Genomic DNA, 72,089 nt, shown 5'->3' on the forward strand with positions numbered 1-72,089 from the left:
TGGATGTCTTGGCTCTGAGCACTATGGGACTTAACAGCTGTGGTCATTAGTCCCCTAGAACTTAGAACTACTAAAACCTAACTAACCTAAGGACATCACACACATCCATGCCCGAGGCAGGATTCGAACCTGCGACCGTAGCGGTCGCGCGGCTCCGGACTGAGCGCCTAGAACCGCTAGACCACCGCGGCCAGCCTTGTGGATGTCTTCCTTCAGGATAACGACATCGCTCGACTAGAGTGGTCAGTATGTTCTCCAGACATGAACGCTATGGAACATGCCTGGGATCGATTGAAAAGGGTTGTTTATGGACGACGTGACTCACCAACCACTCTGAGGGATCTACGCCGAATCGCCGTTGAGGTTGGGACTATCTGGACCAACAGTGACTTGATGAACTTGTGAATATTATGCCGAAACGAATACACGTATGCATCAATGCAAGAGGACGCGCTACTGGGTATTAGAGGTACTAGTGTGTACAGCAATCTGGACCACCACCTCTGAAGGTCTCGCGGTATGGTGGTACAACATGCATTGTGCTGTTATCATGAGCAATAAAAGGGAGAATATGATGTGTATGCTGATCTCTATTCCAATTTCCCTTGCAGGTTCCGGAACTCGCGGAACCGAGGCGATGCAAAACTTTTTTTGATGTGTGTAACATCGAAACTAAAACATTTTATAAAGTAATACCTTTTCATAAACGTTAGCGTGAAATATAACATACTGTGTATAAAATTATATGAAAGCTTTCAGAAAAGCAACTGAGATGACACCGACCTGTTAAAAAATTAGAAAAATAATGCTGTTATCGACAACCACTGTTGAGGGAAAGTAATGCTAGAGGGGGATGTCTCGTAACAACTGCTATCGAACTTTTTCAACATTCGATGTTAGCAATCGATGATGGGTGGTTGGGAAACACCAAACTGGATTCTGTAATTTCGTATCGTCACTTGCATCTTCTGAAAGTATTCCGTTTCAAGGCTATGGCACGCTAAAGAGTTATAAAAATACGTAATTCCTGGTACGGTTTGCTATAATTAGAAACCACATAATCTCATATTGGCGGTTAAGGCCTACATGAGATCCGAGTTACAGTACACAAGCTATTGATGGTTCCTCGTGATGTGGTGGTTATAAGCGTCGAGTTGCGGAGCGTAGTGTAGCTATGTAGCATGTTCGTGTCCAGCCGTATTTCAAAACTTTTTCTTTCCACCTTCACGTTTCCACAAGGTTGTGGGACTACCTTACGACGTTAACAGAAATATGTTCTGTAATATTCGATGCCATGTAAATATGGGTGCGCTCTCTCTCCCACTCCCACTCCCTCTAGCGTTCTCTCTCTCTCTCTCTCTCTCTCTCTCTCTCTCTCTCTCTCTCTCTCTCAGAAGTGAATGGTCATTGTCAATAATTTACTAATTAAGGATGTAACAGGCAAATGCGAAAAAATGTTCAGAACACATTGATTATCTGGTAAAACGCACTACCACGCACAGAATAATAAAGCACAGAAAAGATTGACACATTTGCAAAAGAATTAAAAGGAAACTTAGTCTGAGTAACCTATAATCTAAAGAAGAAAATCTAGGAGCTAGTTCTTCTAGGGTACTTCTTTGCCAAACAAAAAATGTCTTCAAGTGAAGTACATCTACAACCGTCAATACGACAGGGAAGGCGCACAGGACGAGTTTTGCAGCAACCGGCGGCCTGGCCGCCCCTTTTCTTGGGGAGCGAGATTAGGCCCAGCGCTGGCCAACCAAGGGGGGGGGGGGGGGGGGGGGCGTGCCCGGCGCTACACGGCCCACCGCACCCCAATTCCCCGGCCTATTATTCACGTAATAACGGAAACCGCGCACAGCAGCAATCCTTTCCTGCGGAGAGGAAGAAGTTATACTCGGGCCGCTCCGCTCCACTCGGCGACAGTTCCTCCCTAAATATTGGATGACAGCGCGCACAAAAACCGCCCTGAAAGGACCTAACACAACGGAATGGGGGGAAGGATGGCGCGCGTCTCCCGCGATCCCGGCGGAAATGAATGTAAAGAGGATGGATGCTCTCTTGTGGGCGAGGCCCGGGAAACCGCAGGACTCTCACCCTTTCTTTCGTCGTGGCGGAGAAAGGGCGCTCCACCGGCGGACACAGCAACAATCAATAGACGACGGCTGTTCAGCAGGACTACCCTTCCGTGAATTGAAAGGGCCTCCTCAGGCGCTGTCTTTTGTCTGCTTTGTTACGCCTCGTATTTCAAATAATAAGTTAATAACGCGAACATAAATTAACGTCACGCTATCGATATTTCACAATTTATGAGATGTAAGTGCCTACTGACGAGGGAAACTACCCCTCTCACCGCCCTCAGTTTTAGTGATAAAAATGGCCAGTGGATAGACCGGCAAAAGCTTAACACAGATCGAGAGCATGAAAACAGGAAGAAGGAAAAATGAAGCAAAATCGAAACAATGAAGGGTCCAAGCTAAAGAAGTGCAACATCGTGCGAATGTGAGTAGCAGTGGGGTGGTGGTTATGTGGTCACCGGACTGGACAGCTGGACTCCGTCTCCGAATCTAAAAATGGCTCTCAGCACTATGGTACTTAACTTCTGAGGTCATCAGTCCCCTAGAACTTAGAACTACTTAAACCTAACTAACCTAAGGACATCACACACATCCATGCCCGAGGCAGGATTCGAACCTGGGACCGTAACGTTCGCGCGGTTCCAGACTGTAGCGCCTAGAACCGCTCGGCCACATTGGCCGGCCGTCTTCGAATCTCCCAAGTGCCTCATTCCCTCTTTTTTTTTCCACAGACTTACGAACTGTCCGTCCGGTCAGTGACGTGTACGTCCGCTGTATTCAAATTTGTGTCTGTGTCGTGGTGTGACGTCGGTTTGGAATTGACACGCAGTCAACAAAGGTTTAGAAAACATCGTTCCTGTGAAACACAACTAGCTCTTTATTCACAGGAAGTGTTGAGTGCTATTGACAAGAGATTTCAGATCGATTCCGTATTTCTGGATTTCCGGAAGGCTTTTGACACTGTACCACACAAGCGGCTCGTAGTGAAATTGCGTGCTTATGGAATATCGTCTCAGTTATGGGACTGGATTTTTGATTTCGTGTCAGAGAGGTCACAGTTCGTAGTAACTGACGGAAAGTCATCGGGCAAAACAGAAGTGATTTCTGGTGTTCCCCAAGGTAGTGTTATGGGCCCTTAGCTGTTCCTTATCTATATCAACGATTTTGGAGACAATCTGAGCAGCTGTCTTCGGTTGTTTGCAGATGACGCTGTCGTTTATCGACTAAAATGTAACAGATCTACTAAGGAGACTGCCTACACTATACTTGTCCGTCTTGTTCTAGAATACTGCTGCGCGGTGTGGGATCCTTAAAAGATAGGACTGACGGAGTACATCGAAAAAGTTCAAAGAAAGGCTGCACGTTTTGTATTATCGCGAAATATGTGAAAGAGTGTCACAGAAATGATACAGGATTTGGGATGGACATCATTAAAAGAAAGGCATTTTTCGTTGCGACGTAATCTTCTCACGAAATTACAACCACAAACTTTCTCCTCCGAATGCGAAAATATTTTGTTGACACCGACCTACATAGGGAGGAAAGGTGACCACGCTTAAATAAGGGAGATTAGAGCTCGTACGGAAAGATATAGGTGTTCATTGTTTCCGCGCGCTATAGGAGATTGGAATAATAGACAATTGTGAAGGTGGTTCGATGAACCCTCTGCCAGTCACTTAAATGTGATTTGCAGAGTATCCATGTAGGTGTAGATGCAACAGCGAAGTGTAAGGAAGGGACCTTCAGACGTACGTACCTCCTATTTGTTCTACACAAGTACTTCATGTTATGACTCTTGCATTCCGTTTTGGACGTTTTGACTCCTGAATTCCTTTGTTGTAGTATAATTCACACCCGTTTACTTGCCGTTTTAATTTCTTTAAGAGGTCTATGCTGCATATCGTCTGCTCTCACTATTCATCACTTTCACTTGCGAAGGTAAAATTTTATTTCCACGTGACTCATAATCTATAACTAATGTATAGTACGAGAATTGCCAAGACTACAGAAGGAGAACAGATACGTCAATGATCGGACGCAATGTTCACAATTTTCTGAAAGAGAAAAAGGGGCTCGACGGAGATTTGAACACGGATCTCCCGTTAGTTATGTACTGCACATTTGCTTTGCACTGTTTTATACCCAGCAGAACTACCAACTGAAACGCCACACAACAAAGGCTTTAGGGTACGACACTGCTCAACATTGGCGGGTCAAAACTGACAGGTGCCCTCATACAAATACACGCATATTTCTATTCCGATAATGTCAACTACGGTAGTGTGAAGTCCCAGGGTTCAAAATTTGTCATTGCTTCTTCTTAATCTTACATTTTAAATCGCGGTACCAATTCCGTATCTGTGTGTTGAGCAGCTAGTTCTGCACTACTCACAGTCAGGTTGTATTTTGTCTCAATGGATATGGACAGGATATCAGTGTTGGCTGGAAAAATTATTAATGGCATAAATTAGATTGGTCAGATATGGATTTAGATCTCCCGAATACGAAATCAGTATTTTACAGTTACAGCTCCGCATATGATTTTCTAAACTCTAATCAATGATGAGAGTTCATTCTATACACTAAGCAATGACTATTCTGCGATAATTGTAGGTGCCAAGTTGAAACTGTGTGTTGTGTCGGTATTCGAGAGTAGAGACTTGAGTTTCTGAGGAAGTACGTTACGATACGTAAGTACTACCGGGGTCGACTCAAACTCGTCCCTTTGGACGACAAGAGGAGACACTAGGTACAGTTTGAAGCTTTGCATACATTTATCGTTAAATATTGCTCCAAAAGAGGCCACAAATCTGAGAGCGGAAAGTGATTTAGGTTCTACAATACCTGGGCGGAGAAAAAGTCTACATTGTGCATAAATAACATATACTGATAAGGCAGCTTTCATTAAATATCCTTTATTTAATAGTCAATAGGCCATACCTACTGAAGGAGAGGAATACAGTTACGTTTTAACCTTATTTGGTACTGTGGAAGAAATAAGACATAATGGACAAGGTAAAAAGATTCTATTCATTGCCTTCTAAATATTGCTTGGTGTGGTTGCATGTATACAGTTTGGCTAGCAGGTAAATTCCGATGTTATGCTTCACAAGTTTTCCATATGAATTTTGACTACTACTAAACTTTATGATTCCTGGTTCATTGATTCTGACACTGTCATCCGAGCTTTTGCATCAAGTATGGTATCTCAATTATCATCTTCGCTCAAATGTGGAAGGGCCTTCTGCTGATAAAAGTCAGCGCTGCCTGGGGTAAGCCCGATTCCAAAAGCAGTCTTTGATGAGGAACAACATTTCGAAGAAACTAGCTTGCTCGGGAACAAATCCTACCGTCCTCAGAAGAACTGGTAGTGTCCAGTGCCTTTCTGCTTCAGAGGATGCCTGCCCAGGCCGGAATAGGTCTGTCCATCTCGTGGATCTCTTTCTGAGTGAAACATGATGTTTAACAACAGCGTGTATGAAGGCTACACCTCTGAATAAACTGTACATAGTACATGGATTCTCTGTTCCTTGTATTTGACAATCAGGAATAAAATACACGAAAAAAGTTCATACAAACCTTCGATGAAAAACATGTTATGTACCGTCCAGAGAGCAGATTTCCCGTAAGTTTATAATTAAGGAGAAGTCTCATGAACGATGTGGACATAGAAACTACCGATTGTTAGCCAGCAAAAGAAACTGAAACTATAGGTGCCCAACTGAAGCGGGAAACATGGAGTACCCTCATCAGAATAGGAACAGGTGTTGCACCAGTAAAGAAAAAAAATCATCAAAGTGGTGATTACAAGAGGAGAAAGACATTTTCTGTGATAACTGTGAGGTGTAGGATATGGCACAAACATTATACTGTGATGTCACTTGTATGCCTGGGAAACAAAACAACCATTGATGTCGCCAAATATGGGCCCGAAAATTTTAGAAGAGGCGACAAGTGTACGAGATCATGGCTGTAAACTGTTAAGGGCACGAAAAACTAAATGTAGTCTCACTTCACCGTCCGGCAGTGGACTAAGCGAAGTGCTGTTGGGTTGGCATTCCGTCTATGGTGAACAGTTCCCGAGTATAAACTACATGAAGTCTTTGCTGTCCAGGGCAAGCGTACCAGCACCTTCCTGTATCAATGAAGTGTTCCCAGTAGCCTGTCATAAATTGTATTGCCGTAGAGACACTGAGTGTGTGAGAACTGTGTCCAGTGAAATCTGCGCCCATACAAAGATCTGTTAAATTTGCGGCCAGTATTCCTGGAAACTACTTGCCCTCCTGCACTCCTAGAGCCCTAGTCCACTGTACATGCTCGCAATGCTCGCAATTAGGTGCGAGTCGCGTCGACTGACCTGCAACGTAAATATCCTGTTACCAAATTCAAACGGTTCAAATGGCTCTGAGCACTAGGGGACTTAACATCTGAGGTCATCAGTACCCTACAACTTAGAACTACTTAAACCTGACTAACCTATGGACATCACACACATCCATGCCCGAGGCAGGATTCGAATCTGCGACGGCAGCGGTCGCGCGGTTCCAGACTGAAAGGCCTTGAACCGCTCGGCCACAGCGGCCGGCTATCCTGCTACCGAAAGATGATCGCCACCAGCAGCCGACGTAATGTTCTACGAATGCCCTCTTAGGAACGCATACTGCACTGTTTCCAGCAGTTACAACGTCTAAGCACCGCTTTTCCTTCTTTAATGGTACATATTTTCATTAGGAACACGAAGCAAAAGGTCGTGCTTTTTCTCCTCTTATATTCAATGCTTGCATCGAGGAAGCTATGGAACGAGTTCGTGTAACTGAAGTCCCCACCTCAGCAGTTGAGTCCCATAGTGCTCAGAGCCATTTGAACCATTTTTGATTTGACAATGAAAAGTATTTTCTGCATGTAAATACCTAGAGCCGTCCTTAAGATGATATTTATTATGTGACTACTAGTTTTGGTGCTTCAGTACATCTTCAGGCCTTAAATGACGCTAAGGGACTTACCTTCAATCGTATACACGATTCATCAGTGGCCAACATCTATGAACTGGTTTTCGCAAACTTTCCGTAACAACGATGTTCTTTCTCCAACCATGAACTACCAACTGACTATTTTTCTGTAGTCAGTAAGGCATGGGAATGAACAATCGAAAGATTAAACTAATTGTATGCAGTGCTGAAGAAGAGTGCGAACCTTTAAGAATAAGAACAGGAAGAGAGGAGCTAAAGTGATAGAAGAATTTATCTTTTAGGGAAACAGGATCACAAGGGACGGTAGAAGCCAGAAAGAAATTTTAAGCAGAATACAGCGGGCTGAAATTGCATATAATTGGAGAAAGAACTTAACACCAAAACCATCAGTCTGGAAAATAATATGGAAACGGGTTATGTAAGCATTTGTTTGGAGTGAGTGAAACTCGACAACAGGAAAACCAGAGAGAAGACGACTAGAAGCGCTGGAGATTTAGTGCTACAGAAAGATGATGAACATCAGATGGAGAGACAGAGTTACAAATGAAGAGGTACTGAGAAGAGCATAGGAAACCCGATCTCTATGGAGAAATTTCTAGGACACATTTGGAGATACAATAACATCATTAGGACTATAGCAGAAGGAGCTACTGAGGGAAAGAAACGCCGGGACGACCAAGGATATCATACATAGAGCAGATCATTAATGATGTGGATACACGCGTAAATGAAAAGGAAGACAGACAGAAGAGGGGAAATGTGTACTATTGCAAACTAACCTCAGGGACGAACACTATAGAGGGAAAAAGGGACGATACATATACTTTGTGCTAATATAAAAAATCATGTTATGCATTGTACCCCTAATTTTTTTTTGTTTGGTGTTACATAAGTTATTTTCTGATGTATATTCGTCCTTCTTAAGAATATCGTACTTGTGCGTAATATGCAATTGATCTTCTACTCATATCTTCCACCTGAAAATAATGACAACAATGATATGCAAAATTATACCTGTAAAGAATTTTTTCGTGTTTCGGAGTCACATGTAGAGGGTCCGCGCATGTAGCGCTAAGAGTGAGAGCAGATGCTGTGTACAACTTATGTCACCTTTCAGGTCTTTTAGTTTGTATGGAAACGCATCTTATGTACATTACATGTATCGTTTACTGATCCATGGGTGTGTACTCTATGTATTTTTCTTTCTTATTTTGCGAAAAGGCCATTTGAGGCCCACGCTCCAATTTCAGTTCTTTTCTTTTCTTCCAGTATGCTTTCATCTGTTCACCATGTTTCTTTTGTCTGTCTTCAGACCATTCTGGATCAGTCTTTTTAGGTATCCTGCTAGGAATCCTTCCATTTTCAATACTTTTTTCCGAAAGGTTTCTCTACTGTTTATATCTGCAGTTTTATTTTGTTTCCTTCTAAAACCTTAATTACTTCGTTGAAGCAACTTGTTGTGGACTTCCTGCCCCGCAAATATTTGAAAATGTTATTAGTTAATCTACTACGTTGCATTCGAAAAATTTATTTTATATTTATTGTAAAGTATGCTTGTCGAGTAGAAAAGAGACGATTTTTAAATTCAGTGTTTGTAAATTGCATTTTTATTTTATCCATTGTGGTTTCTGAAGATTCACTCACCCGCCAGAGTAGCCGAGAGCGTTAACGCGCTAGCCGGCCGAAGTGGCCGTGCTGTTAAAGGCGCTGCAGTCTGGAACCGCAAGACCGCTACGGTCGCAGGTTCGAATCCTGCCTCGGGCATGGATGTTTGTGATGTCCTTAGGTTAGTTAGGTTTAACTAGTTCTAAGTTCTAGGGGACTAATGACCTCAGCAGTTGAGTCCATAGTGCTCAGAGCCATTTGAACCATTTTTTTTTTTTTGTTAACGCGCTGCTTCCTGGACTCGGGTAGGAGCGCCGGCCACGGGTAGAATCCGCCCGGCGAATTAACGACGAGGGCCGGTGTGCCGGCCAGCCTGGATGTGGCTTTTAGGCGGTTTTCCACATCCTACCAGGTGAATACCGGGCTGGTCCCCACGTTCCGCCTCAGTTACACGAGTCGCAGATATTTGAAACACGTTCGCACTATTACACGATTTACACTAGATGCAGAGAGCTGGGGTACACTGATTCCATCCCTGGAGGTACAGGGTGGCGGCAGGAAGGCCATCCGGCCACCCCTAAAACTTAGCTTGCCATATCCGTTCTAACCACGCTGACCCTGCAATGGCTGCGGGGCTATGGCGTCAGCGAAAGAAAGAAAGTTTCAGAAGATTCACTCGTAAGTAAAAAATTGTGTTTGCGTGCGACAGAATATAAATTATTATCCTAAAAAATTTTGGTCTTATGTCAAAGCGGTAGGTGGATCAAAACAAAATGTCCAGACACTCTGTGACCAAAATGGTACTGAAACAGAGGATGACAGACTAAAGGCCGCAATACTAAATGTCTTTTTCCAAAGCTGTTTCACAGAGGCAGACTGCACTGTGATTTTCGCACAGATGACAAAATGGTAGATATCGAAATAGACGACAGAGGGATAGAGAAACAATTAAAATCGATCAAAAGAGGAAAGGCCGCTGGACCTGATGGGATACCAGTTCGATTTTACAGAGTACGCGAAGGAACTTGCCCCCCTTCTTGCAGCGGTGTACCGTAGGTCTCTAGAAGAGCGTAGCGTTATAAAGGATTGGAAAAGGGCACAGGTCATCCCCGTTTTCAAGAAGGGACGTCGAACAGATGTGCAGAACTATAGACCTATATCTATAACGTCGATCAGTTGTAGAATTTTGGATCACATACTATGTTCGAGTATAATGACTTTTCTGGAGTCTAGAAATCTTCTCTGTAGGAATCAGCATGGGGTTCGAAGAAGACGATCGTGTGAAACCCAGCTCGCACTATTCGTCCACGAGACTCAGAGGGTCATAGACACGGCTTCCCAGGTAGATGCTGTGTTTCTTGACATCCGCAAGGCGTTCGATACAGTTCCCCACAGTCGTTTAATGAACAAAGTGAGAGCATATAGACTATCAGACCAATTGTGTGATTGGATTGAAGAGCTTCTAGATAACAGACCGCATCATGTCATTCTCAACGGAGAGAAGTCTTCCGAAGAAAGAGTGATTTCAGGTGTGCCGCAGGGCAGTGTCGTAGGACTGTTGCTATTCACAATATACATAAATGACCTTGTGGATGACATCGGAAGTTCACTGAGGCTTTTTGCAGATGATGCTGTGGTGTATCGAGAGGTTGTAACAATGGAAAATTGTACTGAAATGCAGGAGGAACTGCAGCGAATTGACGCATGGTGCAGGGAATGGCAACTGAATCTCAATGTAGACAAGTGTAATGTGCTGCGAATACATAGAAAGAAAGATCCCGTATCATTCAGCTACAATATAGCAGGTCAGCAACTGGAAGCAGTTAATTCCATAAATTATCTGGGAGTACGCATTAGGAGTGATTTAAAATGGAATGATGATATAAGGTTGATCGTCGGTAAAGCAGATATTCATTGGAAGAATCCTAAGGAAATGCAATCCGAAAACAAAGGAAGTAGGTTACAGTACACTTGTTCGACCACTGCTTGAATATTGCACATGAGTGTGGGATCTGTACCAGATAGGGTTGATAGAAAAGCTAGAGAAGATCCAACGGAGAGCAGCGCGCTTCGTTACAGGATCATTTAGGAATCGCGAAAGCGTTACGGAGATGATAGATAAACTCCAGTGGAAGACTCTGCAGGAGAGACGCTCAGTAGCTCGGTACGGGCTTTTGTTGAACTTTCGAGGACATACCTTCACCGAGGAGTCAAGCAGTATATTGCTCCCTCCTACGTATATCTCGCGTAGAGACCATAAGGATAAAATCAGAGATATTAGAGCCCACACAGAAGCATACCGACAATCTTTCTTTCCACGAACAATACGAGACTGGAATAGAAGGGAGAACCGATAGAGGTACTCAAGGTACCCTCCGCCACACACCGTCAGGTGGCTTGCGGAGTATGGATGTAGATGTTCCGATTGCAAAAATGTTGGCACTACAGTCCTTGTTCGTCCATCTCCAGTCCTCCTCGCCAGCATAAAGTAAGACGCCAAGTAAGAGCTCTCGGCTCTTCCACCTGCGGGCAAGTTGCGCTGTTTGTGGATCTTTCCTTCTCCTTTCTGGGCGCAAATTTCAGTGAGTGCGGTTTACACGGTAACAGAGCGCCGCAGCGCCGCGCGAGCAAACTGCGGCCGCAGCCGGCAGTGGCGAGGTCGCCGGGGTCGGCCGTGATGGCGCAGGTGGCTGCCCAGGCTGGCCAGGTAGCCCGCCGCCGCCTACCTGCGGCGCTGCGGAAAACCAAAGAATGCGGGCGGCCGGCGTGGCCATTACGCCCCGGCATTCCGCGGCCGCCCCGTACACCTCCCAGACACCCTGGGACGGGCCGCAGCTGTGATTTACTTGCTGCTGCGGCGTTCTTCCGTGATGTGCGCAGCTCGCGAGCAACTGTGCGGAGTCAACTGTTTACAGCTCTGCACGTCTGTACGGGCAGAAGGAACTGCTTACTGGTTCTGTGCTGTTACCGAGAACTCGCCTAATGCAAGTATCGGTCAAAGGCGCTACAGTCTGGAACCGCACGACCGCTACGGTCGCAGGTTCGGATCCTGCCTCGGGCATGGGTGTGTGTGATGTCCTTAGGTTAGTTAGGTTTAAGTAGTTCTAAGTTCTAGGGGACTGATGACCTCAGAAGTTAAGTCCCATAGTGCTCAGAGCCATTTGAACCAATGCAAGTATGTTACTGTTCTGGTCTTTAAGCCGTCGGCACACGGACCGTGCTGCCTGACGTCAACGTTGAGCGTGCCAAGTTCAACGTGCTGCTGAATGTTCAAGAACGATGCGACTTGTGCATACGGTACGTGGGCCCCAACGTGCTATACGCGATCGCAACGCACTCCAGCGGCAGTTGAGGGATGCTTCTAGTTCGTAAATCACACTGTTTACTCAACGGGCGCGCGTAAAATTCCCACGAAAGGTGCGTTTACACTGCCATTTGTATCGGCACATGTATGAGATACATGTATATGCGACTTTGCGACATGTATCGCGACTTGTATGAGTTGACAAGTATCAACCTCATACATGTATGAGCGTGCGTTTACACTGGTTGATATGTATCACTGTGCGATAGCTTTCGATGACGATTTGGAAGATTTCACATTTTCATGTGCTGGTACACTTGCTCTTTTGGAAGATGATAGGAAGAAAAGGCGGAGGAAGCGTAGATGGTGGCAGAGAGAGTTTCTCGCGAATTAACGCTAAAGGATGGAGCATATTTTAGAAATTATGTTAGGATGAGTATGGAGGATTTCCGCGGTTTGTTATCACTTGTCGCTCCTCTTGTGTCCAAAACCAACACAAACTTTCTGGAAGCGATTCCACCAGAGGATCAGTTGGCAGTAACACTCCGTTTTTTGGCCACTGGGGATTCCTCTGGAAACGAAGATTTCATTGCAAAACATTTGCATTGTCGCGCGATTGCTAATGCCAACGTCTCACACACGATTGTCGGCATCCGTTGTCAACATTATCACGCGAGGCCGCTGGAATAATAGCAAAAAACTGATATACGTGCCAGATGAATGAAAAAAATATAGAATGTATTACATACTCTGATATATATAAAACTTTTACCTTCACTTCTTGGAATAAAACTTGCACAATGGCCTCGCAAACACGAAGAATAATGTTGCATATGGCAATTTTTGATGTTCTATGCAGATACATTAACGTCGAAACGATAGTCGGCACCTCCAAAACTCAAACAGCCGCCAAAGAGCCTGGTACTACGCATGCGCTAATCGTCAAAATAAGCGGCAGGCGACAAGACGACAGAAAATAATAGTACCGCGCATGCGCGAGTTCAAATGTCGCTCATACATGTCGCGTATATGGCCAAAAAGCGATATACAAAATGTATACGCGACATGTATGAGCTCGAGGGTCCGCACACAAGTTCCGCGAATTTTTGTATGAGGTGATGTATCGCGACATGTCAAATTGACATGTCGCTCATACATGTCGCGATACATGTATCCCAGTGTAAACATACCTTATTAGCTCTATTAAAACGCACATTTCCTCCATCGTCCACCAAAAGGAAAGTACCACGTCCAATCAATAAGGAAACAGGCTTATAAAAGTTCCATTACAAACAGTGCGCTACAAATTTGGAATACCGCATAAGATAAACATTATTTCATCATTCCCACATTTTAGTAAAACCCCAAGGTAACTATTACTTGATCACAGTTCCTACCCAGTAACAGAATCTTTGCAATATGTGAATTACGAAGCGTAAAAGAAGGAGCTAAATATCTTTATACAAGTAGCGTATGCTGTCCTTTAGATTAAGCCAATAGAACAAAGACACCCCTCAGAAAAAGGTTAACTTGTATTTACATAAAATCAAATATTATAGTCTATACTTATATTAAACGTGAATGTTAGGAAAAAAAATTGTTGTGTCAGGACGCGAACCACCGCCCCAACAAAAAAAAACTCAATATTATACAGTGAAGCTATTCATTTCGCTAAACTAACACCACATCATCTGAATCTAATCATAGTATCTTACCTCTTGTTAAAAACTTTAATCGTAGATATTTTACTAACTGAAATTTAATTATAACACATTGTACCAAGAACAATGCGTTTTGGGTGGATCTTCAGTGTGTCGCCGCCTTCAAATAGCCTACTCTCATAATAAGCTCGTTACAATAATTCTTTTGCTACGAATATGATGTTTCTCATTATTTTGTTGGAACGAATCACACAGTAAACAACGGACTTTCCAGTGATTCTCAATTTGCTGGTGCTCGGAACGGCATATATACGTATAGGCTTGAAATGAATGCCAATATGGCGCCTCACAACTCTGTACTGAAGGGAGACGGCGTGCGTGTGACGTAGGCGGCGTTGTGCAATCTCATTGGTCAACGCTGGCGCACTCTCAGAATATCTGACATGCCAGATATCGCTCTGCACGTTCGGAAAGACTCCCGAGCGTGCTACTCCATGCTGTGACGTCAGAAACTCGACACGCTCAAAGCTCAACGTTCGGATGCACGGTCCGTGTGCCGACGGCTTTAATATCGATTTTTTTTTTCAGCTCTCCTCCCACGTCAACCTGCCTCCGTGGCCAAAGTCACTGAAGTCGTCAGCAAACGGATTGTGCTTTTGAACGTTAACGTTGAGCGTGCAGTTTTCAACGAGCTACTGGACGCTCAGAAATGATGCGACATGTGCATACGGTACGCAAGCCTCAACGTTGCATATGCGACCGCAGCGCGCTCCAGCGGCAGTTGAGGGATTTTTCTAGTTCGCTCGTTATGAAATGGACAGGACCAAACCTCCAGTGCTGGCGCAATTAAGGCGCATATTTCCGCCCTTGTCCATAAGATAGTCCGACTGTAGTATACATAAATAAAAACTCCAATACCCATGAAGATGTTACAAGATAAAAACGAAAGTACCATGTCCAGTAAATAACAACTTCCGCTTATGAAGTATCTATTACAAACATTACGATACAAATGTGCTATAGCTTTCCACATAAGTTAAATACTATTTTATCACTCTCACTTTTTACACTACTGGCCATTAAAACTGCTACACCAAGAAGCTGACGTGCTACAGACGCGAAATTTAACCGACAGGAAGAACATGCTGTGATATGCAAATGATTAGCTTTTCAGAGCATTCACACAAGATTGGCGCCGGTGGCGACACCTACAACGTGCTGACATGAGGAAAGTTTCCAACCGATTTCTCATACACAAACAGCAGTTGACCGGTGTTACCAAGTGAAACGTTGTTGTGATGCCTCGTGTAAGGAGGAGAAACACGTACCATCACGTTTCCGACTTAGATAAAGGTCGGATTGTAGCCTATCGCGATTGCCGTTTATCGTATCGCGACATTGCTGCTCGCGTTGGTCGAGATCCAATGACTGTTAGCAGGATATGGAATCGGTGGGTTCAGGGGGTTGATACGGAACGCCGTGCTGGATCCCAACGGCCTCGTATCACTAGCAGTCGAGATGGCAGGCATCTTATCCACATGCCTGTAACGGATCGTGCAGACATGTCTCGATCGCTGAGTCAACAGATGGGGACGTTTGCAAGACAACAACCATCTGCACGAACACTTTTTTTTTTTTTTCACTTGCCGCCCTGATTTTACGACCCACCACCTAAGTGCTTAAGGTGGGTCTATTTTGACCACTTGGCCGCTACGACCGGTGTGCGGACACTGATGTAGTTGATGAAACTCACACCAGTTCCCGCATCCGGTCGCACCGTTGCCCGTGTCCCGCCACGTGGAGGCGGGTCTGTGCTTTGTTTTTTTTTTTTTATTTTTTTTTTTTCTTTACTTTGGCAGCTTTCCCAAAACCGATTTAACAAAAATTTTACAAAAATTAATTTTGAATTGGAAGAAGGAAATACAAGGAATAGTTTAGTCTGAAGAGGAGAAAAGACGATAGGAAAGGAAGAGATGATAGTCCCACCACCGTAGGGGACTGAGGATGAGCGTCTTGGGATTTATCTTCAAGCCTCTGATCCTCAGTCCCCTAACCTTAGCCTAGGAAGTTCTATTCTATTCTAGTTGTGGCGTTTGATATCTCTATTTATGTTCTATCTGGTTACTTGTATACAGGTTTAGAGTGCCGTGGTAGCTGATGGCAATTGCGACGGTGCGCCGACACTGTTTATGTCTAATTTTATACATTAATCTATTGTCAGTTTTAGGTCTACTTATGTAAGTCTATTGCATGTCAGTTGTTTTATATTGAGACTTAGTTTAGTTCTTCCACACTGCACGAACAGTTGGACGACGTTTGCAGCAGCATGGACTATCAGGTCGGAGACCGTGGCCGCGGCTACCCTAGACGCTGCATCACAGACAGGAGCGCCTGCGATGGTGTACTCAACGACGAACCTGGATGCACGAATGGCAAAACGTCATTTTTTGGGACGAATCCAGGTTCTGTTTACATCATCATGATGGTCGCATCCGTGTTTGGCGACATCGCGGTGAACGCATATTGGAAGCATGTATTCGTCATCGCCATACTGACGTATCACCCGGCGTGATGGTATGGGGTGCCATTGGTTACAAGTCTCGGTTTCCTCTTGTTCCCATTGACGGCACTTTGAACAGTGGACGCTACATTTCAAATGTGTTACGACCTGTAGCTCTAACCTTCATTCGATCCCTGCGAAGCCCTACATTTCAGCAGGATAATGCACGACCGCATGTTGAAAACGTCTGGTCAATGGTGGCCGAGCAACTGGCTCGTCACAATACGCCAGTCACTACTCTTGGTGAACTGTGGTATCGTGTTGAAGCTGCATGGGCAGCTGTAGCTGTACACGCCATCCAAGCTCTGTTTGACTCAATGCCCAGGCGTATCAAGGCCGTTATTACGGCCAGAGGTGGTTGTTCTGCGTACTGATTTCTCAGGATCTATGCACCCAAATTGCGTGAAAATGTAATCACATGTCAGTTCTAGTATAATATATTTGTCCAATGGATACCCGTTTATGATCTGCATTTCTCCTTGGTGTAGCAATTTTAATGGCCAGTAGTGTAGTAGGACTCTGAGATCAATCTTACTTGGTCATTGTTCATATTCAGTAGCAGAATCTTTGCTATATATGAAATGCAAAACTTAAAAAAAGGAAGTGCAAAACATCTTACTGCAAGTAGTGCACGCTGTCTTTAAGATCAAGCCAATCGAACGAATTCACTCCTCAGAAAGGTCTCACATTTACATGGCATCGAATATTAGAGAATATAAGAACGTATCAGAACCTCTTAGAAAACGCGATGATAAGTAAAAAAGTATGGGACACCAGCGATACGTGAACCAGCAACACATCACGTGAGCCTTTACAATTCTCGACGCTACTCACTGCGCAACACCGACAATGCTCTATTTACGACGGTACTTTCATATTACTATCTCGAGAAACTTTTACCAGTAGATATGTTACTGACTTTTAAACGTGACAAATTGTATCAAGGACAATGAGTTTTCGCTGGATACTCAAAGTGCTGTTGCCTTGAAATTGCATATTCTTATAATAGACAAATTACAATAATTATTTAAGGACGAATATGACGTTTTGCCGGCCGGGGTGGCCGAGCGGTTCTAGGCGCTACAGTCTGGAACCGCACGACCGCTAAGGTCGCAGGTTCGAATCCTGCATCGGGCTTGGATGTGTGTGATGTCCTTAGGTTAGTTAGGTTTAAGTAGTTCTAAGTTATAGGGGACTGATGACCTTGGAAGTTAAGTCCCATAGTGCTCAGAGCCATTTGAACCATTTGAGTATGACGTTTTCCGCCTTTTTTGTACAACGAATCGTACAGTGAACGACGGGTTTTCGAGAGGTTCTCACTGTTCTGATGTTGTATGTATACATATGGGCTTCAACTGGAAGCCAATAGAGCACCTCGGGACTCTCCACTGAAGAGAGATGGTGTGCATGTGACGTAGGTGGCGTTCTTCCATCTCATTGGTCTACGTTCAAACGCACATTCAGAACAACTGACATGCAAGACATTGCTCTGCATGTTCTGCAAGTCTGCGCTATGTGCTGTTCCACGCTATGATGTCAGAAACTCTCAACGACCATCATTCGAATGCACGGCCCGTGTGCCGACGGCTTAGCGAACGTCTCTCCGGTGGCGATTGAATCGGACGCACGCCAGTCCGAAGCCTGGCGCTGGAAGAAATTTTCACTGGTAGTATTTCGTCGGCAATGGGCCAAGAGTTGATGGCGTAAAGTTCCTGATCACCAGTTTTTCCGCCAATATCCAGCATTACCTTCATACTTCACAGCCGTTTCTCATGCAGTGAGGGCTCGTGACGTAGTTGACGGGGATTCGTCCATCGTCTGGGGAGGTTAAGCCTGGCGACCCCTTGGTGTTATTCGAGAGGAGGAGAGTATGTGCCGGCACCGAGTTTCACCCTTTCCCTTCTCTCATCAAAAAATGGTTCAAATGGCTCTGAGCACTATGGGACTCAACTGCTGAGGTCATTAGTCCCCTAGAACTTAGAACTAGTTAAACCTAACTAACCTAAGGACATCACAAACATCCATGCCCGAGGCAGGATTCGAACCTGCGACCGTAGCGGTCTTGCGGTTCCAGACTGCAGCGCCTTTAACCGCACGGCCACTTCGGCCGCCCCTTTTCTCATCATAGAACACAAACACGACACGGATTACACACACTCGTTACAGTCACCTACACTCAACAGCTACATTTCATACTCAGCTCTCACACTTCACGAACAAAATCCTTTTCAAATAGGCGGATCCCTCAGCTAACCATGCCGTACGACAGTCAATCAATTCACACTAATTTATTCCACGCAAGCCTTTTCATTCTTCGTAACTAGTACAACCTTCGTCAATTTGAACCTGCTTACTGCATCCCGTGCACTGGACTCCTTCTAAAAATCTTACTCTCCACACTTCCTTTCATTACCAAATTGTGCCTCAGGATGCGTCTTATCAACCTATACCTATTTTTTGTCAATTTGTTCACAAATGACTTTTCTCCACAATTCAGTTCTGCATCTTTTCATTAGCTATCCAACCCACCCACCTATCTTCAGGTTTCTTCTGTAACATCACTATCGAAACCTTCCATTTTATATTTGTTCTGTTTACCGTCCACGTTTCACTTCCCTATAATGCTACACTCCAGAAAATACTATGTAACAAATACTTTTAAATTCGATGTCGAAAAAATTGCTCTTTACCAGATACGCTTTCCTTGCTATTGCCATTCTGCATTTTATATCCTCCCTATTTCGGCTCTCATCAGTTACCTTGCTGCCCACGTAGCATAACCCATCTACAACTGTTCGTGTTTCACTTCCTAATCGAAATTCATAAGCAGTTCCTGATTTATTTCGGCTATTGCCCTTGTTTTTCTTTGGTTGATATTCATCTTATAACCTCTTTTAAAGAGAGTATCCATTCCATTCATCTACTCATCCAAGTCGTTTGCCGTCTCAGAGAGGATTAAAAAGTCATCGACAAACCTCAAGGTTTTTATTTCTTCTTCCTCAACTTAAATTCCTTTCCAGTTTTTCTTTTTGTTTTCATTTACTACTCGATTATACTTGATTAATGTGTAGACTGGATGACATAGTAGCAAGAAGCGACGTCACAGCAGCCATTAACTTTACACCGTTCCTCACAACCGGCTGCTAATCAAATTGCGTGCCTACGGAGTATCCTCACAGTTGTGCGACTGTATTTGTATTTTCCTGGTTCCCCAGGAAAGTTCAAAAATGTTCAAATGTGTGTAGAAATGTTCAAATGTGTGTGAAATCTTATGAGACTTAACTGCTAAGGTCATTAGTCCCTAAGCTTACACACTACTTAACCTAAAGTATCCTAAGGACAAACACACACACCCATGCTCGAGGGAGGACTCGAACCTCCGCCGGGACCAGCCGCACAATCCACGACTGCAGCGTCCCAGGAAAGTGTTTTAGGCTCTATGCTGTTCTTAATATACATAAACAATTTGGGGGACAATCTGAACAGGCCTCTTAGATCGTTTGCACATGATGATGTCATTTACCGTGTAGTTAAGTCGTCAGAAGGTCCAAAGGAATCGCAAAATTATTTGCACAAGATATCTCCATGGTGTGAAAATTGGCAATTGATCCTAACCAATAAAAGATTTGAGATTTACTACAACAGTATTTAAAAAATTCCGTTAAATTTAGGTTACAGCATAAATATCATGAATGTAAAGATCGTCGATTCAACTAAATATCTAGGGATTGCAATTGCAAACAACTTAAACTGAAACCACGACATAGAAAATGTTACGAGGAAAGCGAACCAAAGACCGCGTTTCATTCGCAGAACACTGAAAAGGTGCCACAGGTCTACTGAAGAGACTACCTACGCTACGCTTGTCCCTTCTTTTCTGCAGTCCTGCTGTGCAGTATGAGATCTTTACCAGACAGACTTGACAGAGAACATTGAAGACGATCAGAAGAGGGGATCTCGAGTTGTATTGTAGTGAAATATGTGAGAGAGTATCACGTATATGATACGCGTGCTGGGTGGCAGTCATTAAAACAAAGGCGTTTTTTATTTGGGCGAAAACTATTCGCGAAATTTGAAACACCAACTTTCTCCTCCGAATGCCAAAATACCTTGCTGACTCCCACCTACGTGGAGAGAAATTACCATCGCGTAAAAATAACATAGATCATAGCTCATACGAAAAGATTTAAGTGATCTTATTTCCCATGTGTTATTCAAGAATGGAACGCTCGAGAAATAATCTGGAAGTGGTTCTATGAATCCTGCACCAAACACTTATGTCTGAATTGCAGAGTAATCGGTAGATGTAGATGTCACAAGTCGAAACTGATGACTGGTATCGCAAACTTCTCTTGGCCCTAAAACCGATTCCAACTACCTCCAACCTTATCTAGCACATTCAGACCTTAGCTAACGCTCTGAGTACATTTTTTTCTGGTAGCCCGAGAAAAACGGAAGAGGTTGCTTACGATACGATGAACTGAACGTGTAAGACAGCCGGCTGTGACGGGCCAGACGCCTCAGGTCAGATGAGGCGGGCTTCCGCTTTGTTTCCACAGAAGGTGGGCCAGTCCAGTCTCTGTGGCCGCGCTCATCACGTATGTAGATTAACCAGCGCGCTTAGCGGCAGACCACAAATCATAAATAACGCATGTACTTAATGACACGGCGGACATTCAAAAACGCTACCTCGGAACTGGCGGTACAGTCGCTGCCGGCAACTATAGTCTGTCTTCGGCAACGAGGTGCCAAGTAAATCGAATATGAGAGCAAGACAAATGTGTTTGGTGTTCAGCATGCATGGCTTATTGCGTGGTCAGTGGTGAGAGAGCTGTCAGGCTGACGAATGATTTATTTAGCACGACAAATACTCCAGCTAGCATATTAGCAGGAAATCCCTTTCACCAGACCAGCACTTCTCAATGTAGCTTGACTGTCTCTTGATTGAAGAAAACACAGGCACTGGAGAGTTCTACTTCTCGTCCCGTAAAAAAGAGGAGTAACTTACTTCGTGTGGACTGACGTGACAAGAAAACGGTGTCGTTTTCATGTCCGCTATCATTCGACTACTATCGCTACAGAGGTAGTAAAAATATGGGAAGGTTAGAGTTTAACATCTTGTAAATGTTAATGTGATTAGAGAACAGACACTTACTCAATTGGAGGCGAGTGTGTGAAGAAATCGGTCATGACCTTTCGACGCAATATTAGTTTAAAAGTGGTTCGTAGGGAAATCACGGAATACCAGCGGGGGCCGAATACGAGCACCGCGACACTTTAGCCACTACAGAAGTAGAGCTGTTCTTCAAAGTTACAGTAACTTCCCTTACGCCTTTACACCGTACGGCGAAAGACACTCCTGGTGGCTGGTAATCTTGTCGTCAGCTCTCAACCGAGAAGCACAAAAGGCTGACAGCCGTAGTCGCTTACAACGGCAGCAGCACTGAGGCGTTGCCACGGAAACGTAAATAAAATCACATCGCGTATTTGGCCGTGACAGGCTTACGAAGCAGCGGGCCCAAGCCCCCTTTATCTGTTAGGGATCTTCTTGCGCCGTACAGACCGTAAGCAGTTGTAAACATTACCCGAATGTAAGTATTCGGCCTGAAACAAAATTGTCCTCAAAGAGGTGGCGTCATTGCTACAAGTAATTCCAGCACTCATGTGAAAAGTTCCAGACTACTATGCATATTTAAGTACATATATAAACAAGTGGAGCAATGGAATCATACGTTTCTCCCAACAGTAAATGCATACATTGTAAGGTGGCTATAATTTCGCACCTTACAAGCACCCATACACATACTTTGCCGTGATCTACAAACACAATTAGGTATCATGTGATAGGTTGTACATCGTATATATGAATATATAAAGGAGACTGACATTGTCACGTACGCCTTGTAAATAATTGTTAACGCTCATTGCATGAAAGGTGACGGAGTGTCTTTGTTAACAGAACGGCGTAATGAATGATTGCCTATACTAGTAGAGGTTGGAACGCCAGTGGAGGTGAAACTGCAGGCAGAACTCAAGCTCTGGGTGGAAGGCCCGCACAGGTGTTGGTCCTGCTTAAAAACAGGAAGTAGCTAATTAATGTAGGTTAATTCTAGCTAGGCGGACATAGTGGCACCTGAGGTCTGGAGCACAATATGGTGACGGCCGGCCGCTATTGTAGTAGAGCCGGAAGGATAACCGGATAATACTTCCAAACGAGGAAAATCTTGGACGCAGGTGAGAGGAACGAAGAAGCGGCACCTCGGAAACCAAGCAGGCTGGGTTATTTCCAAGGATTTTTACTCAGAAGCGTACCATTGTACGAGTATCAAAAATTTTGGTTGTGCTGTTTACTTTTACTGCAGCGGTTTTATGTCGGTCATTTTAACTTTCAGTTTCCTATCATTCCAACTCAAAAAGCTCTCGGGGTGAACGCAGTGAGAGGGAAAGATTGGAAACCAACCGAACATAGCAAACAAAATACGTTCTCAGCCGGAATTTTCGGGAAAAGGAACACACAGAAAATTTTGTGGGGAAGTCTAACTAAAGACTGTGTTTTATTGGCAGGACACTTCGAAAATGTAACAGACCTACTAAGGAGACTGCCTACACTACGCTTGTCCGTCCTGTTTTAGAATACAGCCGCGCGATATGGGATCCTTACCAGATAGGACTGACGGAGTACATCGAAAAAGTTCAAAGAAAGGCAGCACGTCTTGTATTATCGCGAAATATTGGAGAGAGTTTCACAGAAATGATACAGGATTTGGGCTGGACATCATTAAAAGAAAGGCGTTTTTCGTTGCGACGGAATCTTCTCACCAAACTCCAATCGCCAACTTTCTCCTCCAAATACGAAAATATTTTGTTGACACCGATCTACATAGAGAGGAACGATCATCACTATAAAATAAGGGAAATCAGAGCTCGTACGGAAAGATATAGGTGTTCATTCTTTCCGCACGCTATACGAGATTGAAATAATAGGGGATTGTGAAGGTGGTTCGATGAACCCTCTGCCAGGCACTTAAATGTGAACTGCATAGTATCCATGTAGATGTATATGTAGGACATGCACGGAACATGTCTCGCCAGTCCATATTAAGAGAAGTGCTGGATTACGAAAGCCTTTTCATATCCCACACTTCTCTTCTTGGTTATTCGAAAGGAATAACAAAAAGGAAGTTGCATTGACGAGGTGAAATGCTTTATATTACTGAATAAAATAGGCAGTAATGAACAGGAAAACATCTAAAAATGCCTTCCTGAAGCCCCTTTATTCAAGAACCGAGTGTAACATTTTCTATTTAAAACAACTATTCCACATGACAGAAATTAGGAACAAGAAGAAATCGTAAACAGAAGTCTGGTAATGTGATGCGTCATCTGGCATGGCGGCGCCGGCATGAAAGCAACATATAGTGCTTACAAGGGAACCTCCCCATCGCACCCTCCTCACATTTAGTTATAAGTTGGCACAGTGGATAGGCCTTGAAAAACTGAACACAGATCAATCGAGAAAACAGGAAGAAGTTGTGTGGAACTATGAAAAAAATAAGCAAAATATACAAACTGAGTAGTCCATGCATAAGATAGGCAACATCAAGGAAAGTGTAAGCACAGGAGCGCCGTGGTCCCGTGGTTAGCGTGAGCAGATGCAGTACGAGAGGTCCTTACTTTAAGTCTTCCCTCGAGTGAAAAGTTTAATTTTTTATTTTTAGACAACCATCAAAGTTCAGGCACTCACATATAATCAACTTCGCTCTCCAAAATTCCAGGACATGTTCAGATTTGCTTGGACATATGCAGGATTTGACGGTCTACACGCGGAAAAATTTGAAAACGTTAAAAACATATGTTTTGACAGAGCACAGGGAAAACTGTGCGACTGTGAAACTGTTGCATTCATTTGTTGCAGTTTATGTGACAAACTCTTATGTTTTCATGACTTTTTTGGAAGTGATTATCACATCCACAAGAAAACCTAAATCGGGCAAGGTAGAAGAATCTTTTTACCCATTCGCCAAGTATAAAAGTTAGGTGGGTCGACAACATATTCCTGTCACGTGACGCACATGCCGCCACCAGTGTCGTACAGAATATATGAGACATGTTTTCCTGTGGAGGAATCGGTTGACCTACGACCTTGCGATCAAATGTTTTCGGTTCCCATTGGAGAGGCACGTCCTTTCGTCTACTAATCGCATGGTTTTGCGGTGCGGTCGCAAAACACAGACACTAAACTTATTACAGTGAACAGAGACGTCAATGAACGAACGGACAGATCATAACTTTGCGAAAATAAAGAAAGTAAACTTTTCACTCGAGGGAAGACTTGAACCAAGGACCTTTCGTACCGCATCTGCTCACGCTAACCACGGGGCCACTGCGCTCCTGAGCTCACACTTTCCTTGATGTTGCATATCGTGCGCATGGACTACTCAATTTGTATATTTTGCTTATTTTTTCATAGTTCCACACAACTTCTTCCTGTTTTCTCGATTGATCTGTGTTCAGTTTTTCAAGGCCTATCCACTGTGCCAACTTATAACTAAATCCGAGGGGGGTGCGATGGGGAGGTTCCCTTGTTAGTATGTAGCGCCGTCTCCTCTTATTATACCTCCATTCTTACATTCCATGCAGAGAAAAACATACATATTCTCATATTCTCCACAAATGGAGAGCGCTATAGTACCATATTTTTATTACACAATGACTACATGTCCTGAAAGTGCACAAAATTATCTTTCAACGTCCATCATAACTGTACGGAGATTTATAACATATACGTCATCCAGCTGCTAGTAAAGCTAACAGGTGCGTTCTACCAAAATCATTTCACGATGGAGCTGTGATTGTCAAGTGGTTGTGGTTGCATCGGAAGTGAAAATGAACATTGCATCGTTTTGTTCGTGCTTTGCTAAATCAGTTGCATGTCCCTTATAGTAGGCCATTACGTGCTGAGTAATAATTAGACTCTCTTCTTTAATAACAGCTAACACGCTGTTCAGAAACTAACTACCGCCTGTTTCAGCTTCACGCGCCATCTACAGACCATTATCTATTCTACATGGCGCTTCAGACGCGCTCGTTGCCCCGCCTCCATGGCAGAGGTCGCTAAAATCCAGTCACAGTGCTGTTCTCAAACCGGGAATAGCTCGCTGAACTCCGTATAACGGAATGGCTAGTTTTCACCAATTTTTTCCTAGATTTACAACCCTGTGACTGCGTTTGGGTCAAAGTGCAAGCATTACCACAGCGTCCTCTATACAGAAGGAACGGCACACTGCTGGTGGCCATGTTTTTTTCGAATTAGTGTCGAACGCTGGGTAGTTCAATTTTGCTCTTCGTCAGCTGGAAGCGTTGTGTCTTGCACCATCTTTCGACGACGTTTTCACGGGTGCAATATCAGCGTTCCTGCATTGCCACCGCATTCGCTGAGCAACGTTCACCGTACCTTTTGTTGATATCGTTATTGTTACTGATGTTGGAAATTAAACTGTTTTGTTTCAAGAAAATTCTCATTTTGCAGGTTTTCGTTGCCACATCCTCCAATCATCAATCGACGAGTCACTTAATCTGTTCTTGAGCCAATGGCATTTGTGAGGAAATGGGAAATTGTGTTTTACACTGACCTTTATTATCTTATGCCCTTCGCGTTACTGGAACCGCGCGACCGCTACGGTCGCATGTTCGAATCCTGCATCGGGCATGGATGTGTGTGATGTCCTTAGGTTAGTTAGGTTTAAGTAGTTCTAAGTTCTACGGGACTGATGACCTTAGAAGTTAAGTCCCATAGTGCTCAGAGCCATTTGAACCATTTTTTGAACCCTTCGCGTTAATGGGGGGGGTTCTTCCCTTGCTTCTGATGACGCCAGTGTTCAAGGGAAAGTCACCATTGCAATCGACGATTAATTCTTAATTACTTGTGCCTTTGCAACATGATCACTGAATTCACTACCATGTCGGGACACAAAATCGTTGCCGCCTAGCTGACACGACATACGCACTGCGTAGAATCTGATGTAAGATTAGGAAACGAGATACAGTGGATACTAGCAGGCGTTTGAATTCATTTTGATCACTGCATATTGGGTAAAAGACGCAAGAATTATGCTCATTTTTTAAACTGTTGACATGACTGTTCTGAAAGCGTATCGTGAGTCTATAAACAACATCACCGAGGCGAACTGTGGTGTAAATGGCTAAACGCCATTTATTTTTGACTTTTGAGGTATATGTCGAATATGACGTTATTCGATGGACATCAAACACGCCAAAGTCAACCGTCCAAATTAACGACGGAGCAATTACACCCCTTCAGTGAATGAAATGAAATGTCGTGTGGCTAGGGCCTCCCGTCGGGGAGACCGTTCGCCTGGTGCAGGTCTTTCGATTTGACGCCACTTCGGCGACCTGCGCGTCGATGGGGATGAGATGATGATGAAGACAACACAACACACAGTCCCTAAGTGGAGAAAATCTCCGACCCATCCGGAAATCGAGCCCGGGCCCCTGTGCATGGCATTTTGTCGCGCTGACCGCATTTTTAATCTCATTTTCTTCGTTATTGGCCGTTGTATGTGTTCGGCGCGGATGTCCCATTACACTTGTTAAGTTCGTCATTGATCCATTAACTCCGTTGTTTTGCTAAAGAGGGCAGCTAACTATCTGACCAAACACGCTGAGCTACCGTGCAGGCGTCCACTCAGCTATCCAGGCCGACACCCCTTCTGTGAACCATGGCGTGTCTACGGCTCCGGAGCAAACTGATTATATCTGACATCTAATATTGACTTTGAATCGAAAGTGGCCTGCTGTTGGTTGGTGACAGCTAGCTTTCACAGATTAGTCTCGTTTCCCGTATCATAAAAAAACGGTTCAAATGGCTCTGAGCACTATGGTACTTAACATCTGAGGACATCAGTCCCCTATACTTAGAATTACTTAAACCCAACTAACCTAAGGACATCACACACATCCATGCCCTAGGCAGGATTCGTACCTGCGACCGTAGCGGTTGCGCGGTTCCAGACTGCAGCGCCTAGAAACGCTCGGCCACAGCGGTTGGCTTCCCGCATCATAAGACGGGTGGATGTCAGTGAGTCTAACGAGAACCGTATGAAAATAGATATTTTTCAACTATTGCTGGATGAATGTATTATTTAATGCTTTCGGAATGTTTTGATGACACATTCTTGCACCATTAATTATTATAGAAGATAATCTTCACCAGGACACAATGTAATTCGTGGGGAATAAAGGATTCATTAATAATATAAGCAAAGTTGTCACACAGCTACAAATATGTACGAATTGTTAGAGCAACACAACCAAACTTCTCGTTACATCCACGAGCACCAAATTCCCGGAAAATAAACAGACTGAACATCCTTAGAACCACTACAACTTGGAATTTTACGTTATGTATCTCTCAACATACTTGGGTGGCATTATTGACAAAATAAATTCATATACTCGTAGATCCGTAATAGTACATTTATGGTGCAGATAGCGGTTCCTCTGGATACTAGTACGTGGTCGTAGTAATATAACCAGAAATTATACGCTACTGGCCATTAAAATTGCAACACCAAGAAGAAATGGAGATGATAAACGGGAATTCATTGGACAAATATATTATACTAGAACTGACATGTGATTACTTTTTCACGCAATTTGTGTGCATAGATCCAGAGAAATCAGTACCCAGAACAACCACGTCTGGCCGTAATAACGACCTTGATACGCCTGGGCATTAAGGCAAACAGAGTTTGGATGGCGCGTACAGGTACAGCTGCCCATGCAGCTTCAACACGATACCACAGTTCATCAAGAGTAGTGACTGGCTTATTGTGACGAGCCAGTTGCTCGGCCACCATTGACCAGACGTTTCAATTGGTGAGAGATCTGGAGAATGTGCTGGCCAGGGCAGCAGTCGAACATTTTCTGTATCCAGAAAGGCCCGTACAGGACCTGCAACATGCGGTCGTGCATTATCCTGCTGAAATGTAGGGTTTCACAGGGATCGAAAGAAGGGTAGAGCCACGGTCGCAACACATCTGAAATGTAACGTCCACTGTTCAAAGTGCCGTCAATGTAAACAAGAGGTGACCGATACGTGTAACCAATGGCACCCCATACCATCAAGCCGAGTGATACGCCAGTACGGCGATGAAGAATACACGCTTCTAATGTGCGTTCACCATGATGTCGCCAAACACGGGTGCGACCATCATGATGCTGTAAACAGAACCTGGACTCATCCGAAAAAATGAGGTTTTGCCATTCGTGCACCCAGGTTCGTCGTCAAGGGTAACCGCAGCCATGATCTCCGAGTAGTCCATGCTGCTGCAAATGTCGTCGAGCTGTTCATGCAGATGGTTGTTATATTGCAAACGTCCTCATCTGCTGACTATGGGATCGAGACGTGGCTGCACGATCCGTTACCGCCATGCGGGTAAGATGCCTGTCATCTCGACTGCTAGTGATACGAGGCCGTTGGGTTCCAGCACGGCGTTCCGTATTACCCTCCTGAACCCACCGATTCCATATTCTGCTAACAGTCACTGGATCTCGAACAACGCGAGCAGCAATGTAGCGATACGATAAACCGCAATCGCGATAGGCTACAATCCGACCTTTATCAAAGTCGGAAACGTGATGGTACGCATTTCTCCTCCTTACACGAGGCATCACAACGACGTTTCACCAGGCAACGCCGGTCAGATGCTGTTTGTGTATGAGGTATGGGTTAGACACTTTCCTCATGTCAGCACGTTGTAGGTGTCACCACCGGCTCCAACCTTGTACGAATGCTCTGAAAAGCTAATCATTTCCATACCACAGCATCTCCTTCCTGTCGGTTAAATTTCGCGTCTGTAGCACGTCATCTTCGTGGTGAAGCAGTTTTAATGGCCAGCAGTGTAGGTGTCCTGCCAGCAGCTATTGCCGCTACTGCTGTGGCTACTTAGAGAGTCCTGCAGTAAGCCGTTCTCGCTGGAGAGTGCTCAACGCATCGACGCAAGTCACTGCGTCCTCCAGAGCGTTCGACAATGGGACTTGCCCGATCGGATATTGGACAGATGTAGGATCGAACACAGGACACCTGTCTGCAGCGGAGATTACGGGCGCCAGTAAATTGTGTCGGCGCAAACACAAATCACCGCAATTACTGGCTGCGGATGCTGTAGCAGATAGCGTCCCGGGAGGCGGCGACTGCCGCTGCAGCACGGGAGCAGCCCGCCACGCCTGTTCCTGTCACGCGATATCTCGGCCAGCTGCTGGTGGCGGGCTCCGCAGTAAATTTACGCCGCGTTACCCTTAAGGCGGCCACACGTGACTTACCTCCCCGGCCGGCGCTACATTTCTTCGCGGCTGCGAATATGTTGCAGCTGCTCGCCTTGCTATCTCGAGAGCTGCTGCCCCCCCTCTGCGGAACGCTGTATATTTCATTGTCCGCGCACCTTGCACGTTCCTCACGACGTGTAAGAAGGGCTGTTTTTCCCCCTCGCAGGGCCCACGTGCTCTAGGCCTCGCTGTTCTCTCAGCAGATTTGTCTCAATAGCAACGGTTCTGCAATGCGAGAGTGCTTCAAAGAGCACGCACAGAGTTTTATAAGACGCACTCCATATTCTAAGATGTGATAGTAGGGACCGAATCAAGAATAAAAAATTTGTCCAGGTGCTAGTAGGACTGCCGGCAAGAGTGGCTGAGCGGTTCTAGGCGTTACAGTCTGGAATCGCGCGACCGCTACGGTCGCAGGTTCGAATCCTGTCTCGGGCATGGATGTGAGTGATGTCCTTGGGTTAGTTAGGTTTAAGAAGTTCTAAGTTCTAGGGGACTGATGACCTGCGATGTTAAGTACCATAGTGTTCAGAGCCATTCCTGAAATCGAGTTTTGCTTGCTATGGACATCAATACTGGCAAGATATCGGTCCCAGGAATTCCAACACTTTTTAGAATATTTTAATTTTAAACTTGAAGTCGGACAACAAACGACAAAAGAAAACATTTGTTTCATGTGATGTATAATTACAGATTGACAATTTTCAGATTTTTTTCCTGTACTTGTTCTGTGAAACCGTTCTTATCGCCAAATTTCAGGAGTCTAAGTCAATGGGAAGTACCGTACAGGTTTCAATGGGTAAGTCACACCAGAATCAAAGCGACAGTCCATGGAAGTTGAACAAGGGCATCGTTTTGTTGCAAGACAATGCCCGTCCGCATGTGGCGAATCAGACCAAAGATCTCATCATATCTTTTCGGCGGGAAACTCCAGATCATCCTCCGTACAGCCCCGATCTTGCGCCCAGTGACTACCATCTGTTTCTGCACTTGAAGAAACACCTGGGCGGTCGGCGTCTTCAAGACGATGACGATGTCAAAACAGTGGTGATGCAGTGGTTAACAAGTCAGGTGGCAGACGAGGAGGGTATTCAAAAACTGGTACAACGTTATGCAAAGTGCCTCAATATTGACGGAAATTATATAGGAAAGTAGATTAAGGTACAGGCTTTCATGTAAAAATTAAATTATTGAGATATCGTAGCACGTCTTTTTTTAAATTTCAAATCGGTACTTACTTAAAAAACACGCCTCGTACAAGCGAGAGTACGAAAAAGTAATGTTGTCTGTAATGTTTTATCTGTTGCTTCACACATTTCCGTAATGTCGTCCAGTGTACGAGATGCAACGCAGCATACATATTTTAAATCTTCGAAATCTGCTCCACTTGTCATAATATGAAAGTTTCAGGTAATAAATTTTCGCTCAATAGTATCTGTTTTAAGATTCCGCATCGCAATCGGTAAAGACGAAACCGTTACAGGATCACTTTTGATGTCTGTTGGTCTGTCCGTCTGTCTGTCTTTCCGAGCGATCAAAAATATATTGAAATTTATGTCACATGTTAAGGTCTACGATCCCTTGGCGATGTAGAAAACGGGGAAACTTTAAGTCAATCTAATCAAAAGATACGGCCATTCATGTCACATATTTTGATACTGTCTCACCCATCAAAATATGACATAAATGGCAGGATCTTTTGATTGCATTGATTTAGAAGCTAACATTTACTACACCACCATGAGACTATAGGGCAACGGCCTTGCCGCAGTGGATTCACCGGCTCCCGTCAGATCACCGAAGTTAAGCGGTGTCGGGCGTGGCCGGCACTTGGATGGATGACCATCCGGGCCACCATGCGCTGTTGCCATATTTCGGGATGCACTCAGCCTCCTAATGCCAATTGAGGAGCTACTCGACCGAATAGTAGCGGCTCCGGTCAAAGAAAACCATCATAACGACCGAGAGAGCGGTGTGCTAACCACATGCTCCTCCTATCCACATCCTCATCCGAGTTTCTTAGAAGTAGATACCTTAGGGGTTGCGAAGCAACTCAAATCGCTTGATACGGGCAAGTCTTCAGGTCCAGATTGTATACCGGTTAGGTTCCTTTCAGATTACGCTGATACAATAGCTCCCTACTTAGCACTCATATACAACCGCTCGCTCACCGATAGATCTGTACCTACAAATGGTTCAAATGGCTCTGAGCACTATGGGACTCAACATCTTAGGTCATAAGTCCACTAGAACTTAGAACTACTTAAACCTAACTAACCTCAGGACATCACACACACCGATGCCCGAGGCAGGATTCGAACCTGCGACCGTAGCGGTCCCGCGGTTCCGGACTGCAGCGCCAGAACCACACGGCCACCGCGGCCGGCATCTGTACCTACAGATTGGAAAATTGCGCAGGTCGCACCAGTGTTTAAGAAGGGTAGTAGGAGTAATCCATCTAACTACAGACCTATATCATTGACGTCGGTTTGCAGTAGGGTTTTGGAGCATATACTGTATTCAGACATTATGAATCACCTCGAAGGGAACGATCTATTGATACGTAATCAGCATGGTTTCAGAAAACATCGTTCTTGTGCAACGCAGCTAGCTCTTTATTCGCACGAAGTAATGGCCGCTATCGACCGGGCATCTCAAGTTGATTCCGTATTTCTAGATTTCCGGAAAGCTTTTGACACCGTTCCTCACAAGCGACTTCTAATCAAGCTGCGGGCCTATGGGATATCGTCTCAGTTGTGCGACTGGATTCGTGATTTCCTGTCAGGATGGTCGCAGTTCGTAGTAATAGGCGGCAAATCATCGAGTAAAACTGAAGTGATATCAGGTGTTCCCCAGGGAAGCGTCCTGGGACCTCTGCTGTTCCTGATCTATATAAATGACCTGGGTGACAATCTGAGCAGTTCTCTTAGGTTGTTCGCAGATCATGCTGTAATTTACCGTCTAGTAAGGTCATCCGAAGACCAGTTGCAAAGCGATTTAGAAAAGATTGCTGTACGGTGTGGCAGGTGGCAGTTGACGCTAAATAACTAAAAGTGTGAGGTGATCCACATGAGTTCCAAAAGAAATACGTTGGAATTCGATTACTCGATAAATAGTACAATTCTCAAGGCTGTCAATTCAACTAAGTACCCGGGTGTTAAAATTACAAACAACTTCAGTTGGAAAGACCACATGGATAATATTGTGGGGAAGGCGAGCCAAAGGTTGCGTTTCATTGGCAGGACGCTTAGAAGATGCAACAAGTCCACTAAAGAGACAGCTTACACTACACTCGTTCGTTCTCTGTTAGAATATTGCTGCGCGGTGTCGAATCCTTACCAGGTGGGATTGACGGAGGACATCGAAAGCGTGCAAAAAAGGGCAGCTCATTTTGTATTATCACGTAGTAGGGGAGAGAGTGTGGCAGATATGATACGCAAATTGGGATGGAAGTCATTACAGCAAAGACGTTTTTCGTCGCGGCGAGATCGATTTACGAAATTTCAGTCACCAACTTTCTCTTCCGAATGCGAAAATATTTTGTTGAGCCCAACCTACATAGGTAGGAATGATCATCAAAATAAAATAAGAGAAATCAGAGCTCGGACAGAAAGGTTTAGGTGTTCGTTTTTCTCGCGCGCTGTTCGGGAGTGGAATGGTAGGGAGATAGTATGATTGTGGTTCGACGAACCCTCTGCCAAGCACTTAAATGTGAATTGCAGAGTAATCATGTAGATGTAGATGTAGATGAGGATGACACGGCGGTCGGATGGTCCCGATGGGCCACTTGTGGCCTGACGACGGAGTGCTTTATGGCACTATAGCTCTTATTATGTGACATAAATATAGACCTTATTATGTGACATAAATTTCAACTTGACACGTCGGCTAGTTTGTGAGAAGAAGCGGTCATAACATACGGATGGATGGACAGACAGTCAGTCTGACAACAAACGACAAAAAACTTTTCCTTGTGTGATATAATTGCATATTAGCAAATTTCAGATTTTTCTTCTTTGTTTAGGGTGTGAAACATTGCTTCTTGGCAAATTTCATGATTCTAGATCAACAGGTATTGATAACTGAACTTGCGAGTGTCAAAATACGTGACATGCGCTGAAGAGCCAAACAAACTGGTACACCTGCCTATTCTCGTCTACGGCCTCCGCGAACACGGAGAATGGCCGCGACACGAGGTGGCATGGACTCGACTAATGTCTGAAGTAGTCCTGGAGGGAACTGACACCATGAATCCTGCAGGACTGTCCATAAATCCATAAGAGTACGAGGGGGTGGAGATCTCTTCTGAACAGCACGTTGCAAGGCATACCAGATATGCTCAATAATGGCAGGGCATAAAACTTTGCATCAACAGTTATCAAGGATACACGAGTGGGCCGTCAGCTCCAAAAGCCCATATCGATGATGTTTCGTTGAATGGTTCGCACGCTGACACTTGTTGATGGCCGAGCATTGAAATCTGCAGCAATATGCGGAAGGGGTGTGAAAGGTCTGTGTTGGATTCCTTTCGTGTAAATTTCTTAAATCTGTTGTCATTTACGGCAGAAATTCCTCTTCTAAATTTACTGTGGTGTTCCTGACTATCTGGGAGGAGACTGAGCAGTGAAACGTGTTACTTTTACACATAAACAAGAACGATCTGTCACACTACTACACTTTAAAACACGGTTTATATGTAATTAATGTCACACAGTCTCATACGGAACCTACATCCGCTTTATTTTATATACTGTATATGATAAGATACTGTCATCCCCCTTCCCTTCTGTGTGAGAGGATGAATGAGCAAATCTATTTCTAGTTGCATGCTGGATGGCAGCAGACAAGCCTGTCTGCTAGAGAGCAGTAGGACCAACGTCGGAACAGGTAGCTACACTTTCTAAAAGCAAAGAGGTTTCTATCCTTAGTATGGTCCTGTCCGTCCCTTGTCGTGTTGGTATAGGAAGCTGCCTCTCTGGCCACTTCCGTTTGTATTTGTGAGCCACCCTCAGGAAGGGACCAAGGCAGTCTAAGCGCGTGTCTGCTAAGTCCGTAGGACAATGGATTTCTTAAGATCAGCCTAACTGAAAATTTAATCACCTTTATTTCAGGTAGCTCTAAAATATGTAATGTTATCTTAAATTGCAACGCAGTGTAATTCGAGTGTGAAGTTCAGAATATTTTCCGGTAGTTGCTCTGTCACTACTTTGTGAGTAAAGTGGAACCACGTGTTGATCAGTAACTCTAACTAAGATCATCAATCTTAAATGCGAATGTGCGTGAGATTATAACGTCTCGTCTTGACAATGTTTTTCAATATAGCAACTTTTCTTTATGTTCAACCCACGTTGGGTGTACTTTGTGAGACCAGTAACACGTGCATATACAATTGTTTGACCCATCAGGTTAATAGTAAGACAATAGTAACCAGTTCGAGGCTTTTCTTTTTTTAATTGCGTTTCGATGTAATTTATTTTAATTATAAAAATTATTGTGGAGTTACACTCTTTGTGTAAACCAAGTTGACCACGTGAAGCATGTGGTGTAATCATCAAAGTAGCCCTCAGCTATTCTTTTCGGGAAGATTTCACAGAGAGTTAGTATTAATTTAGTATACCAGTGTGTGGTAATTACATGACGGACAGGATTGCGCTACGAACGTAACTTCTTTGGGTGAAAATTGAATCGGTTGGTTGTGGTTAATTTCCTCTTGCATATGTTTCAATGTTCTTCGTGTGTTATTTTATGAATGCAGTGTTGTATGCAGTCTCCCAATCTTGGCTCCATATTTGATGTGTTCCGTAAGATTATAATCTCACATTTTCACAATCCTAAATAAGGCACCAGTTTAGTTATGAATCAAGTTTAATATGCTGAAATTTCAATGATCAATGTTAAAATAAATTTCCAAATATAAACTGATTTATTTCTTTTTATTTAAATTCTCTTTTTTATATACATATCACCGGTTGTCGTATGACTATTAAAAGATTATAATTAATGTTAATCTGGTTGTGAATTTGGTAAGCTAGACTGGATACCTGGTGAAACAGTTGCTCAGTAATGCAAGGTTAACTTCCCCAGACAGCTCACAGCTTTTAACCCGCTTTTATTGTCTATCAGCACCCCAATAAGAACAAATTAAAGCAACAACATTGCAGGTGCACTTCTGCCACGTTGAACGATTCTCTTCAGTCGTCGTTGGTCCCGTTCTTGCAGGATTTGTTTGGCCGCAGCGATGTCGGAGACTTGATGTTCTACCGGCTTCCTGATATTCACGGTACACTCATGAAACGATCATGCGGGAAAATCACCACTTCATCGTTAAGTCGGAGAAGCTGTGTCCCATTGTTCATGCGCCGACTATAAAACCACGTTCAATCTCATTTAAATCTTGATAACCTTTCATTGTAGCAGCAGCAACCGGTCTAACAACTGCGCCAGACACTTCTTTTCTTACATAGGTGTTGCCGACCCCAGCGCCATATTCTGGCTGTTTAAATATCTCTGTATTTGAATTCGCGTGTATATACCAGTATCTTAGGCGCTTCAGTGTATATGGCTGTATGTTTTGTTCGCACTGATTTTGAAGCTACACTCTTCTACATCGCCATGGAGCCGCAGACCTTAATATGTGACCTGATATATCTACCCATTCCAGACGAAAGTGTTTTGAATAGTCAGGCAGACAGACAGACAGACAGAGGGACAACAAAGTGATGTTCTAAGGGTTCCATTTTTGCCGATTAAGGTACGGGACCCTAAAAATAGGTCACGTTGTATAACAGTAGATATCGGGCATGGATATAAAGGCAAACAACGCGAATTATCGCATGCTTGTTTGAGTAATGAGAGTAGTATTGTTACTTACGGATACATTGAGTCTGATTTACAGCGAAAGATCACCGTGACAAGATCAGAAGCAGAAAAAATGGTTTAGAAAAAAGTTGCATAGAGATAAATGAGAAGAAAACGGTATTGACTAGCTTCCGAGACATAAGAACAAAAGCCAGGAGCAATATAATCGTAGCAGTGAGGCACTATAGCGGCGAAAAAACATGTTATACGAAATTTCTGGAAGTTTTGTTAGGTGAGAAAAACGTGGCGAACTACTGAACAGAGTATTAGTAAATTCTGTTAGGTCTTAAGAATGCATAGGGTTTTCTGTAACACTGGAACAGTAGTATTTCCTTACTACGCAAATGTGTGTAGCCCGTTACTGAGTGGTGTGATATTCTGGAGAAATGAAAGTTTGCAAAACAATCACAAAACTCAAAAGCTAGTGGTAAGAATAATGAAAGTGTTTACTAACAGGGAATCAAGCAGGAACATCTTTAAATAATTTAAAATTTTGATTTGTCCAGGTATGTGCTTGTAAAGTGCTTGTGTAAAGTTCTTGCGTAAAGTGCTCGTTACTTTAAATAAGACATTGAGTTTTCAGCATAAACAGACACGTTCATAATTACAATACTAGAAGTAACAATGGTTTTTATAGAGCAGTACGAAGCAAGGACCTATCTCAAAACACTGCCTAAAATAATCTTCGCTGTATTGCCTGCAGTAATAAATATACAAAAGAGTATTAGATATATTTAAGAAAGAGCAGGAAAACGTGCTAAACCGAATAAATTTCATAATACTGACTAATACATTAATTATTCACACTAAGTCAGGCCTATATCATTGTTAAAGGATAGGTATAAAGTGCTTTACTATTTCCTTCACATGAAGAACGTGTCTGCTGCTTTTTGTCTGTGTTAGTTGTTTCAGGTAATCATGCAACCACAGATCTGTTGAAGTGAGTTGGCGAAAAGTTGTGTGTGAACGTGTGTGAAGTTGCGTCGTGATTAGTGCGTCGAGTGCTTTCAGCGGCGCGTGTGCGCCTGTGTGTGTGTGTGTGTGTGTGTGTGTGTGTGTGTGTGTGTGTGTGTGTGTGCGAGCGCAGTAATGAAATGCGAATCACAGTATAAGCTTTTCACTGCATTTGTACATATTAACGCAGAAATTTTGTTTCCATGTTACATTATGTACATTCATTTTTCGTGTTTCTACGTGGCTTGGTCATATTATTCTATAAACTGATCAAATGATGACTGTTTATTATTATTAGTATTATTATTATTACTGTTATTATTGATACTGGAGAGCCCCCAGGAATGCTCTAAAATATAAATCGGAAAACGATCGAGTAAACAATTTACACATGTCTCGGTAATCTACTTTAAAAACTAAAAAAAAAGAAAGAAACAAAGAAACAACGCTTCACGACGAGGAAGCAGAAATACCCAAAGCCCCTTCTTCAGGGTGAACACAAAGTCTTTCCCTGATAACAAAAATTTATTTTTGAGGAACAATGATAGATGCCATGGTTTGTTGCAAATGATAGCTTAACGCATAAAGTTTTTACCTGGTCTTGTTGGAATTTTACAATGCATCTCAGCAACAGGAATTTCAACCTTGGGTACTATTTGAACAAGAAGATGGCCAATTCTTGGATCAAACACTTCCAGGCAGATCCATCGGTAGAGACGGTCCATCATGACAGTCACCACGCTCTAGACGTTTTCCTTGGGGTACCTCAAGGATGTGTCCACCAGTTCCTGGAGGGTAAATTCTTACGGCACGGATACGAGACCTTGTGGCAGTGACAGAAGAGATGTTACCAAAGACATGGATATGAACTGAGTACCACCTAGACGTTCTACGGGCAATACACGGAGCACATGTCGAACTATATCCACTAAATACTTCGTGAGTTAGGCTATTTACAACAAATCGCATAGCTCAATGTAGCGTAGTTACTTAGAAATCAATGTTTGTAATCAAGGAATGACATGATGTTTTCCCCGTGTTTCGATCTCACGGGGGCCGTGAAGATGCAGTTAGTGTGAGATGTGAACATTAATTCTTCCGATGACTCATGTGTGAGCGGAATACATGCCGCCGTTGTTACATACAGTGCTGTGATTCACAGAGTGTGGTTGTCGGAGAACAGGAATGGTCAATTCTCAACAGCTCCAACAACACCGGACCACCTTAATCTTACTGTAATCCAACACAGGCGTTGCTTTCTTGTCACAGTACCAAGAAACTGAGTACGATAAACACACACACACACACACACACACACACAGGACAAAAGAAAGCGACACGAAAACGACTAACTGTTGCATGGTAGCTGTGCGAGCAAGATACAACACCTGCCTTTGCACCTTCAAAACATTATATTGGTCTTCTGTCAGACTCTTGAACCACGGTAAAAACAAACTCCTCACTGTCTTTCCAACACGGTTCTCTTATGGAGACTACAGAAACATTATGAAATGATATCGTGGTATTAAATTTACAGTGACATTCACTAATACACGTCTGAATTATGCCGACAAAAAACTCTTACCACACGTCATAAATTATGACCCTCCCAGTGCGAGTTTTGGGCGTACTCCTATTGCGAATTGCAACCATCTGTCGATATACATTGCTAAATACTTTCTGCTGTAACTAATATTTGTCTTGAGACTCATGAGAGACATTTTTACTAAAAGATAACTTGTTGCCACATTATGTTATTCAGTCCATGATGAAAGGCAATTTACACAAAAAACAGACCTCCAATAAAATTCACTTCCAAATGTGGTTTTGTTATTATTGATTAATTCAAGAACAAGTACTATGTGAGTCGCTTCTTATAATCATGTCTGGTTACCTTTTTTATTTATTGAGTAAGTATTGAAAGTGGAAGGTGCTGTATGCTGTGGGTTGTGTATTGCAAAATCTATAGAATAACTGTCTAGGAAGAGTATAACGACATTCTAGTGCTCTCGGTAACATTATCTAAGGAAGTCCTGATAATAAAGCTGTTATTTTACGAACGAATACCAACTGTTTACATGTTCATTCGTTCGTATTGCAATCCACGGCTTGTAGACTAATGGAGGGCTTCTGATTTTCTTTTTCATGACAGGATCATTCGCGACAGAGAGCCTTAATCACTCCTACACTCACCAGTCAACGAGTACCGTGAATGTTACGTATAGTTAGTGTTACGTCTTCATTCTGATCAGAATTCTCGCTGAAAATAAAGTGTTTAGATAGTCAGAGGGATTAGTATTTGATGGTCCTTCAGCTGGGAATGAACTAAAAACTGTGTGGAACTCCTGCGAAGGCTTGTGGTACGTGGTTGTCTTGTCTTTGGTAGCTTACACCCGCACAAACGTAATGCAGCTTTCTTCGACCACGAGATATCAGCGTGCGACATCTCCGATATCTTCGCTCTCCCCACTTCCCTTCGTCTGCGGAAACTCGATAAAGCTTCACACAATTGCAAACGTTTCCTTCTGGAAGATCAAGGCCATTTATTCTGCCATGCCTCATCTGATCTGAGAAGCAGCGTTTCTATCACTATGAGGACAACCTCTGTAGTACCTCCCCCCCCCCCCCCCGGCTCTGCCTCCCTCTCTTTCTCTTTCTCTCTCTCTCTCTCTCTCTCTCTCTCTGCCGGCCACTGTGGCCGAGCGGTTCTAGGCGCTTCACTCTGGAACCGCGCGACCGCTACGGTCGCAGGTTCGAATCCTGCCTCGGGCATGGATGTATGTGATGTCCTTAGGTTAGTTAGGTTTAAGTAGTTCTAAGTTCTAGGGGACTGATGACCTCAGATGTTGAGTCCCATAGTGCTCAGAGCCATTTTTTTCTCTCTCTCTCTCTCTAATCACACATCCCCACCCAACCTCTCCAACACCCATACAATCACACAATGACCTCCTTTCTCTGACGCTCCTCAATTTGATCACAAAATTGAAAATAAGGAAACCTACTGCAAGTCATTTTTCAAGATATTGTCCGTAGTTTTCGCCACAATGGGTATCGTAAATTTAGATGTAAAGTAATTCACATGCAACGACGTAACCCGCATGACCTGAAAGACATTAACAGAGGATTGAGGTGCAGATGAATAAAAGGAAATCACGAGGATATTCGAAATGGACTGCGTTGAGCAGCAGTTGCATATGAACTGCCTCTCCGTAGTACAAAGACGATTGTACGGAGTCACTTTCGCTATACCAAGTGAGGAAACATAAAGAGTGTGTTGTGAGTCTGCTGTTTTGTTTTTCGCGGGTTTGTATTGTTCGGCAGTTAATCTATCAAACAGGAATTTCGTTATTGTTGCAAGGAGTGTGGTTTCGGTATGCGTGTTGTTCCACGTTTTGAACTGACTTTGTGCTTAACTATTCCTAATACTTTAATCAACGGCTCATTGCATTTTCCTAACAACTCGCAAGTCGATACGGTTTGCTTGGTTTGGAGTTTGGAATAGGGAGCTTGGTCGCTTCTTGTAGAAACAAGTATCAAAGGATTCCTAATTTAACAAGGATCTTGCGTAAAATATTCAAAAATTAATGGAAAGCACGTACATTTCTTTACTGACGCATTGAAATGTAGCAAAATAACAAGGGTGGATGGGAGGAGAGGGTCGGCTGAGGATTAAACAACAAATGATGGGAGGTCAGTGGAGAGGCGGGAACGCAAAATCGAAGTTTAGACAGGTCGCTGTTGGCATTAGGTATGTCACTGTTCATACGCAGTGCGAAACTTGATCTGTTGCCAATGTTAGGAAAACCTGAGCTTGCCTAGTGGGCAGTACAGTGTTACCGGGAGAGAATGTCAAGCAGCGGACTACTTACTGCAGCGGTAAACACAGCAGGTGAAAGCTGGCGAGGTCGCCGCGCCTCGTTCTCACGCAGGTCTCACGTCCCACCTGTCCCTCTCTTCCAACTAGCTACCGACGCAAAGTTTATTCCTAATCAGTGGTACAGGACGTTCAAAAAGCAAAAAAATGGTTCAAATGGCTCTGAGCACTATGGGACTCAACTGCTGTGGTCATCAGTCCCCTAGAACTTAGAACTACTTAAACCTAACTAACCTAAGGACATCACACACATCCATGCCCGAGGCAGGATTCGAACCTGCGACCGTAGCGGTCGTGCGGTTCCAGACTGTAGCGCCTTTAACCGCTCGGCCACTCCGGCCGGCGTTCAAAAAGCAAATAACATACAAAACTTTATGAGAGAGGCTTCCGTCTGCGATTCACATTGCTAAGTACGACATTGTACGTTATTGTGGCGTTTGTAATGTTGATGCATTAAGTTGTTCTGAAAGCGGTGCTGATATTCAAGATAATAAAAGCGAGATAAAAGCTGTGAGCTATCTGGGGAAGTTATCTTTGCATTACTGAGCAACTGTTTCACCAGGTATCCAGTCTAGCTTACCAAATTGCCAACCAGACTAACATTAATTATAATCTTTTAATAGTCATCTTACGACACCGGTGATTATATATATATATATATATAGAATTTAAATAAAAGGAAATAAATCAGTTTATATTTAGGCATTTATTTTAACATTGATCATTGTACCGTTAAAATGTCAGCATATTAAACTTGATTCATAACTAAACTGGTGCCTCATTTAGGATTGTAAAAATGTGAGTTTGTAATCTTACGGAACACATCAAATATGGAGCCAAGATTGGGAGACTGCATACAGCACTGCATTCATAAAATAACACACGAAGAACGTTGAAACATATGCAAGAGGAAATTAACCACAACCAACCAATTCAGTTTCCACCCAAAGAAGTTACAGTCGTAGCGCAATCCTGTTCGTCATGAAATTACCACATACTGGTATACTAAATTCATACTAATTGTCTGTGAAATCTTCTCGAAAAGAATAGCTGAGGGCTACTTTGATGATTACACCACACACTTCATGTGGTCAACTTGGTTTGCACAAAGAGTGTAACTCCACAATAATTTTGATAGTTAAAATAAATTACATCGAAACGCAATTTGCAAAAGAAAAACCTCGAACTGGTTAATATCGTCTTACTATTAACCTGATGGGTCAAACAATTGTATAAACACGTGCTTCCACTTTACTCACAAAGTAGTGACAAAGCAACTACTGGAAGATATTCTGAACTTGACACTCGAATTACACTGCATTGCAATTTAAGATAACATAACATATTTTACATCTAAACCTGAAATAAAGGTGATTAAATTTTCAGTTAGGCTGAACTTAAGAAATCCATTGTCCTATGGACTTAGCAGAGACGCGCCTAGCCGGAGATCTTACCACTTCAGACGCTCGCCACGGACCGACTGCCATGGGCCCCTACCGAGGGTGCTTCACGGATACAAACGGAAGTGACCAGAGAGGCAGCTTCCTATACCAACATGACAAGGGACGGACAGGACCATACTAAGGATAGAAACCTCTTTGCTTTTAGAAACCGTAGCTACCTGTTCTGACGTTGGTCCTACTGTTCTCTAGCAGACAGGCTTGTCTGCTACCATCAAGCATGCAACTAGAAACACATTTGCTCATTCATCCTTTCACACAGAAGGGAAGAGGGATGACAGTATCTTATCATATACGGTACATCAAAGAAAGTGGATGTAGGTTCCGTATGAGACAGTGTGACATGAATTACATATAAACTGTGTTTTAAAGTGTAGTAGTGCGACAGATCGTTCTTGTTTATGTGTAAACGTAACATGTTCCACTGCTCAGTCTCCTCCCAGATAGTCAGAAACACCACAGTAAATTTAGAAGTGGAATGTATGCCGTAAGTGACAACAGTTTTAAGAAATTAACATGAAAGGAATCCAACAGAGACCTTTCACGTATATTGAGGTGTTTCAGTCATATATCTGTGAATTTCTTTCAGCAGTTCGGAAACAGTATGAGGTTGGTATCTGTAAGTAGTATCCTTAAGTTATTCCCACGATAAATATTAGATGGGAATAGAACAGGATATAGAGGGCACACGAGCGCTCGAAATCACTTTTCGATGGAAACACCGATCCAAGAAAGTCATTGTGTTGGCTGCATAAACAGTAACACTGTCCTTTTGAAACCACGTATAGTGTGAGTGGTCTTTAGATGCAGGGTTTACAAAATAATTGCAACAACAGTCTGCACCGCATCACCGACCCATAAAAGAATGTGTTAAAAGATTCGCCTCTGTGACACTGAACGCCAAAAACCTACTTTTTGTGCTTGCAAAGGGAACTCGTGTACGTTGATATGGATTTTAGATAGCCCAAATGCGTGGATTCTGTGGATACATCTTTATGTCGAAGTCGAACCGTACCTCGACAGACCAAAAAGCACCATCGAGTCCTTCCCCATCTGGCGTCACAGATTATGTAAACCAGAGACAGGACGCTACACTTATTCCATTGTCTTAAGTTAACAAGACATAAACAGTACGAATACTATGGAAATGCATCTTTTAATGTTTGTGAGTGACCATCTGGGAACTATCAACGTAGATGTTGGACTGGCTACACATGTGTTGAACTGACGGCGTCATGCTCAAAGAATAAGCAGCTCACCTTTTCTGTTGTCAGCACTTTCGGTCGATCAGTTCTGGCTCATCTGCTACATTCCTTGTCTTCTGATGCTTTTTGTACTGCCGCTTCATTGCGGACATGTTTGGTGTATCCTTACAATGTTTTCCCATGAAGATATTTTCAGTTACGACGTAAGGAACACGGTAACGCATCTAAGGGGTTATGTAAGAATACAGCCTATTGATATTTGTGACAAATTTTCTCCTGAGTTGAAGAAGGATATCATAAAAGCAAATACAAGATTTCACCCCTTTTGAAACACCAAGTATTCTTTCGTTTACGTTCATGCAGCCTTTTCTATGTGAATGTATGTTCTACTAATTTTATACTATTACTTCTTCTCATCTTTTGGTTAAGTAATAACAAAAATTCAGTGACGTTGTTCACAAACACCAAGCAGTGTGCGATCCACTTTGTCTACTAGATACGCTACGAGCGGTGAAGGAAATTTGTGATTGGTGGGCCTAGATCCACCTCCCATGGAGCTACAGTTGGGAAACTGTTTGGAAAGGGTCACCAGCACTTCTTTGATCGACCAACCAAAATCTCACATCTGGATAACTCCGTCATTCAGCCAGTTAGTACTACGTTTGTAACCGGATTCGATTTTTGCCACCTTAGCTGGTACGCACTGTACCGTAAGTTCCAAAAAAAAAAAAAAAAAAAAAAAAAAAAAAAACAGACTCCGTCTTCAGGCCACGAGTGGCCTACCGGGACCATCCGACCGCCGTGTCATCCGCAGAGGAGGATTCGGATAGGAGAGGCGTGGGTTCAGCACACCGCTCTCTCGGTCGTTATGATTGTATTCTTGACCGAAGCCACTGCTATTCGGTCGAGTAGCTCCTCAATTGGCATCACGAGGCTGAGTGCTCCCCGAAAAATGGCAACAGCGCATCGCGGCCTGGATGGTCACCCATCCAAGTGCCGACCACGCCCGACAGCTCTTAACTTCGGTAATCTCAGGGGAACCGGTGTATCCACTGCGGCAAGGCCGTTACCTGTAAGTTCTCTTCAACATTTGTTAAATGCACTCCTTTGCTAGGTACTGTCACATGAAAAGATCTCTCATTACTGGTATTTAGTTGACGATCTAGTTTGGCTTCTGTATCTTCATGTAACATAACTATCTTGAAACTAACTTTTAAAAAATACGCAAGTTTACCTACACAAATGAAATTATAATGTAATTTGCCAACTACTTTCAAGAATGATAGCTAAATAGCGGATCACTCACATTTCCATTATCTGGCAGTGGATACGTACGTCTGGCTCAGACAGGACAATACCAACGAAAGTGAATCATTATGACCTTACTGAAGGAATCATTCCGACGTTCTTCTCAAATCTGTGTCGAGCGTGCAACGAACTGATTATATCTAAGCTGTTTTAACAATACCACCACTTGCAAAGTAGGTTAGAAATCAGATTAATAATGTTGCTCACACAGCATATGTTGGTTTTATCGGGCAACAACAAAGTTATTGACTGTGGATGGTATCGTCGGAATGGAAATAATGAAGTCACTGTAAAAAAGTCATTAATTTTGGCACTTATCTAGAATGGATTCCCACGTAGATTTCGTCGAAAATGTTATGGCTCATCTTGTTGATTCTAGGGTGATTCCACTTTGACTGCTAGAAGGTCCAGATCTGTATTTTAGCAATATTTGAAGACCTAACAAATGCGTTTTTCAGGAAATTCTTAATGATCAAACAATCCCAGATCAGAACAATGGTATAGTAAAAATAATTTTTGACTCGGTGTTCACGATCCACATTTTTATTAAACTTCTTGTAAATTCACATATACTACTTCTTAATTGTCACATCATCAAGAAAACAGTTTTGTATCAGTCTTCATATATTGAAACACGTATGTAACGTAGCAGCGATGGCGAGGCATTGTAGCATCTGTGACCAGAGAGTATGCGCTTGACCGCGCGAGTGTTGCGAGCGGTTCTCAGTCTGAGTCAGTCGTTGCGAGTCTGTCAGTTTAGTCGTTGCGAGTCTGTAGCTCTGTCTAGTTGAGAGCAGTACTCAGTCTGTAGTCGTCATGCAGAGCGGTCGGTCAGTAGTAGCAGCCCAGTGCGGTTGTGTGATGTAGGCGGTCGGCGACACTGGTCAAGATGAGGAATAAGGTATACTGTTAATTATTATAATCATTAGATAATGAAAAATTTTATTTATTGTAATTATTCTCCAACAAGTCTCCCAATAATAATTTTTTTATTTCAAAAGCATTTTCTCAAAAATTTAATTTTTTATTGAACTCAAGATTTCGTTGCACTTCCCATTTCATTCCACTTCTTTTGAAGAAAAATTCCACTAAAATCACAAAAAAAAGAGAATATTATTATTTGCAATGCAGTTCCTACAAGCGGTGCGCAACAACAAGAGCAGATATGTGACATCCATTTATTCTGAGGTAAGACTTTAATTCTGATTGTTTTACACAGGGCCAAAGACCGATATTTCGGTTTAATTGAATTTTCTTGTCACTGAATGGACTTTACTTTTGAAGGATTTATATTTGAGTCAGATTGCGAATTTCACATTTTTGTTGCCATTGTCAGTACATTTGATTGTGGGCAGGTTACGCATAGAGCCATGTCCATCAGCATTTCTAATTAGTATCGTCCTTTTTCTTTTAAAATTTTTGTGGGGAGGTTACACTTGGCTCCCATTTCTATTAAGTATTGCTTTATTTTCATAAAAAATTACGGTGGGGAGGTTACACTTGGCGACACCCAGTCCAGGATCGTATTTCGTTGAGAGTCTTTTGAACAACAGTCAGATATCTGCTCTTATTTGCTTAAGTATAATTAGGATTTGGCGCTACGCTTTTATTAATCTTGTGACTTTCTCTCTACAGGTCAACGGCAATTTGTTGCTTTGTTGTATTTGTGTGTTGCTTTTGCATTGTGTTGATTTGTTTTGTGAAAAATTTTGACTATTGTAAAAATGCCGCGAAAGACTGTGAATAGTGTATCGCGAAGTATTGTGAATGAAATTACCAACTTAAACAACGTGACCGATAGTAATTGTGATACGCAACGTAATGATGACAATCCTGCGTTCACTAACAATCAGTGCATTCCAACCACTAAAGATGACTTTCACCTTAATGATGAACAAACGAACTCAATTGTCTCGTCTGTTAACTTGACGATAATTGATGACGCAGAATGCTCTATGGTAATGAGCGCTGCCGAGTTTAACACACCCGATTTAGAAAATCCAAGTAATGTACAGACAAATTTTTCGAATGAAAATGATCAGTGTAGTGAGAGTATGACGGATCCATTTAATTCCGAAATAATGTCTGACAGTGTACATCCGACTGATAATCCTTTTTGTAAGTTGCAAAATGACCAAATGGTCACACAAAGCGCGACAACTGCAGGTACACCATTAAACAGTACTGAGAATGCAACAGCTACTTTAAGTTTGGATCAATTTATGACAATAATGCTACAGTTTAAGAACGATCTTGGTGTAGATATCAAACAAGATAATGAAAAACTCAAACAACACTTAAATGAAAAACTTGACAATAATGCCGAAGATCTCAAACAACTTAGGGAACAGAACAGACAGCTTAGTGAACAAATTAGAGACGTTGCCGCGCAGTGCCATGACACTAAGGAACAGTTGCGCGTGGAAATTGAGGCTTGTTCTCAAAAAAATAGCGAAGAAATTAAGTCTGTTGCGCAAGAATTAAGAGAAATGCAAACAGTCGCAACAGAAACACTCAGAGACGAAATTAGCGGAGTCGCTAAACAATGCTCTGAAAAAGCTGCACAATTACGGGACGAGTTTAAAGCAATGACGGTAGAACTTTCGCGCACTATGGACGCAAAGATAGACGCGAAATTCGAACAGCAGAACACTCAGATTAACGAGCGCTTTAATCAGCACATACAGAACAGTAATACGCGTTTCCGAAGATTTATTCAAGATCAAAACAAAGTAAAACGACAAGTCATGGAAACAATCACTGCACAGAGACAAGAGGACAAACGTAAAATATTCGCGAAAGCGAAGACGTATGTAGACAATAATATTACTACAGTGTCCGACAAAATTAATACCATAGAACAATTGAACGCGGAATTACGGGATGAAATTTCTGATCTTAAAGCAAAAACAGATACACACACAGTAAATATTCAAACAGTGACAGATAGATTCGAACAACTAGATCTAACACAGGATTGCGATGTCATCAAAGCTGATGTTAAAAAACTGAGCGAAACTACGCGCAAGTTGCAAAAACAGATTAATGCGTCTGATTCTAAAACCGATGATCAGGTTAAAATACTGACTGAAAAATGTGATGAATTGGCCAGTCGTATTGATGTTATCGAAAATACTAATGACAATAAATCAGACGATACTGCACCGGTTTCTTTTATCCAAACACCTGAATTTCAAAATTTACAGCAGACAATTAATGAAATCGATTCATCTAACAACACGTTACGTCGGAAGTTATCAAATTTACAACAAGAAGTAACAGAGATGAAAAACATGTCAGTTAATAACATACCACAACAGACGCCACTTTATGAACATGTGTCAGACTCACGCAGCGCGTATAATTTGGGTAATCTACAGAGAGTACGGGACTTAGATTCCGATCAACCGCAGTTCAATAGATTCTCTTACGATCCTGAACCTGTTTCATTACACAGAGATGATAATTTCGACTATAAACATTTTCTGTCAGTAAGAAAGTTCAAAATATTTAAAAACTATAGAACGCAGATTCACCCACTGGGTTGGATTCAACAGTTTAGCTTTGCTCTTCCACCGACTTGGCCTGTAACACATAAACTTGAATTTATTTGCAGTTTTTTGGAAGGCGAACCGGCAACTCGTATGAGACCGATCGCGAGACAGTGTTACTCGGTAGAGGAATTTCAGAATGCTTTTCTGTCAGCGTACTGGTCGAAGACGACACAGCGCGGAGTTAAAGATCAACTAATTAGTTTGCCAAACTATGAAAACTCAAATTTTCCCAGTGTAACGCAATTCTTTGAGCACATGGTACAACAAAACCAGTACCTAAGTGAACCGTACAGTGAATCCGCACTTATACAACTATGCATCTCTAAATTACCACGGTCATTACGAGTGTCACTTCTAACGGGCCAGCAAAAAGAAAACATTTCAGCATTCAGAGATCTTTTACAGCTCTTGGAAGTACAGCAATCCGATTATTCTTTTGTAAACAAAAACTTTTCGAGTAACAACCAAGGTCAACAACAGTACTGCAATTATGATCAGGGACGTAATTTTAATCGGAAAGATAACAGACGCTTTAGGAACGATAACTACCAGAAATTTAATAACAGGCAAAATTCTAATTATCAATACCGTCAAAATTTTCAGCAACAGGAACAACACTTTAGTAACAATAGAGGTGTTTCACAACAACAACATCAAAACCAGCCGGTTAGGATACCTAACCAACAATGGAATACACAAGGTCAACCAGGCTTTAATGTTTCGCCGCGTGGACGCATAGTCCCTGGTCCAACAAATAGTAACGTACGTCAGCAAGGAAACAACTACGTACAAAGAAGACAGTATTTCAATTCCTATCGTAATGCACCGTATAGGAATGACTATTACGACAGACGTAAAAATAATGAAGACAATTTTCAGCGAACATCTAACAACAGTCGGTCATACCAACAGCAAAATCATACGCAAGAACATATTCTCATGAATGAACCCGACAGTAGGTACCATCCAGAGCGTAACACGCCTGGAAGAAGTAATAGGACAGTTCAAATAGTCGAAATGCCACAGAATCCTCCTAATAATAATAACACGTCAGATAGAATCTGACTAGATAATGTACAGGACGCATCTTGCAATAATACAAGCACTACCTTAGACACGCAAAATGTTGTTCACGAAAATGTAATTACTTTTGACGACATCAGAGGCACTCTTTTACAGGAAAGACCAGTTATTCAGAAAACCATTTCACATCCTGTTATCGAAATTAAAATTGGTTCATCGAAATTCTCAGCAGTAATTGATTCCGGATCACCTATATCAGTAATAAATGAGGAGACTTTTAATGAGTGCAACAAAGAGAATACTTATCCGACATTACCTTTAGGCAAAACAAAAGTGAAAGGAGCAGTATCGAGTAAAGGAGTAGACGTTAAATTACAGACACATTTATCATTTTGTATCGCAGGTCACACGTTTCACTCCAATTTTTGGATTGTTCCTTTATTGACAACAGACGTTATTTTAGGCACGAATTTTCTGGTACAACACGACGCAGTCATTGATTTTCAGAATTCTTATTTAATGTTAAAGGATGAAAATGTACAACTTGCTTTAGAATTTCAGCACTCATTATCTGCGGAAGAACAAACAATTAACCGCACAGAGGTCATTTCCGCAACACGTGACATAGACTGTAATCCCACATTGTTAACGGATACGTACGTACACAACTATAATACTCCAGACGAAATGGACTACGACGTAATACAAATGATTTCCGATAAAGTTAAAGAGAGTAGTGCAATTACAGACGACGAACGAACGCAATTACACAAAATTCTTTTACAGCAAGCTCCAGTTTTTGACAACATTCCTGGTACTATGTCCGGCTTTATGTATGAATTTCAAGTCAAACCGCACGACACATTTAAAGCAAAGCATTATCCTATTCCATACATTCACAGAGAACAGGTTAAAAAAGAATTGCAGGATATGCTCGACCAAGGAATTATAGAACCAGCAGTTAGTCCGTACATAAACCCGCTACATATTGTTAAGAAAAAAGATGGCTCACTTCGCCTTGTACTTGATTCACGTCACATTAATGACATTATTATTAATGAAACAGATCGACCACAGACATTGGAGGAACTTTTACAGAAATTTCACGGTACAGCTATTTATTCCACATTAGATTTGAAATCGGGATTTTGGCAAATTCAACTTCATCCGAATTGTAGAAAATATACAGCTTTTCTCTGTTTCGGCGACTGTTATCAATTTTGCAAACTACCGTTCGGCTTAACTATTTCTTCTGCAGCTTTTATTCGCGGTTTGAACACAATACTTCCGACAGAACTTAAAGACAGAATTACGACGTATGTAGACGATATTCTTATCGCAGAAGCTAACTGGTCTGAACACAATATGATTCTTGAACAACTGTTACAAACTTTTCATGCACAAGGACTCACAGTTAACCTCAGTAAATCGCACTTTGGCAAAACTTCTATAAAATTTCTTGGACACGTAATTTCAGCAGAAGGCATTGCACCTGATCCGGAAAAACTTCAAGCTCTACGTGACATTACTGTTCCTACGACGAAGAAGCAATTACGCAGTTTTTTGGGCTTAATTAACTTTTTTCGTAAATTTATTCATCATTCTGCTTTAGACACGCCTAGACTATGCCAATTAACAGGTAAAAACAGTATTTGGTCTTGGGATAAGCAAGCACACTCTGAATTCATGAACCTGAAACATGCTCTGTTGAATGCTCCACTTTTATCGCACCCAGATCTTACCAGAAATTTTTCCATTGCCACTGACAGCTCTAACACCGCTTTAGGTGTACATATTTTTCAGGAAATTGAAGAAGATGGTTCTACAGTAATTAAAAACATCGCATTTGCAAGTCGCATTTTGTCACCTGCTGAACGAAATTACTCCGTTACAGAACTTGAAACATTATGTGTTGTATGGGCTTTTATGAGATTTAGGCACTTTCTTTATGGCAGACATACCACAGTTTACACAGATCACAGAGCGATACAATTTTTACTTTCAGCCAAATTTACTCACGATAGATTAAGTAGATGGAAACTGTATTTACAGGAATTTAATTTTACGATTGTTCACATTCCCGGTACACAAAATGTTATAGCAGACGCACTATCGCGTTCTCTCGGCAACAATCAGCAAGACGTAGCAACCAACTTCTGCAAAACAAATTTCAGTGTCATGTACATTCAACAAGTTGCATTTGAAAACTTTATTTCATCGTCATTACAGGACATAGCAAAGGAGCAAAATAAAGACAATGTGTGGAAAGAAATTAAACACCTTTGGCTAGATAAGAATAATGTTACGATTAGAAACCACTACACTGTGCGCAATGACATTCTGTTTCGCCGCTCTCATCCTGACAGCAACAATTGGTTATTATGCATTCCTGACGAACTGGTTAACAAATTAATTTGGTACACTCATTTAAGTTACGCACATTACGGAGCACGAAAATGTTTTCTTATACTGAGACAGAACTGTTATTTTGCCAACATGGAGAAACGTATACGACGAGTTTTAGCGTCTTGTAAAATTTGCCAGAAAGCTAAATCAGACACCACTTCACATATTCCTCCTTTATATCCCATTATACCTGTGAAATTAAGACACATGGCCGCTGTAGATATTTTTGGTCCGATTCCGAGAACTAACAGAGGTTTTTGCTACATTTTTGTCGCTGTTGAGCTCACTTCAAAATTTGTTACTTTCACTCCGTTACGCAAAGCTACTGCCAAAACTGTTTCAAATGCATTTGTAAAACATTTTCTATTTCATGTAGGGCATGTAATGAAAGTAATTTCTGACAATGGATCTCAATTTCGTAGTAGCGTATGGACACGCATGTTACGAGCCAGAAACATTTCTCCGATCTATATATCCAAGTACCACGCTTCTTCGAACCCTTGTGAAAGATTAATGAAAGAAATTGGTAAGCTGTGCCGAATATACTGCCACAACAGACATATTGATTGGGATACACACATACTCTCATTCCAAGATGTAATTAATTCCATTCCAAATGAATCCACTATGCTATCTCCGACTGTTATACTGAAAAACGTTGAACCACCGAACAAAATTAAAGAATTAATAGAATTTCCCAAAAGTCGTCGCCTACGACACCACGAAATAATTGACATTGCGCTGAAGAACATCAAACGTGCCGCAGAGCGCCGGAGAAGACAGCAAAAACAGGTTTGTAAACGCCGAGACTTTCACGTTGGACAGAAAATATTAGTGCGTACACACTATTTATCCAGCAAATTAAAAGGTAAGTGCAGTAAATTTGAACTTCTATACGCAGGTCCATATCGGATTCGCAGCATCCCTCACCCCAATGTTGTACACGTCGAAACTTTGAGAACCAGAAAATCGAAAGGCAATCACCATATATCAAACATTAAACCGTTTATTGAGTGAAACCACTGTATGATTCAACACACTATGATGCCATTTACTAATGCAATTATTTCACGTGACTAATTATTGATGATTATCGTATTTTTTCTTGGCAAGTGCCCGGCAAGGTAAGGTTAGCAGGTCGCTCTTCTTGTCGTTACACATCAGACCGTGCATATTTTTCCAGATGAATTTACACATTTACGACTATTTTTGCAATTATATTTATGTGACTACTTATTGATGATTATCGTGTTTTTTCTTGGCAAGTGCCCGGCAAGGTAAGGTTAGCAGGTCGCTTTTCTTGTCGTTACACATCAGACCGTGCACATTTTCCATTTTTTTGTGTATGTGACTGTACTCCAGTTTTGTTTGTATGGACTATGAAATAGTTAAGATATAACACACACCAGTCGACTTTGACATTTTTTTTGCCTTATGACATCTCAACATCGTGACTGTTTCACATTTTTTTGCTGCTGCATTGTATTATTCTGTGTATATCTTTGTTTTTGAACACTGTCAATGTTTTTGACATATTACGTTTTCTGTCATGTTATGCTGTAGGGTTAATTATGTTACCATAAACCAGTCATTATCTAGTGGGTATATGATTTAAATGCAGGACATTAATCTTTGTTCATCAATTTCAGAAAGGAATGATGATTCTAAGAAATAAATTTAACATAAATGGAATTTCACCTACGGAATAAACGAAAGGAGATGCAATAACTTTATGAGGAAGAGTAAATGGATCAGGATTAACAAACATTAACAAGAATATACTATACTCATCGAAGAATAGCAGTCTTAACTAATTTTTTCTTTCAGAATACAAGGTGATTGATGCAGGCTGTCAGAGAGAACTACACATCTTAGTTTTAGTGATGAAATATGCTAGAGATAAGGAATAGTTATGAAATGAGTAATGAAGTGATTTTTTGCAGATGATAATGAATACTGATGAATAATGATGAAGGATATGGTATTATGAATAATGAAGTTTTTCTTTACAGGTGATGATAATGGTGAAGTTATGATGATATGGATAATGAAGTTTTTTTCTTTACAGATGAGGATAATGTTGAAGTTATGTATTTATGTTATGTAGTTATTTAAGTATTTGTTGCAGTTTGCTTTGACAGCAGGTGTTACATTGCATAGTAGGATGACTGAAAGTTTTGGAAAGGACAGCTATGGAACACATTTTTATACACACTTCACTGCCTGTTAATTCGAAGTTCACTACTTTTCAGCATAGTGTGCGTTTCTTCTTTCAGGTCAATAATCCGTTTTTGTATTTTTTTCCAGGAGAAGTTTTTCATGACACTTACTAAACCTGTTACTTATTATACCTGTTCTAGTACTTGCATTTTTATATTTTTTACCCATTTGTGTTTATCATTTATAAATGTGATCACATGTACTGCCTTGTTACATAATCTTGCTACAGCTGACTCATGACGAATGACGTTACCTATCCTCATTTGCAGCAATAGATCAAAAGCAAATAGTGTTATGTTTCAGCAATTAATTATCGATCCCAAAGCAATGCATTGCTACCAAAAAAATGTATTACCAGTCCCACATAATGTCACTAGTTTATGATAATTCTGAATAATACTGATCAACTCTGAATAGCATGTCACTTGAGTAATGACCTCTTAATGAGACTATATTCAAAATAATGCTTTGTCACTAGCTAATAACTGCCACTGTTTGTTGTAATGATACTACTTATAATGCTTGTGATTACTAATGATTTGACTGTAATTAACTGATTTTAATAATGCCTTTGTAATGATCTGAATACTACTGAATGAGGAACACTGTTTATTGTAATGAGTACTTGTAATGCCCATGATTATTAATGCTATGACTGTAATTAACTGATTTTTAATAATGACTTCGTAATAATCTGAATAATACTGAATGATGATTTTATTCAATACTTGCTGGCCACTGAGTGCCAATAATTAATGTCACTCCACGAATTGTTATTAATTATGCCATTGATTAGCTCTTGTTTCCAATGTTGATACTTTGTAATTTGAAATGAATGTGACTGTTTAATAATGCCTTGTAATTAGGAGAAGGCTAATAATTCTTAATATATTGGAATTTCAAATGATTAATTAACGATGCCATACTTTGTTGTTGGAAATGAATGTGACTGTTTCATAATGCTTTGTAATTAGGAAAAGACTAATGATTCTTAATAGATTGGAATGACACATAATTAATTAACTATGGTACTGTTTAATAATGCTTTGTAATTAATTAAGGCTAATAATTCTTACTATATTGAAATGACAAATGATCAATTAATTAACTGTAATTAGACAAATGATTAATTAACGACAAATGATTAATTAACTGTAATTAGACAAATGATTAATTAACGACAAATGATTAATTAACTGTAATTAGACAAATGATTAATTAACTGTAATTAGACAAATGATTAATTAACGACAAATGATTAATTAACTGTAATTAGGCAAAGGCTAATGATTATTGGAATGACAAATGATTAATTAACTGTAATTAGGAGAAGGTTAATGATTCTTGATTATACTCTGTAACTGAAAAGAATGCGATTATTTCATAATGCTTTGTAACCAGGAAAAGAAGGCTACTGATTCTATGTACAACAATTAATGAACATTTTTCTGTAATACTACATACTTGGTACAGAAATGTTCAATAACTGGGCTATGAATGCCACAAACTACTAATTAAGTCTGTAATTGTCAATATTATGTGACATAATGTCCTTCTCCTCATAAGCTAACTACCCTGAATTACTGCAATGTCCATTTGTCCTGTTTATCCTAGTGATCATGGAGCACTATCTTTGGTTTTGCACTAATTCTACGTTGGTGTGCCTTGTAAGAGTGTGGTGTTGACACGACATGCTGTCCACCACCGTGAGCAATGAAGACGTTATTATGGTCCCACTGTTTGGTGTACCTAATGTACTGCCAAAATGAAAACATGGAACATTACTACGACAGTTCAGTGTCTTTGCTACACTGATAAATTCTGATGGGAAAAGATCTTCAAGTTGTGTCACTTGGTGTTGTACTTCTGTGGAAAGATATGGACTTTCAGAGCAGCTGTGTGCAATCTAAAGTGCTACAACCATGATGCAATCCTTCCCTTTCCTATCCTGATTCTTGTCACATAAAGAAAAATTTTTTGGTAACATCATTTATGTTCATAGGTTATACATTTTTCGATTCGCTGAACTCCAATGCGAGTACACTTATGTCACTTGTCAACATAATATTTTTTGCCAGTCTGTTTATTTGTTCTGAATATGCTAAAGAATTTTTTCAGTGCCTGTGCACTTTATCTGTCAAATAATTTGTATATACTTTTTTCTGATTTGCTACTATGTTTAGTATTCACATTTTGTCTTTGTCTGATATATTTTGTACTTAGTGCGTGTGCACAACATTTAAATATTCTGTAAGTTGTAGAATTTTGTTAGTTAAAGAAAAATTTTGCCGCGCTTGGCAAGTCCAAATGACTCACCATCGCTGCCAAATTTTTGCCCCCCCAGTGGAGGGTTATGAAACACGTATGTAACGTAGCAGCGATGGCGAGGCATTGTAGCATCTGTGACCAGAGAGTATGCGCTTGACCGCGCGAGTGTTGCGAGCGGTTCTCAGTCTGAGTCAGTCGTTGCGAGTCTGTCAGTTTAGTCGTTGCGAGTCTGTAGCTCTGTCTAGTTGAGAGCAGTACTCAGTCTGTAGTCGTCATGCAGAGTGGTCGGTCAGTAGTAGCAGCCCAGTGCGGTTGTGTGATGTAGGCGGTCGGCGACACTGGTCAAGATGAGGAATAAGGTATACTGTTAATTATTATAATCATTAGATAATGAAAAATTTTATTTATTGTAATTATTCTCCAACAAGTCTCCCAATAATAATTTTTTTATTTCAAAAGCATTTTCTCAAAAATTTAATTTTTTATTGAACTCAAGATTTCGTTGCACTTCCCATTTCATTCCACTTCTTTTGAAGAAAAATTCCACTAAAATCACAAAAAAAAGAGAATATTATTATTTGCAATGCAGTTCCTACAAGCGGTGCGCAACAACAAGAGCAGATATGTGACATCCATTTATTCTGAGGTAAGACTTTAATTCTGATTGTTTTACACAGGGCCAAAGACCGATATTTCGGTTTAATTGAATTTTCTTGTCACTGAATGGACTTTACTTTTGAAGGATTTATATTTGAGTCAGATTGCGAATTTCACATTTTTGTTGCCATTGTCAGTACATTTGATTGTGGGCAGGTTACGCATAGAGCCATGTCCATCAGCATTTCTAATTAGTATCGTCCTTTTTCTTTTAAAATTTTTGTGGGGAGGTTACAATATTTAATTTCCACTTTAACCAAACACAAGATTTGTCTGTTCGTTTACAAAGCGAAATAACAACTTAACTTCTGCAAAGTGAAACAAAGACTGCTCTGTGCGCATTCGCGCCAAAACGGTTACAAGTAAGTCAAAGATTATGACAGTCTCACAGAAATGAATACACACAACAACCATATCACTGTAATATATCGATACATAGGAGTACCTATACATTAATAAAACCAAATGTTAATATTTTCACAAGAATATGTCTGTTACTTCGCAGAAAAGTAGTACGATATTACTGGTATCGAGAACTGGGGTTGGAGTGCCGTAATGGTCAAGTAAATAAGGAACCTTTACACTGTGTGCATAGGGATGTGGTGATGGAGGATATAAATTAAAGAAATCAGAGTGAAGTTGGAGGTGGTTCAAATGGTTCAAATGGCTCTGAGCACTATGGGACTTAACATCTGTGGTCATCAGTCCCCTAGAACTTAGAACTACTTAAACCTAACTAACCTAAGGACATCACACACATCCATGCCCGAGGCAGGATTCGAACCTGCGACCGTAGCAGTCGCGCGGTTCCGGACTGCGCGCCTAGAACCGCTAGACCACCGCGGCCGGCGAAGTTGGAGGTCTTGGGCGGTGAGGCTACGAGAACAGAGAGGAGTTGCAAAGCGTTGAGCTGCAGCACAGTGGCCGGCTGGGGAGCCCTCGCGTCGACGCCAGACGCCGTCTGCGGCGGGCAGACTGCAGCCCATAAACAAAGCCGCATCAGCAGCCGCGATCGCCATCGTAAATATGTCGCCGACAGAGGTACAGGATGTGTAACAAATACCTGAACTTAATGGCGCTTCCCCGGTGGTGACCGGCCCAGGTGCTCATAAACCTGTTGCACAGTACCGCAGTCACGTGTACTAAGACGGAAATAGCCGCGAGGGTGACGCATGTACTCTAAGATCAGCAGAATGGGCTCTACAACATCTACTACTTCGTGGATAATTTATACGACAAAGTAAATAAATCTATATACAGGGTGTACCATTGATTGTGACCGGGCCAAGCATCTCAGGAAATAAGCCTCAACGAAAAAACTAAAAAGACGGAAACTTGTCTGACATGAAGGGGGAAACCAGATGGCGCTGTGGTTAGCCCACTAGATGGCACTGCCATAGGTCAAACTGATATCAACTGCGTTTTTCTACAATAGGAACCGCCATTTTTTATTACATATTCGTGTAGTATGTAAAGAAATATGAATGTTTTAGTTGGACCACTTTTTTCGTTTTCTGATAGTTGGCGCTGTAATAATCATAAACATATGGCTCACAATTTCAGACGAACATTTGGTAACAGGTACGTTTTTTAAATTAAAATACAGAACGTAGCTACGTTTCAACATTTTATTTCGGTTGTTCCAATGTGAACTTACCATTTCTGAGAACGCATGCTGTTACAGCGTGATTACCTGTAAATACCACATTAATGCAATACATGCTCAAAATTATGTCCGTTAACCTCAATGCATTTGGCAAAACGTACAACGACATTCCTCTCAACAGCGAGTAATGTTCGCACATGCATTGACAATGCGCTGACGCATGTTATCAGGCGTTGTCGGTCGATCACGATAGCAAATGTCCTTCAACATTCCCCACAGAAAAAAAAAAACGCGGACGTCAGATCCGGTGAACGTGCGGGCCACGGTATGGTGCTTCGTTGACCAATCCACCTGTTATGAAATATGCTATTCAATACCGCTTCAACCGCACGCGAGCTATGTGCCGGATCCCATCATGTTGGAAGTACATCGCCGTTCTGTCATGCACTGAAACATGTTGTTGTTGTTGTTGTTGTTGTTGTGGTCTTCAGTCCTGAGACTGGTTTGATGCAGCTCTCCATGCTACTCTATCCTGTGCAAGCTTTTTCATCTCCCAGTACCTACTGCTACCTACATCCTTCTGAATCTGCTTAGTGTATTCATCTCTTGGTCTCCCTCTACGATTTTTACCCTCCACGCTCCCCTCCAATACTAAATTGGTGATCCCTTGATGCCTCAGAACATGTCCTACCAACCGATCCCTTCTTCTGGTCAAGTTGTGCCACAAACTTCTCTTCTCCCCAATCCTATTCAATACTTCCTCATTAGTTATGTGATCTACCCATCTAATCTTCAGCATTCTTCTGTAGCACCACATTTCGAAAGCTTCTATTCTCTTCTTGTCCAAACTATTTATCGTCCATGTTTCACTTCCATACATGGCTACACTCCATACGAATACTTTCAGAAATGACTTCCTGACACTTAGATCAATACTGGATGTTAACAAATTTCTCTTCTTCAGAAACGCTTTCCTTGCCATTGCCAGCCTACATTTTATATCCTCTCTACTTCGACCATCATCAGTTATTTTGCTCCCCAAATAGCAAAACTCCTTTACTACTTTAAGTGCCTCATTTCCTAATCTAATTCCCTCAGCATCACCCGACTTAATTAGACTACATTCCATTATCCTTGTTTTGCTTTTGTTGATGTTCATCTTATATCCTCCTTTCAAGACACTGTCCATTCCATTCAACTGCTCTTCCAAGTCCTTTGCTGTCTCTGACAGAATTACAATGTCATCGGCGAACCTCAAAGTTTTTATTTCTACTCCATGAATTTTAATACCTACTCCGAATTTTTCTTTTGTTTCCTTTTCTGCTTGCTCAATATACAGATTGAACAACATCGGGGAGAGGCTACAACCCTGTCTTACTCCCTTCCCAACCACTGCTTCCCTTTCATGTCCCTCGACTCTTATAACTGCCATCTGGTTTCTGTACAAATTGTAAATAGCCTTTCGCTCCCTGTATTTTACCCCTGCCACCTTTAGAATTTGAAAGAGAGTATTCCAGTCAACATTGTCAAAAGCTTTCTCTAAGTCTACAAATGCTAGAAACGTAGGTTTGCCTTTCCTTAATCTTTCTTCTAAGATAAGTCGTAAGGTCAGTATTGCCTCACGTGTTCCATTGTTTCTACGGAATCCAAACTGATCTTCCCCGAGGTTGGCTTCTACTAGTTTTTCCATTCGTCTGTAAAGAATTCGTGTTAGTATTTTGCAGCTGTGACTTATTAAGCTGATAGTTCGGTAATTTTCACATCTGTCAACACCTGCTTTCTTTGGGATTGGAATTATTATATTCTTCTTGAAGTCTGTGGGTATTTCGCCTGTTTCATACATCTTGCTCACCAGATGGTAGAGTTTTGTCAGGACTGGCTCTCCCACGGCCGTCAGTAGTTCCAATGGAAAATTGTCTACTCCGGGGGCCTTGTTTCGACTCAGGTCTTTCAGTGCTCTGTCAAACTCTTCACGCAGTATCATATCTCCCATTTCATCTTCATCTACATCCTCTTCCATTTCCATAATATTGTCCTCAAGTACATCGCCCCTGTATAGACCCTCTATATACTCCTTCCACCTTTCTGCTTTCCCTTCTTTGCTTAGAACTGGATTTCCATCTGAGCTCTTGATATTCATACAAGTCGTTCTCTTATCTCCACAGGTCTCTTTAATTTTCCTGTAGGCGGTATCTATCTTACCCCTAGTGAGATAGGCCTCTACATCCTTACATGTGTCCTCTAGCCATCCCTGCTTAGCCATTTTGCACTTCCTGTCGATCTCATTTTTGAGACGTTTGTATTCCTTTTTGCCTGTTTCACTTACTGCATTTTTATATTTTCTCCTTTCATCAATTAAATTCAATATTTCTTCTGTTACCCAAGGATTTCTACTAGCCCTCGTCTTTTTACCTACTTGATCCTCTGCTGCCTTCACTACTTCATCCCTCAAAGCTACCCATTCTTCTTCTACTGTATTTATTTCCCCCATTCCTGTCAATTGCTCCCTTATGCTCTCCCTGAATCTCTGTACAACCTCTGGTTCTTTTAGTTTATCCAGGTCCCATCTCCTTAAATTCCCACCTTTTTGCAGTTTCTTCAGTTTTAATCTACAGGTCATAACCAATAGATTGTGGTCAGAGTCCACATCTGCCCCTGGAAATGTCTTACAATTTAAAACCTGGTTCCTAAATCTCTGTCTTACCATTATATAATCTATCTGATACCTTTTAGTATCTCCAGGGTTCTTCCATGTATACAACCTTCTTTCATGATTCTTAAACCAAGTGTTAGTTATGATTATGTTGTGCTCTGTGCAAAATTCTACCAGGCGGCTTCCTCTTTCATTTCTGTCCCCCAATTCATATTCACCTACTATGTTTCCTTCTCTCCCTTTTCCTACACTCGAATTCCAGTCACCAATGACTATTAAATTTTCGTCTCCCTTCACAATCTGAATAATTTATTTTATTTCATCATACATTTCTCCAATTTCTTCGTCATCTGCGGAGCTAGTTGGCATATAAACTTGTACTACTGTAGTAGGTGTGGGCTTCGTATCTATCTTGGCCACAATAATGCGTTCACTATGCTGTTTGTAGTAGCTTACCCGCATTCCTATTTTCCTATTCATTATTAAACCTACTCCTGCATTACCCCTATTTGATTTTGTGTTTATAATCCTGTAGTCACCTGACCAGAAGTCTTGTTCCTCCTGCCATCGAACTTCACTAATTCCCACTATATCTAACTTCAACCTATCCATTTCCCTTTTTAAATTTTCTAACCTACCTGCCCGATTAAGGGATCTGACATTCCACGCTCCGATCCGTAGAACGCCAGTTTTCTTTCTCCTGATAATGACATCCTCTTGAGTAGTCCCCGCCCGGAGATCCGAATGGGGGACTATTTTACCTCCGGAATATTTTACCCAAGAGGACGCCATCATAATGTAATCATACAGTAAAGCTGCATGCCCTCGGGAAACATCTTGTAGTAAAATCGGTAGAACATTACGTAGGAAATCAGCATACATTGCACCATTTAGATTGCAATCGATAAAATGGGGGCAATTATCCTTCCTCCCATAATGCCGCACCATACATTAACCCGCCAAGGTCGCTGATGTTCCACTTGTCGCAGCCATCGTGGATTTTCCGTTGCCCAATAGTGCATATAATTCCGGTTTACGTTACCGCTGTTGGTGAATGACGCTTCGTCGCTAAATAGAACGCGAGCAAAAAATCTGTCATCGTCCCGTAATTCCTCTTGGCCCAGTGGCAGAACTGTACACGACGTTCAAAGTCGTCGCCATGCAATTCCTGTTGCATAGGAATATGGTACGGGTCCAATCGACGTTGATGTAGCATTCTCGACACCGACGTTTTTGAGATTCCCGATTACCGAGCAATTTGTCTGCTACTGATGTGCGGATTAGCGCGACAGCAGCTAAAACACCTACTTGGGCATCATCATTTGTTGCAGGTCGTGGTTAACGTTTCAGATGTGGTTGAACACTTCCTGTTTCCTTAAATAACGTAACTATCCGGCGAATGGTCCGGACACTTGGATGATGTCGTCCAGGATACCGAGCAGCATACATAGCACACGCCCGTTGGGCATTTTGATCACAATAGCCATACATCAACACGATATCGACTTTTTCCGCATTTGGTTAGCGGTACATTTTAACACGGGTAATGTTTCACGAAGCAAATACCGTCCACAGTGGCGGAATGTTGCGTGATACCACGTACTTATACGTTTGTGACAATTACAGCGCCATCTATCACAAAGCGAAAAAATTGTTCCAACTAAAACATTCATATTTCTTTGCGTACCTCACGAATATGTAATAAAAATGGGGTTTCCTATTTGAAAAAACGCAGTTGATATCCGTTTGACCTATGGCAGCGAAATCTAGTGGGCCAACCTTTTCGCCATCTGGTTTCCCCTTTCAAGCCTGACAAGATTCGTTCTTTGTAGTTTTTTCGTTTGACGCTTATTTCCTGAGATATTTGGCCAGTTCATTATCAATGGACCACCCTGTGTATTAAAAATGTATGTATGTTTGTATGTAGGTATTGTGTGTGTTTCACATCTCCTCTTAAACTACTGGATCGATTTGGATGAAACTTGGTACACATATCACTTACTGACTGGAAAAAGTGATGTGGAACTAAGAAACACCTGCCTATCAAAATGGTGGGAGTGGGGAGAAAAATAAGTGTAGCACACTATGTGTAAATACCAAGACTATATTCATTGTGTCATTGAGAATAAGAGCACCAAGTACTTGCAACAAATTTTGTACATAATTTCAAACCTTTACGATTTTTTTTTACTGCTGCTATATGTGGCATGACGTTTTGATTTATTACCTTTTTACTACTACCTCTATTCGTGACACATTTTGCAGACAATATTTACATATACCACTGAAAGTGCCTGCAAAATTAGATCATTGTCAAACACGTAGTTCAGAAGATATGACGTCATAAACACTGAGATGAGTGGAAACCTGCGCATCACGCATGATGTTTTATTTTCTTGCTTCTATACTACTAACTATATTGCCAACACATTTCGTAGACAATGTCCACACATACCGCAACACTGTGTCTTTCTTAATACAGTTCTCTGCATTTACTTACGCCACATACGCTGCATACTGGGGTTTGCAGTACCCATGTATTTGAGGAATGGATTATATCTGTCGCCTTGCAGTCTACTAGGCGTTTCATCGCGATTGATCAGTTTTAAATACGGAACAGTGGGAGAACTGACAGATATTTCCATTTCCGTTATTTTTTTGTCGGGCTACAACCCATCACAGCCTTTCGTGTGTCTAAGTAGTTTGAATCGGTAACTTTACCCATAATCTGTACATGGAGTAAATCGAGTGAGTTCACTTCGTCCCAGACACTTTTAAATTACGTCGTTTTCAAGTAGAGAGTTAGATCTACACTCACGCTGCTGAACACACGGGGATTGGTGGTGGCAGTAACTTACCGGAACCCCTTTGGTACTTGCTGTTTCACAAAAGACACAATCGAATATGTTGCAATATTACTGTGTTTGAGCATTCGCATCTCTTTATGGTTCATATGTTTCTTATAGACCATAGTATTTTCTAGTCGGGCAATGTGCATGCCACAAAGAGAGAATCGTGAAAAACCCGGCCCGAGTGGCAGAGCGGTTCTAGACGCTACGGTCGCAGGTTCGAATCCTGCCTCAGGCATGGATGTGTGTGATGTCCTAAGGTTAGTTAGGTTATGTAGTTCTGAGTTCTAGGGGATGGTTCAAATGGCTCTGAGCACTATGGGACTTAACATCTATGGTCATCAGTCCCCTAGGACCTAGAACTATCTAAACCTAACTAACCTAAGGACGTCACACAACACCCTGTCATCACGAGGCAGAGAAAATCCCTGACCCCGCCGGGAATCGAACCCGGGAACCCAGTTCTAGGGGACTGATGACCACACCTGTTAAGTCCCATAGTGCTCAGAGCCATTTGAACCAATCGTAAAAAACTGTCACGATGAATTAAAATTACCGACGGGTACCCCTTATCCAACACATATAAGATTTCTTACAAGGCCTACTGGAAATTAATTTTTGTAATCTACGACTGTCAGAATGGTGCGACTTGTGTAAGGATGTTAATATGCCATCTAACAGAGGCGACGTACCACAAAATTTGTGGAATCTGTGTCGCAACGAAGCTCTTAATGTTGCCTGTCAAATGAGGACCAGTTCGTTATTAAATGTGCTATCAGAATGTTCCTATTGACAAGTATATACGCGACCTGTGACACGTGAATGGGAAGCCCCCCCCCCCCCTCTCTCCCTCTCTCTCTCTCTCTCTCTCTCTCTCTCTCTCTCTCTCTCTCTCTCTCTCTCTCACTCACACACACACACACAACACACACACACACACACACACACACACACACACGCTCAAATTTCACTCCCGACAATCTTATTAAAAGTGTCCAGCTCAGGCCATTGTTTCACACTCTGATCTCTACATCCTGATACAATTGTGTGAACATGTTTACGTAAAAGCGATCGTAAAATTTCATATTCTTGTTTGGTTTTTCTGCTCTTGCGTCGGCCGTGTTTGCAGATTAAAAAATCCGAATATAAGTTCCGCCAGTCGTGCAGAACACTGTTTTTCGTGTAGGCCCAAACATGTTTCAACATCTTTGTAATATTTTCCGTCGGTTTTCTTTATTCAAGTCTGTTAGTCGTGAACATATTTTACTTAACTTGATTCTTCAACAGAGTGTTACGGAATAAGTAATACAAAAGCTCAGTTATAATTATGTACGTAAAATCGGCAACAGATATCTTTTTCTCTGGGTGGGGGGACTACAAGCACAGCAGAATTTACTGCTCCCTGGAAGTAACACGTGACAGCATTTGGAACAGATACAAAGAGCCACTGTTTTCGACAGCAGTGAGCAATGGATACACAACAAGCGACCTCGACCACCCGTGCCCTCCGACACAACGCCTATCCCTTTCGGCCTATCGCAGTTGCACCAGAAGCACGGCATTAATCGTTGTTGATTATACGGAGTTGCAATCGGATTGAGACGATAAGGATACAGTACCAACAGCACGGCAAAAGCCGTGCTCCAGGCTGATTAGGGAATTTAGTACGGATTACGGTCGTGCAGAGGGGGCATCGACGATCGTGGGACACGGTGATGTAGAACTTGCTCACGTGACCAAACACTCCTGGTAAGAGAACCAGATGATCGGCGCAGACATCCAGTTACCAGCAAAGACAAGTAAAAAGGAGGCAAAAATGAGTGTTCCTATTACTCAGACTCCGTTGGTTCAACGCACATTTCCTCAACCACAAACAAAGTTTTAATTTAAATATTGGATTTGTTATAACAAACGATACGTAAACAGGTTTTAGTCACACTTTGTCGCAGGAAGGGAATAGAAATGTTCGTGCATAGCAAATTATAAACAAGTTAGCATGAACTTCAATGAAAAATGCTTTTAAGTTTCTGCAGTGATATTATGTCCCGAAATCTGTCAACAAAATACAGAGAAATTCTGTACTTGTGTAAAGTATTTCAGCGGCAAGGCAGAATATCCTCAACATGCGATAGAAATGGTAATTTTACCAATGACAGTGCCACTGAAGTGGAGTCATAGACATACGAGGGCAGTTCAATAAGTAATGCAACACATTTTTTTTCTCGGCCAATTTTGGTTGAAAAAACCGGAAATTTCTTGTGGAATATTTTCAAACATTCCCGCTTCGTCTCGTATAGTTTCATTGACTTCCGACAGGTGGCAGAGCTGTACGGAGCTGTTAAAATGGCGTCTGTAACGGATGTGCGTTGCAAACAACGGGCAGTGATCGAGTTTCTTTTGGCGGAAAACCAGGGCATCTCAGATATTCATAGGCGCTTGCAGGATGTCTACGGTGATCTGGCAGTGGACAAAAGCACGGTGAGTCGTTGGGCAAAGCGTGTGTCATCATCGCCGCAAGGTCAAGCAAGACTGTCTGATCTCCCGCGTGCGGGCCGGCCGTGCACAGCTGTGACTCCTGCAATGGCGGAGCGTGCGAACACACTCGTTCGAGATGATCGACGGATCACCATCAAACAACTCAGTGCTCAACTTGACATCTCTGTTGGTAGTGCTGTCACAATTGTTCACCAGTTGGGATATTCAAAGGTTTGTTCCCGCAGGGTCCCTCGTTGTCTAACCGAACACCATAAAGAGCAAAGGAGAACCATCTGTGCGGAATTGCTTGCTCGTCATGTGGCTGAGGGTGACAATTTCTTGTCAAAGATTGTTACAGGCGATGAAACATGGGTTCATCACTTCGAACCTGAAACAAAACGACAATCAATGGAGTGGCGCCACACCCACTCCCCTACCAAGAAAAAGTTTAAAGCCATAACCTCAGCCGGTAAAGTCATGGTTACAGTCTTCTGGGACGCTGAAGGGGTTATTCTGTTCGATGTCCTTCCCCATGGTCAAACGATCAACTCTGAAGTGTATTGTGCTACTCTTCAGAAATTGAAGAAACGACTTCAGCGTGTTCGTGGGCACAAAAATCTGAACGAACTTCTTCTTCATGACAACGCAAGACCTCACACAAGTCTTCGCACCCGAGAGGAGCTCACAAAACTTCAGTGGACTGTTCTTCCTCATGCACCCTACAGCCCCGATCTCGCACCGTCGGATTTCCATATGTTTGGCCCAATGAAGGACGCAATCCGTGGGAGGCACTACGCGGATGATGAAGAAGTTATTGATGCAGTACGACGTTGGCTACGACATCGACCAGTGGAATGGTACCGTGCAGGCATACAGGCCCTCATTTCAAGGTGGCGTAAGGCCGAAGTATTGAATGGAGATTACGTTGAAAAATAGTGTTGTGTAGCTAAAAGATTGGGGAATAACCTGGTGTATTTCAATGCTGAATGAAACAACCCCTGTTTCAGAAAAAAAAAAAATGCGTTGCATTACTTATTGAACTGCCCTCGTAGTTTTCCGAAATTCCATCAACAAAGAAGAGTCAATAAATATTCCAGAAATCCAATTAAGAACAGTTGCCAACGTGAGAAATTTATAAGTAGATACCCTTGGTGTAGCAAAACAACTTAAGTCACGCGATAAACGCAACTCTTCTGGTCCATTTTGTATACCAATTAGCCTCCTTTCGGAGTATGCCGTTGTAATAGTTCATTATTTAACAATCATCAACGAAAAGTCCGTACCTAAGAATTGGAAAGCTGCACAGTCCACACCAAAACCCAAGAAATGAGACAGAAGCAATCCCCTGAATTACAGACCCATATCACTGACATCGATTTGCAGTACAGTTTTCGAACATGTACTTTCTCTGGAAATTTTGAAATAGCTCGAAGAAAACGGTTACTGATACATAACCACCACTGATTTAGAAAATACCGTTCATGTGAAACATAATTGGCTCTTTATTCACACGAAGTAGTAGCACTATGTAAAGGCGATGTCAATTAGATTCCATACTAGATTTCCACCAGGCTTTCGATACCGTTCGTCACAAGCGTGTGCTAATTAAATTGCGTGCCTATGGAGCACCATCTCAGCTGAGCGACTAGATCTGATATTCCCTACTAGAAAGTTATTGATGGGAAATAATCTGGTGAGACAGAAATGATAACTGGGACTCCACAAGGATGTGTTATAGTCCCTATGCTGTTCTTAATTACGTAAATAATTTAAGAAGACGATCTGACGGGCCCCTTAGACAACATATCTGTATGTAGAGAAAAGCGGCAATTGATTCCGAAGAATAAAAATTTTGAGGTCTTCCACATGGGTACTAAAATAGTCCGTTAAATTTCGGTTGTCGATTCAACTGAATACTGGAGGCTACAATTACGGACAATGTAAATTGGAACCATTCCATAGAAAATGTTGTGGGGAGGGAGAACCAAAGACTGAGCCGTCCACAGTGGCCGAGCAGTTCTAGACGCTTCAGTCCGGAACCGCGTAACAGTTACGGTCGCAGGTTCGAATCCTGCCTCGGGAATGGATGTGTGTCATGTCCTTAGGTTAGTTAGGTTTACGTAGTTCTAAGTTCTAGGGAATTGATGACCTTAGATGTTAAGTCGCATAGTGCTCAGAGATATCTGAACCACTTTTTGAACCAAAGACAGCGTTTTGTTGGTAGACCACTTAGAAGATTCAACAAATCTACTAAAGAGAGTGTCTGCACAACGCTTGTCCTTTTTCTTGTGGAGTATTGCGGAGCTGTATGGGGACCTAACCAGACACAGTTGGCGGAGGACATAAAAAATGTTGAAAGAAGGAGAGCTCGATTTTTATTATCATGGTGTAGAGGAGATAGTGTCACGAATATGATGAGCGAGGCGGTGTGGCAGTCATTAAAACAAAGGCGTTTTTTCGTTGCGGCCAAATCTCTCCCCAAAATTTCAACCATCAGTTTTCTGTCAAAATATTTTGTAAACCCCCATCTACATATGGGGAAATGTTTGCTGCGATATAATAAGAGAAATCAGAGGTCGCACAGAAAAATTTAGGTTTACATTTGTCCCAAGTGCAATTCGAGAGTGTAACGGTCGTGAAGTTTTCTGAAAGTGGCTCTAAGAGCGATAATCATTTAAGTGTGAGCTTCGGATTAGTCATGTAGATACAGATGCAAGGTGCCCATTACCGCTGACGGTATGTGGTGTGGGAGAAGAACACACGTACACTGTATATTGTTATTTCTATTGTATGATTTCATAGACAAGATTAGCATGAGTTCTTGGTTTTCAGATTGTGTATTGAAATGCCCATTGAAAATAAACTCGCCTTGTGTGCTAATTTGTTGATTAAGATCTGTGGCAGATTCCTTGTTGCGTGCTCTCGAGTCCGTTGAAAGTCGTCGTGTTTATTTGCGCGTTCGTTCGCCAACCGCTCAGCGTCTCTCCAGCTCCACGGTATCGTAGTGTAGCTGAACTTTCTACAGTAGTTAGAAAGACTAGGAAGAGTAATATTGACGTTCGAGTCTCACCTAATTATTTATCAGAGATGAGCTCTCGTTTATTTCTTCCTTGAATACAACTTTCACTATTACTATCGAATTGTAATACATAATATTCATAATTATTAGTTCTCATGGTATTTATCATAGTAAGAACAAAGTCGGAGTCATTAACATTACATTCAACAGCAGAGATAATGAAAATCAGAGATGATGCAATGATAATACCCGCTTTACTTATGCAAGGACTAACATCTGTGGTTCCAACACACAGCGCAGTTATTTCCGTAACAAAATGTGATATTACAATTGCACTTGAGCCTCACCATAATCAAGGTTTGGTCAAAAACTATGATAGAGAAGGTAGGCCTACCAGTGCCCAATGAAAATAAAAAAAAGAAAGAGGTGGTCAGAAGTTCCACAAGCTTATATGTTCTGTGCATTAACCGTGAAGAACGTTCGTTTTATAACGGTCTTTGGCCTGTACGACTTTTGGAATGCACATGATGTCTGTTGTGCAACTTTACATCTTGGCAGTAGATGGTTCAAATGGCTCTGAGCACTATGGGACTTAACATCTGTGGTCATCAGTCCCCTAGAACTTAGAACTAATTAAATCTAACTAACCTAAGGACATCACACATATCCATGACCGAGGCAGGATTCGAACCTACGACCGTAGCGGTTGCGCGGTTCCAGACTGTAGCGCCTAGAACCGCGCGGCCACACCGGCCGGCTCTTGGCAGTAGAGAAGTGTGTTTTGATTATAGAAGGAATACCAGGTTCAGGAAATTGTTGTCCAGTTTAATGAAACTTTTTGCTAACGTCGTTTGTGGACCGAGAGCCGGACCAGCACACAGTTTTAGTCTACCCGAAGTTTCGAAACTGCAGGGTGAAATATCAGTTCTGGAATCCTGTGTGCCGCGCGGGAATAGCCGAGCGGTCAAAAGCGCTGCAATCATGGACTGTGCGGCTGGTCCCGGCGGAGGTTCGATTCCTCCCTCGGGCATAGGTGTGTGTGTTTGTCCTTAGGATAATTTAGGTTAAGTAGTGTGTAAGCTTAGGGACTGATGACCCTAACAGTTAAGTCCGATAAGATTTCACACACATTTGAACATTTTTTTGAATCCTGTGTTATTGCGTAGTGCACGATGCAACCTAAATGTGTGACTCCCGACCTCCCGATGAGACTGCTGTGGGACAGATGAGCCACCAGTGTTCTATTGCCACAGGTCGCCACAGTCGCCGGCTGTGTTACAACTACATGTGACAGCAACACGAGTCCCCTCTGGTATCGGGTGATTGGTAGTGCCGAGTTAATTCTTATTACCGTTTAAAAAACAATGAAGCGAGCAAATGAATCTGAGACAAGTAATTTAATGTAGGGCACATGGGACCACAAATGTCGGGAAATACCCCAAAAGCGGATGACAAGCACTGAACATGTGACCTCACCAGACGATGTACCTTGCAAAATGTGCAGCGGTGGGGCCCATCCATCTGCCGCAGTTGAACAACGGTATCCGAGTGAAGCATTCACGTCAGTGTGGCTCCGGGCCTATGTGCGCTACTTACGCACGTGAGTTGGTTGGTTGGTTTGGGGAAGGAGACCAGACAGCGAGGTCATCGGTCTCATCGGATTAGGGGAGGACGGGGAAGGAAGTCGGCCGTGCCCTTTGAAAGGAACCATCCCGGCATTTGCCTGGAGCGATTTAGGGAAATCACGGAAATCCTAAATCAGGATGGCCGGACGCGGGATTGAACCGTCGTCCTCCCGAATGCGAGTCCAGTGTCTAACCACCGCGCCACCTCGCTCGGTTACGCACGTGACGCTCAGAGCTCGAGTCCTGCGTGTGGCAGACAGTATTTTTTGCTTTGCGCTAGACAGTTGTGTGTTTACATTGAGGTAAGGCTTCTCATTTTATTACCGGTCTCTCGGTCTCCGGGGGTTTATTGCAAAGTAAAGTACAACAAATAACTATCATGTTGTGTCACAGATAAATAAGTACAAGCTTCTGAAGTCCCTACGCATTTTTTACTAAATAGGCCTAGCGTCCGTAAAAAAAGAAGAAGGGACAAAAGGAAAGAAACACAAAATTAGATCAGTTTCTAGTTACAGCGAGGACAATAATTCTGTAGTTTCTACGCTTCCAA

The sequence above is a fragment of the Schistocerca americana genome, chromosome 5, assembly GCF_021461395.2.
Source record: "Schistocerca americana isolate TAMUIC-IGC-003095 chromosome 5, iqSchAmer2.1, whole genome shotgun sequence".
Taxonomy (NCBI): domain Eukaryota; kingdom Metazoa; phylum Arthropoda; class Insecta; order Orthoptera; family Acrididae; genus Schistocerca; species Schistocerca americana.